This window comes from Alosa alosa, chromosome 13, assembly GCF_017589495.1.
Source record: "Alosa alosa isolate M-15738 ecotype Scorff River chromosome 13, AALO_Geno_1.1, whole genome shotgun sequence".
Classification (NCBI taxonomy): Eukaryota; Metazoa; Chordata; class Actinopteri; order Clupeiformes; family Clupeidae; genus Alosa; species Alosa alosa.
Genome location: NC_063201.1, coordinates 2,360,936 through 2,416,690, shown reverse-complemented (window position 1 = coordinate 2,416,690; position 55,755 = coordinate 2,360,936). Strand labels below are relative to the sequence as shown.

Genomic DNA, 55,755 nt, shown 5'->3' with positions numbered 1-55,755 from the left:
CAGAGCATTGTTATGTGACAGTAGTGTTCCATCTCTCGCTCTGTCACACTCTTTCACTCTCAAGAGGAAGAACAGGCAGTTTATATATGTCGTTCATGACACAGACTCTTGTTGTGAACTGCTGTCCATCTGTTCAACTTGTCCACCAAGTGTTTTACAATGGTTTCATGGGCCCAACTTTGGTACAAATTGGACAGGCAAATCCTTGAGCATCCTAATACGTAATTATGTGCATTATGCGCAGAACAAATCGGACAGGTGGCACGGATCGGGCACTGACAGGTGTCATGTCATAGCCAGCCAAAACACAAATTTAAAATACAATATTCGCGGACCGTAAAAAGTGAAAGTTTAAATTGTGATTATCCAGGCTGTACCATTGTTGTCAGTGAAGTTAGTATTTAGTATTAGTATTAATTTGTATTAGTAGTAAAAAGTATTATTAGTAGTAAGTTAGTATTAATCTCTGATTGCATATTATGGCTATTTTATGATTTATTACAAAAACGTACACCCAGTCAGTGGCGGATTCAAAAACCGCTATCTTACACCTTACCTCTAAAAGTCAGTCCTCAGAGATTTGCAGCATTCTTTGTGGCATGTTGTGTGTTGCATAACATTGCCATGCGCCATAGATGTCTCGTAGACATGAAACATTACAGGACTTTAAAAGATGTGATGCTGAATTGCATGAATTGCATAAACCTAATGCACCAGCACTATACGCTTTATCCAAAGCAATATGGACTTGAAAGTCGATAAAGAAAAAAAAAAAGTTCACATGAACAAGCAGACTTTACAACAATAGCCTACATTCTTGAGATACCTAGGCCTACATAACAAACACACACACACAACACACACACACACACACAATATAGGCAGGGGTCACCGTCATACATTATAAGGGTCATGCAGACAGGCTGTCATAATATTCAAAAAGCAATTTATTCCTAGTCATAATATTCTTAGCCATTCATTTATTTTTAATTTGCTTTAGTTTTAAATGTCATGGTTATCTGGTCTTACGGGCACTGATACAACATGATGACGCAATCACCACGCGTCGATTGTCGCTTTTTATGACGTCACTGCTGAGTAGCATTAGCAGGGCTCTGGTATTAGCATCTCCGTGGTTTATGTTTATTGCCGTGGGCAAGAACGGAATCGTGACACTGCAGACATTGGTAAGTGATGTAAGTGATCAACAATGATGTTGTCGTGCGTGTTGTTGACTACATCGCGCTGCAACTAGCGTATTGCAACTCCGGGGAGCTAAATACATTAATTAATAGTAATACGACTACAATACGATAAACATGCAGCTCCTTTGCTCTGCGAGATAACGTTAGCGTGCTAAGAACACATTTGCAAATGCTTAACTAACAGTATAACATGGACGAAAAGATTGTTAATGTGAATGCTTGTTGCCACGAACCTTACCCAGTGCAAACCTGAAAGCTTAATACCAGAGCAGTAACCGCATACAGTAACGTTAAGGCATACGTCCTCCCCAAAGAGTATCATTTAGCTGTCCGCATGCTAACTGGTCTTATGGTCATAACACAACACAACACATGGCTAGTGCGTTGTTGTTACCCAGCATTGGGAGTACAAAACAGTACACATGTACAAGTGCTAGTGACGTTGATTATTGCCACTGTCATCCCGGATGGTTTTGTAAGGGTAGAAGAAAAGACAGTCAAACGTTATAACAGTCCCAACTTTAGTGCGTGAGCACATGTGTATGGTCGTCCTATGGTCGTGCAACGTTAACTAGCAGCTACGGTTAATTCATCAGTGGAAGACTGCCACAGGCACATAAGTTCAAGTTATTGATCGCCAAGTCGTGGGCATTGGATAAGTCAGTTTATAAGTTGAATTACTGATAAGGGCATGATGTGGCAGGAGATTGGCGGGAAATTGGGGACATGGCATGAATCCAGGGGAATGGAAGGGCGACTGACGGTGACGGCACCACGTAGGTTTTTTATTTGCATCCACGTTTCGGAATGTGCGATAAAGCAGATGAGCTAGCCTACAGCAGTTCTGTCATATAACTTGTAAAGATGACTGCAAAGTAAACTGGGGGTGGAGATTTGCAGCTGGATACGAGGGCCGCATCATCGGTTTCGTATTGTGTTTCATGATACTATCCCGGCAGAAGGAAAGGGAATCTCGACCTGTGCCCCTTGTTCATTTATATTTCATGAATTTCCACTATGCCTGTACAGTAAGATGCAGTGGTGTCCCTGATATGCACAAGGCCAAGCTTCAGACTGCCTCGCGTCTACCTCCACCGATTAAAAAACGCCGCGAGACACTCGAGTTAAGTTCTCACTCAATGTGGATGTAGACTGATGCAAACAGAAACAGTATGGTGGTAATTTCTTCCCACTCTTTCCACTCTAATCAGTGGCATATTTATTACTTTCGTTGCTCTTACGCCATCTGTCGATGGTCGTGTTTCTAGCAACGTTTTATTGACCTTCCTGAGAGAATGGAAAACGAAACTTATATTCAATTGTTAAATTTGCGCCATATAATACGCCTCACATTGCCTCGGGGATCATTGCAAACTCAGAGATTTGGTTCTTCTTTTACGGTCAGACACAAATTGCAAGTTATTTGTCGGCTAGACGAATGTAGTTTGGTTATTTACCTTCCAGACATCATCAGAGCACATTGACGAGCACGGCACGAGGAATCTAACCGCGCATCAACTCCAGACAGTGTCTTTAGCTAGCGGGACTTTTAATAGCTTTAGTTTTTGTCTTGACTATCTACAACGTAATTTGTTGTGTTTAAACGATTATGCCGTCTTCCGGGTGGATTCAGTACCTGAACGTGTTATTTGGTAACTTGGAAATCACACGGTGGAGTCCTATTGCTGCTGTAGCCTGCTGTAGGCCTAGCATGCGCTAAGATTTCATGACATTTAAAGGTAACGTTACGTTTTGCTTGTTGTGTTTAAACAGGTGTAACTTTACACTTCGTGATGCATCATCCTCCTAGCTCATTCGGTATTCATAAACACAGTTAGCTTTTGCAGCCCTTAAATATAGAATTTGAAAGCAGAACTGGAAATGGCCCTCTACACCGGAGTTTCTAGTGGTTGTGGCAATTCAGTGGCCCTTGTCTTCTGGCATATCTTACTGCCATATAATGTTATTATCTTATACTGTTAGGCTTCACACGGTAGCCTTTTTAGCCACACGCGAATTCTAGAAGTCACTGTGTGGTCCAAATGTGATATGAGAGAAGGCAGACATAGACTGCCTCTGGTCTCATGTGAGGGATAAAATGTTAACTGATCATGATTTTTTCCCCCACAAGGTGTAATCCTACATTTATTATGCATGAAAGGTTGATTTTATTAAGTGACACTTTTAGGCTGAGTTTCACACTATGTGTAATCTTACTTCCAGGCGCTTCTCTGAGTTGTGCTAGTCTCTTGTGAACTATTGTCCCTTTTCAAGCCTGCCCGTTTGTCCTTGACATAAATGCTGGTCTCTTTCGCTGGACCTGTCTCACTTTCCCTTCTCCTCGAATTATCCACAAACTCTCAGTTAGGCCAGAAATAAAATGGGATTGTCACAGTTAACATTAATTTTTAATCTCTGTCTCTCACCAGGTTATAGAGTTACAGCTCATGTGCAGCACAGAGACCTTATAAAAATGCGGTGGTGACCGTAACTTGAGGTGGTGTGTGTTACTGGCGGATCGTTGTGAAAAAGCGCCTGCACGCACTGTGTCTGGACGTTAAAAGCAACGCCTCTTCTTTGCCTCCTCCTTTCTCTCTCCCCCCTCGACCTGTCTGGCTGGCTCATTTTCATTTCTTCTCTTTCTGGCTTTCTGTTTCCTCTTCTCAATCTCTCTTATCATGCACTGCCTCTTGCTCTCTCAGGTGAAGGCCACCCCAGTCTGACTGCCCAGCCCTTCGGCTCCCTCCCTCACGCCCCCTGCCCACTGAGCTATGAGCAGAGGCAGAGGAGGGCCCCCAACAGAGCACCAACGATTCTTCCAGCCGCGTCATCCAGGCAAACCCCGAGTCGACCCAGGTCGTCCGCCATTTGGCCCAAGGAACCAAAGCCCCAACTCCTTTCACGACAGGCGTCCGCCACTGCCTCCAGCTGCTCCCAGTCCGTGTCCTCCTTTCGGAGGTCCCTCTCGCATTCCACCTTACGCTGCCCCACTAGCCGGCCCCGGCCCTCCTAACTTCCGCGACCAACAGGAGCGCTTCCTGCGGGGTCTGACCTCCCAGGCTCCCCTGTTCCACGGCCCGGCCAGCTTCACCAATCACCCGTCAGAGGGCAGAGGCTTCGGCCAATCCCACAGTGCCTGGCCGCGAGCAAGTGGTCGCACCTCTGGTCGAGGCAGCTGGAGGAGCTCCAGGCCTGCGGACTGCCCGCCCCCCTTGCCTAAAAAACAGTCGGTCCGCTGGATTAACCAGCCCCCAACCCATCACCCACAACCACACCCTGACAACCAGCCCCCAACCCATCACCCACAACCACACCCTGACAACCAGCCCCCAACCCATCACCCACCACCACACCTTGACCGGCACTGGGACCGAGACCGCAGTCTCTCCTCCCTCTCCGACGGCTTCCGAGCCCTGAGATTGGACTACAGCAGCCCCAGGCGTTATTGGGGTGCTGACCAGACATCGTCTAGCACCTCCACAGCGCCACCTAGCACCAGTAGCGGCAGCAGCAGCAGGGGCAACGGCAGACCGTGGCAGGACCCAACCGCCCACTCCATCACACTCACCCCTGAGATCCAGCAGCGTGTCCAGCAGGCGCTTGCAGCCCTCGGCCCCGGGGAGGCTCTCCAGGCCCGGCCACTGGCCAAGAGGTTGCACCTGCCCAAGAAGGTGGTCAACAAGGCACTGTACGCGCTCGCCCACGAGGGCCAGGCCAGTAAGCAGGGCGACGCGCCCCCTCTGTGGACACTGAGTGGAAACGAACGGGGCACTGCAGGGGCATCAGTGGAGAGCATCGGCGCGCCGTCCGTTACGCTCGTGAAGCAAGAGCCCACCTCTCCCACCACAGCCCAGCGGCAGCAGGCCGAGAGGACCGAACACTCTGTGAGCGAACAGCTACAGTGGCCTTGTGCTATAAAGACCGAATTTGAGGAAGAGGAAGGATACGAGGAAGAGGAAGAGGTGGACGACAACGACGATTACCAGTCGGATCCTCGCAGGGAGAAAGAGTCTCCTACTTTTAATTTGTTGAATCCAGCTGGCGATCTCTGGCGAGGGGGTCGCACCGAATCAGTTTTCTCAGGCCCAGAGCTCCAGCCCAGTTTGGGTTCCGCCACCGTCGGAAGCATGGCCGACTTGCGAGAACAACGCGAGCGTGTGCTCCAGTACCTGCACGAGACGGGCGAGGCCAACGCGCTGCTCATCGCCAAGAACCTCGGCCTGCGCACGGCCAAGCAGGTCAACCCGCTGCTCTACGGCCTGGAGCAGCAGGGACAGGTGAGCCGGCAGGCCGAGGTCACTCCGCCGCTCTGGCGGCTCAGTGAGCGCATCCTGCGCCAGCGCAAGGCCAAGCAGCCGCGCCAGGAGGCAGCCCCCCCCGGCGACGCGCCCATGTTGGAGGAGTGCGGCGTCAGAGGCACCCTGGGAAACGGAACGACGGTGGCGTCGGCGGCCATCATGCCGAGCCTGGAGCCCAGCCCTCCGGGCGAGGAGTTCCCCTCGCTCCCGTTCCCAGCGATTGTCGGGTCGCAGGCGAGCGAGCATAACGGGGCGGGAGGCGGCGCTACCGCGGGCACTGCTGCCGTGGCAACAGACTCGGCCGAGTGGGCGTCGGACGACATCCCGGAGTTCCTGAACGTGATCAGCCAGGCGGAGCAGCAGCAGCTGCAGCAGTGCGGCGGGGTGGTGGGGGGCGCCCAGAGGCGGGCACGGTGGCCGTGTCGCTGGCCGCTCCCCCCCCCCACCCCAGCACGCTGGAGGCCAGTCGACGCCAGAAGCTGCAGGAGGTGCGTAGCAAGAACCCCGTCAGCGGCCTCATGGAGCTGGCACAGTACCTGGGGCAGACCTGCGAGTTCCTGCTGCTTGACCAGTCCGGGCCCTCCCATGAACCCAGGTGTGTGTGTGTGTGTGTGTGTGTGAGAGAAGAGGAGTGTTTGTCTCTCTCTCTATTTTGAGTGTAGCGTGTTACGTGTGTTGCAGCATGGACTACTAAAAGCTGATTCCTTAATCGCTGTGAAGTTGCATCTAGAAAGTTGAAAGACAAGGTGCACTTCAAAGTGGTGGCCAGCATGATCACAAAAAGGACATCATCAAGATGCCACGTCATATTATAAATAGAATAGATTATTAGATATAGTTCATTGTTTAAAAGAAATATATATATATGTTATATTTGTCTATGTGTCACACATGATTCTTGTTTTGTACTGTGTGTGTGTGTGTGTGTGTGTGTGTGTGTCAGGTTCCGCATGCAGGTGATGCTGGACGGGCGGCGTTTTCCCGTAGCTGAGGCGTCCAATAAGAAGGTGGCGAAGAACTACGCGGCGGCGGCCACGCTGAAGGTGCTGCAGAGGGAGATGGGGGGAGCGGAGGAGATGGAGGAGGAGGTCGAGGAGGTCAGCGCTATGGCCCCGGACACCGACACCATAGAGGAGTTCGCTGTGAGTGACAGGGCTGGAGGGCCGGGACTTCCTTTGCTGGGTGTATGGAACAGGAAGGACTTAAGGTCTTAACATGTCTGATTGGAGTACCTTATTGTATTTTGTTAATGGAGAAAGTGGTAGTCTATGTCTATAGCTGTTATTGTCAACGCCACGTTTCTGACCCCCCCCCCTCCTTCACTTGGTTCTTTGGCTTCTCTTTTCTTCTTCTTTGGTGTTCTGCCTTTCCTTATTTTTCTCCCCTCTACTTTCATGACCCCCAATCCCAACTTCGCCCTGTGTGTGTGTGCACGTGTGTGTGTGTGTGTGTGTGCTCTGTAGAGTGGGGATTCTGCTCCTCCTGCCTTGGCGCGCTCTCTCCCTGGTGGGAAGAACCCCGTGTCCATGCTGATGGAGCACAGCCAGCGGAGCGGCGACGCCATCGAGTTCATCAACACGCGCCAGGAGGGCCCGCCGCACGACCCACGGTAACACACACACACACACACACACGCCAGGAGGGCCCGCCGCATGACCCACGGTAACACACACACACACACACACACGCCAGGAGGGCCCGCCGCATGACCCACGGTAACACACACACACACACACACACACACACACACGCCAGGAGGGCCCGCCGCATGACCCACGGTAACACACACACACACACACACGCCAGGAGGGCCCGCCGCATGACCCACGGTAACACACGCACAACACACACTCACACTCACTCTCACTGAAACCACATCACATGATGTTGTGTGTACACACACACACATACACACACACACACATATACATATGCCAAAGGGATGTGCTACCTCCTGAAAACACATTCTCACAGAGACTACATCACATGATGTTGCATAGATAAATACGACACACACCCAGAAAGAGGGATAGCGGAGGGGTGTTCTGCCCCCAGGAAGGGACACGCTCAGAGGCTACATCCCATGGCTTTGCACGCACACATGCACACGCACGCACACGCACACACACGCACACACACGCACACACACGCACACACACGCACACACACGCACACACACGCACACACACGCACACACACGCACACACACGCACACACACACACACACATGCTGGAAGGTTGTTATTGCCCAAGTACCACATAGCCCAATAGCCCAGACCACACAACACCACATGTGGGAACAACACATGCTTGCACATCTCTGCCCACAGAAGACAAACACACACACACACACAGAGCTGTCTCCCTCCATGCTCCCGCAGAGTTAATTCTAAAACACTGCAAACATGTCTTCCCTGTTTAGTGTTCGCATTAGGCAGTGTGAACAGTGCCCTCTCTCCCTCTTTCTGTCCTCCTCTCAATATTCCCCTCTCTCTCTCTCCTCCCTCCTCCTTGTGGCCATCCTTCCTCAATTTGACCTCTCTCTCTCTCTCTCCCCTCCCTCCCCCCTCTCTCTCTCTCTCTCCCCCCTCACCTCCCTGTGGCCATCCTTCTGAATTTGACCTCCTCTGAGCTCTGGCTGTTTCTATTTGCGTCCTCTCTTGCATGCCTTGCACAATAGCCTTCTGTCTATCCCTCTCATTTGTTTCTCTGCTCTTTCTCTCTCTCTCTGTTTACATGCTTTCAGTCTTCCACTGGGGAGCCCAGAGAACTCATGTTTACTTTTATGCTTTGGTGGAACGGTACAAAAGAAGTCACGGTTCGGACATCACGGTTCGGACATCACGGTTCGGACATCACGGTTCGGACATCACGGTTCGGACATCACGGTTCGGACATCACGGTTCGGACATCACGGTTCGGACATCACGGTTCGGACATCACGGTTCGGACATCACGGTTCGATACGAGTTCGGTACAAGGGAGGGAAAAGCAAAACAAAGATGCAGAAGGCAATATGTTGTTATTGTTTATGTATCAGGCTGTACCACCTCCAGTAGTGTCCTACAGTATCTCCCCTGAGCTAGCTGCAACAGCCTGTAGTGTGTAAAGTAAGATGTAAACAGGTAACAAGTATCCTACATCATCTCCAGACTCCATCTGTAACTTGTAAACAAAAGAAGACAATCGGCTATAAAACTGCAAATGGGCCTACAGCATCTCTTATTAGTCACGTAACTTTACCCTTCGACGTTACTCACCGTAGCATGGTTTGTTTATTAGCCTGGTTAGCGTTGACACTTAATACTTAGGCTAGCCTACTGCCAGCTCTTCATGTGAGTAAGAGCACAACACAAGTTGCCCTAACATAAAGGTAATCACCACGCGGTTAACATCACTTTCTGTCATTACAAAATCATTTTGAGCTGTAGGTTTTGGCCCTATTTGTATCTGAAGGCTGGTGAAGCACTGTAGGGAGAAGTTTTTTTTGTCTCTTTTTCAGTGATTGGTAGCCTACATCTGGGTGATGGCTTCGATGTGTTTCCACTCACATAGCCTACCCAACAACTGCCTAACAACAATGCTGACACACAGTCCTGGTCTTATCCATCACTCTCCCGCCTGTATTACTGACTAACTGACCGGGAAACCCGATGTCGACTTCGCAAAACAACTGTGACCTACCTAGGATCCAATCAGAGCTAAGGCGGGGCTACAGATTAGGGGTGCATTTGTGAATTCAATCCGTCACGCTTTGGACACTTGCACGAGTGTGTGACACACTGAATTCGCACACAAGTTTGATTTATTTTTATACCGTGTATTCTCCTATAAAATTCATGCACCGCACCGTGACGCCCGTACCGTTTGGGTTCAATATGAATACATGTACCGCTCCACCCCGTGTGTGTGTGTGAGGGAGAGAAAAGGGATTATTTGACTTTCAGAGACTTTATTTTTGACTTTTGAGACTTTCATATATGGCCTTACTTGTTTATCTGACTGCCAAAGCACAATCGGCTCACTTGCAAACACCTCTGTGAAGATCGGTAGCCCTGCGCTCACAGCCAGCGGTGATCCAAACATGTGGAAGTCTGCTTTTCAATCCGCTCAGCCTCACGTGACTCCCCGTCTCGCCACAGGTTCATGTTCCGGGTGAAGGTGGGCGACAGTCTCTTCACAGAGGCCTCGGCGCCCAGTAAGAAGGCAGCACGCCAGCTCGCCGCCGAAGAGGCCGTCAAGGAAATGCTCTCCGACGGACGGCTGCAGCTCAACAAGGTGCTGACCAAGACTTAGCAGAGAGAAAGGGAAGAGGGAGAGGGGGATGAAGGAGAGGAGAGGGATGCAGGAGAGGAGAGGATGATTGAAGGGGGCCTTGAGGGAGAGGGGGACCTAGGAGAGGAGAGGGGCCTTGGAGAGGAGAGGGGGCGGAGGGAGAGAGGGGGCCTTGGGAGAGGAGGGGACAAAGGAGAGGAGAGGATGATTGAGAGGGGGACGCAGGAGATGAGAGGGGGATGCAGGAGAGGAGAGGGGGATGAAGGAGAGGAGAGGATGATTGAGAGGGGGACCTTGGGGAGAGGAGAGGGGGCCTTGGGAGAGGAGAGGGGGCAAGAGGAGAGGATGATTGAGAGGAGAGGGGGATGCAGGAGAGGAGAAGGGGATGAAGGAGAGGAGAGGATGATTGAGAGGGGGACGCAGGAGATGAGAGGGGGATGCAGGAGAGGAGAAGGGGATGAAGGAGAGGAGAGGATGATTGAGAGGGGGACGCAGGAGATGAGAGGGGGATGCAGGAGAGGAGAAGGGGATGAAGGAGAGGAGAGGATGATTGAGAGGGGGATGCAGGAGAGGAGAAGGGGATGGAGAGAAAAGGTGCCTGAAGGGGTAATAAAGGGTGCCTGAAGGGGTAATAAAGGGTGCCTGAAGGGGACGGTGAGCAGGTGCTGAACTACCAGAGGGGGCAGCAAGGAAGCTCCCTTAATGAGAAGCCCTGCACAATAGGCCTCTGAAGTTCGCCTATAAGGAGATGATCCGCTATCTTTTAGTTCTGTTAGACTCTTGCGGGGACAAGAAATATGAAATGCTGATGTTCTGCTCTTCACACGTTTGCCCTCTGCCTTCGAGTGGGTATTGGGATGTTCGGTACGTTTAGATGGCCAACTTTGATTTCTCCTACCCCAGAGCTAACTTGCAAGGACTTCAGAGGCTTACACACTTTCGCTGTGTTATGACTGAAAAAATATGAATTGGAAAAGGGTGTGATTTAGAGACATGTTGCACAACAGGAAAACATCATTTTAAACAAGAAAAAAAATCATACACGACTATGTATGGAGCACTTTTGCAATCTCTCTCTCTCTGTCTCTCCCTCTCTCTCTCTCTCTCTCTCTCTCTCTCTCTCTCTCTCTCTCTCTCTCTCTCTCCCCCTCTCTCTCCCTCTCTCTCTCTCTCTCTCTCTCTCTCCATCAGCCCCAGCCCAGTTTTCTGCCCGGTGTGGATGCAGGTGTGGGCAGTGCCATGCAGACCCCAGCTCTGCCGGCGTGCCCGTCGCTGCCCCCCCTGAGTGCGGCCGAGCTGCAGCGGGCACATGAGGCGGGCGTGGGCGACCTCATCAACCACCTGAACAACAACGCCGTGTCCGGCCTGCTGGAGTACGCCCGCGCGCGCGGCTTCGCTGCCGAGATCCGCCTGGTGGGACAGAGTGGCCCGCCGCATGAACCCAGGTACGCACGCACACACACACACACACACACACACACACACACACACACACACACACACACACACACACACACACACACACACACACACACACTATAATGGGTACCTGCCCATATGTATACACACACACACACACACTATAATGGGTACCTGCCCATATGTATACACACACACACACACACTATAATGGGTACCTGCCCATATGTATACACACACACACACACACTATAATGGGTACCTGCCCATATGTATACACACACACACACACACACACACACACACTATATAATGGGTACCTTGCCCATATGTATACACACACACACACACTATAATGGGTACCTGCCCATATGTATACACACACACACACACACTATAATGGGTACCTGCCCATATGTATACACACACACACACACACTATAATGGGTACCTGCCCATATGTACACACACACACACACACACACACACACAAATACAAATACAAATATTCTACACTGATATAGGAAAGCTGTCCTGAGGCTTGTAGACTGGCAAACACGCACGCAGAAACACACCTCAGCGCACTGCAAGAGAAGAGGAGCTGTGCCCTAACAGATAGAACGAACACACACACACACACACAAAGAGAAGAGGAGCTGTGCCCTAACAGATAGAACACACACACACACACACACAGAGAAGAGGAGCTGTGCCCTAACAGATAGAACGAACACACACACACACACAAAGAGAAGAGGAGCTGTGCCCTAACAGATAGAACACACACACACACACACACACAGAGAAGAGGAGCTGTGCCCTAACAGATAGAACACACACACACAGAGAAGAGGAGCTGTGCCCTAACAGATAGAACAACCCTCCTTTGTAGACACACCCTCTCCAGGTGTGCATGATGTGCTAATGAGTTAGTCCCATGGAGGTATTATATATAACTGGAGAGAGTGACTATGTCCCGCCCCTATTCATTTCAATGGCCAATGCTTCAAAGTCTGAAATTGACCACAGCCATCTTTTATGAACATGGCGTTTCATGGGCAGGGGCGTCGGCAGCCGATTTTGTCAGGGTTTCAGCCCTGAATGTTTTGAGTGTAGCCCCGAATGTATTTTGCAAAGTTGACTAACAAATATGAAACCATTATTCTGATGGTGCATTGAAACTGTGAGATGGGACGGACCTGTTTATCAAACAGAAAACAGGACATGCATGGATTTCCTCTCACTCTCCTCCATGCAGCAGGACTTGAATGTTACCTTACCATAAAACATCATTTGGAACGTAGGCTACTTAGTGCGCGCGCTCGCATGGGAGAGAGAGAGTTACAGTCAGTCAGTTCCAGGGTTGGGCATGTCATTGTTTGCATTTCCTATTTTGAATAAGAAAGTTATCAGAAAGGAAATCATAAAGGCAACAAGGACAAGGAGGTGGTGGAGTTATGCTGTTGTCGTGTAGGTCACAAGTTCAGGTTTGTTATCAGCCTGCCCTGCACTCACTTGCCTACAGTTTGGAGCTGGCCAAACAGTGATGGCCTATCTTGGCTAGTTAGGTACTTTGCCTTTGTAGATTTGAATTAGTGAGTATTCAATGATTCGTTCTCCCTGAAATCAAGGTGGTACAAATGAGGCTAGAGTTGGAAGCAGGAAGGGCAGACAAAAGGGCGATTATGAGAACCGTTTAGAGTTAGACTCAATGGCTAAGCCCCGAATGTTTTTAACTGCTGGCGACTCCCCTGTTCATGGGTGCTCGTTTCCGACACCAGCTAGAATTAGCCAATCAGGGTTCCACGTTACAGACGGAGACAACGTAAGTTACAACGGTATGTCGTTGATGAAGATTGGATATTCCCTCAGAGGAAAAGAAGTTGTTTGGGAACGTGCTTCACCTACGCTCGTTATAGGTGCAAATGTATTTCATTGGTTGGGATAACGTTTTGAGGATGGTGGTGTAGAAGTTTGCCCCTCGTCTCGAAATCCTATAATGTGATGTTCGTAATATAATAATCATGGTGAGTCAATGTTGACTAAGGATTCACTGTAGGCTACACAAATAATCATCCCTAAATGCTTTGGACTGGCTGTATTAAGCCATTAAGTGCGCAATATGTAGGCTATCCAACAAAAATGACTAATAGCTGGGATTTTTGTTGCACCCAGTGTGAATTTTCAGCTTGTTAAACCTATTTGCATCCCATCCCTTTTGCGCACATCCCTCAGGTGTATTGTGGTTCGAGCAGCCAGGCATTTCAAGAGTCTGCAACTGTTGTCATGATCAGAAACTTTCCTTTGACGCTATCTAGGCTATTAGTAAAGGGGACAGACAGGGTTGTTAGATATTTGGCTTTTTCCTTGACTGGCAGCCTGACCATTTAAATCAAATGCATAGAAAGCAAACTAAAGTCATAGACATTTATTTTGTTTTAAATCAAGGGGAGACATAGGTTACATGATCCCAACGCTGCGTTGTCATGTAGAACAGGTAGGAACTACAGCCTGTGCGTTTTTAAATAGTTTCCATAGCCTATACAACACAGTGAGTAGGCTAATAATTGGATTTAGGTCATTGCTACGCATCTTCTTAAATGTACTGTCATAGTCAGTGACCTTGCCAACCCACAATGATGCAATAATGCAAATAATAGTAACCTAATATGACATTTAGTCTTTTTTTTAGCTTAATCCAAGAAGGCAGTCGTTTTATTTGTCGTCTTCCAGAAATGCTTAACCAACATGAACGCTTGTGGCCAACACTAAACTCGTGCATGTGGACGCTCGTGGCCAACACTAAACTCGTGCATGTGGACGCTCGTGGCCAACTCTAAACTCGTGCATGAGCTGTCATCTACCAATCAGCATATACAAACTGGTGCCGGAAGTGGCAACCATGTAACGCCATGTTTTCAAAAATGTCAGCAGCCGAATGCCATCTAATTGGCTGAAGTTAACCCAACAAATCTTGACCCCCTGGTTAGTCCAGCCAGGTCTGTGCTGCCCGTGCACTTACAGCACAAGACCTGAGGGGGGCGCCAGCGCTCGCAGCAACTCACAAGAAGCTAAACGGGTCTGTGCCCACCCCCATGCTCCAGTCGTCAGAAGTGGTAATGTTGCATGGAGGACCTCAAACCCTCATCATAATCTCAGCGGGATGTTCATAACTCATTACACACGCACGCACACACACACACACACACACTCTCACACTCAAATCGTTTCATGCACACACGCGGAGCATATTATATATTTTCAAACCACAGACCATGCCATCAAGGATGTTTTTGCTCCTAACCTAATTTCTCTCTCTCTCTCTCTCTCTCCCTCTCTTCCTCTCCCTCCCTCCCTCTCTCTCCCTCTCTCCCTCTCCCTCTCTCTCTCCCTCCCTCTCTCTCTCAGGTTCACCTATCAGGCCAAGCTGGGAGGCCGCTGGTTCCCTCCGGTGTGTGCCAGCAACAAGAAGCAGGGCAAGCAGGAGGCGGCCGACGCCGCACTACGGGTGCTCATTGGAGAGGCTGAGAAAGCAGCACGCACTGGAGAGATTACTTCCGAGGTACACACACACACACACACACAGTCACTTCTGTACACAGTCACGCACACACATGCACCTCTACATGTGCATGTGCATGTGCATACACACATTTGCATTCCTACACACACACACACACACACACACACACACAGTCACTTCTGTACAGTCACGCACACACATGCACCTCTACATGTGCATACACACATTTGCATTCCTACACACACACACACAATAATAAACATTGATGGTTGAACAGAATGACCCATCAATCACCTGCAGATGTAATTGGTATATGGCAGTTGGTAATTAAGGCTTGTAAGCAACCACTGAGGGTGATCAATCAAACGCGGGGCTTTTTGGGCAGCTCAAAGCCGAGCCGCCAGGGACCAAAAACAAACGCTGATGCATTGAGATGGCCGGAAGTGGCTCGAATAGAGAAGAAAAGCCGCTGAAGTCCCCACGGTGGGCCTTCCATTTCCCATTTTAAAAGCGTTTGTCTCCAAAAAGAAAAAAAAAACGAGAAGATCAATCCAGGCTAATTGAGTTTGATTCCCATCTACCAAGTTGAGTAGACTGGAGTTGTTTTTTTTGTTTTTTTTTATCAGCGACAGTTCAAAACTTTGCGAGCTATTGTGTCGCCATACAATCACTTCTATCATGCTCATCGTCATTTCAAGTAATATGGTTTATGTAACGTGGCCTTTCGAGGCTATTAGATGCCTGGGACACTTGAGTTCTATCCACCCCCGTCAGGAAGTAAGCACAAACTGCGCAGAGGCCTTGGAGTGATCGTTCAGCTCTCCGTGAGCATTCCACCATGTCATTTAGTGTTCTATAATTGAGACGCATCAGAGGCGCTTTGTGGGTGATGGTTTGGCTGATGTATTTGCCTTGTGTAATCTGTGTTATATGTCCATCTCAGACACACACACACAGCTCTGCACACTGCAGTGCCTCTGATGAAGTCTTAATTTCCGCTCTGTGCCAGGTAAGGCGCCTGGTGGTCACTGAGGGCGGGGTTGTTTAAGAAGCCCACTAAAACCGAGTCTCACAGCAATGAGGACAACCTGTCTTTTTTTTTCTTGCTTGTTTGCCTCCTTTCATTTCCAACTTCTTTCTACCCCCTCTCAGCTGCCTGTAACAGGTAGCACCCTCCATGATCAGATCGCCATGCTGAGCCACCAGCGCTTCAACGCACTCACAGCCCGCATACAGCACAGCCTTCTGGGTAGGAAGATCCTGGCCACCATCGTCATGCGGAAGGGTGACACCCTGGGGACAGTTGTCAGTCTGGGGACAGGTAACACACACACACACACACACACACACACACACACACACACACACACACACTACAGAGGTCTGCATTCATGAGACTAGTGCAGTGCCCGTCCAAACAGCAGGTAGGCCTGCTGTGACAAATAGCATGATGGGGAATAACAGAATAATGAATACTAATTATTATATTATAATATAATAAATGTGCAGTGAGCAGCATTCAGCAATGAATACTGATTATTATATTATAATAAATGTGCAGTGAGCAGCATTCAGCAATGAATACTGATTATTATATTATAATAAATGTGCAGTGAGCAGAATTGAAGCCTGGCTATATTTGACCTTTTTTACAGATCAAAATGACAAGCCTAACAGCTGTTTTGAGTCAAGGCTATATATTTAGCAGTGTTTCCCATACATTGACTTATTTGTGGCGGCCCACCACAATATCAACACTGACCACCACACAATGATTTTCCATGTTGTACTATTTAAATGGGATGGAATTAGTTTATAGTAGAGCTATGTCCACCTTTGCACAGCCTCTCATTGTATCTCAACTACCTACATGCACGTTTAAAGAAAACATTAACAATTAGCAATTGTTGGCATAAAAGTCGACTGGCTAAATTGTGCTTAAATCTCCATCATAACCACGCTGCACTAATTTGTTAAAAACTGTTGAATTCAAGTTAATTCTGCAAACCTACCACCACAAATAGAATTCAGTTCTGTGGGAAACACTGATTCAGCCTGTTGAATAACTTGATGGAGAAGACAAACCATTCTGTGGAATGATGCATCATCAAATGAAATTTGCAACGATGTGAAAATAATCTCTGGTAGCCTATAAGTGACATCACGCTCTGTCTGCCACTCGTTGTCTGTAGCTGATCAAAATGACATAAGCCTAAAGCTTTGAGATAAGGCTATTTACCCTGTTGAGGCTATTTACCCTGTTGAGGCTATTTACCCTGTTGAGGCTATTTACCCTGTTGAGACTATTTACCCTGTTGAGTAAACTTGAGAGAGAAGACAAACCATTTTCTTTTGGCTTTTTCCACCCCCAAAACCCCAAACCACATGGGGAAGAAGACCTAACACTGCCTTTCTTCTGTGCAGGGAATCGCTGTGTTAAAGGCGAGGAGCTGAGTCTTAAAGGGGACACGGTTAATGACTGCCATGCAGAAATAATTTCCAGACGAGGGTTTATCAGGTATCTATGTGGCCCTCCTCCCCCACCCTTCTCTCCATCCTCTGCTCTTGCCCCTCTGCTCCTCCATCTTGCCACATAGTTGAATTAGCAGCATGGGTGTCATGTTGCAGTGTTGGCCTGATGGAGGAAAGAGAATCCACTTCCTGCAGTACAGTAGATCAGCATCTCTCTCTCTCTCCTCTCTCTCTCTCTCTTCTCTTCTCCCTCTCTCTCCTCTCTCTCTCTCTCTCTCTCTCTCTCTCTCCTATCTCTCTCCTATCTCTCCTCTCTCTCTCTCTCTTCTCTCTCTCTCTCTCCTCTCTCCTCTCTCATCTCTCATCTCTCTCCTCTCTCTCTCCTCTCTTCTCTCGCTCTCCTCTCTCTTGCACTCTCAGGTTTCTCTACAGTGAGTTGATGAAGCACCTGGAGGGATCAGAGGAGAGCATATTTGACACGGCAGAGGACAATAAGCTCCAAATCAAGCCTGACATCACCTTTCACCTGTACATCAGGTGAGTACCTGCCTGGACACGCAGACACACACAACTATATGAAACTACCGCCATGCTTTGAGCCCCAGTCACTTTGAGTGACCACATTGCATGCCCTCTCAAGCTGATGAGCACAAGACAACTTAATGAGCAATGTTGCAGAGCAGTGTTCCTTAGTATTGTGGTTATGCCATGTTCCCATTAATATTGGCCAACCTTTTTTTTTCTAAAGAACTTTAATCTATCAGTAGGGAAATTTTGATGATCATCCAATCAGATAACATGGAACAGGTTATGTGGTTACCCATGTATTTCAGCATAAATCATAAGATCTTTTCTTTCTTTCTCTCTCACTCTCTCTCTCTCTCTCTCTCTCCCCCTCTCTCTCTCTCTCCCTCGCTCTCTCTCTCTCTCTCTCCCTCGCTCTCTCTCTCTCTCTCTCTCTCTCTCTCTCTCAGCACGGCTCCATGTGGCGATGGGGCGTTGTTTGACAAGTCGTGCAGCGAGTCGGCCACAGAGGCAGGCTCCGGTCACATGCCCCTCTTCGAGAACGGCAAGCAGGGCAAGCTGCGCACCAAAGTGGAGAATGGTGAGCGAGCGCGACCTACATCCATGTCCTTCCATGCTACAGGGGCTGAGCACAACAGATGTGTGTGAGGAAACCTCTGGGGTGCAGTTTGTGTGTTTCATGAGGAATTACACAAACCACAGCAGCAGGAAAGCCCCCCCCCCCACACACACACACACACACACACACAGCTCTGGGTATTGATTTGTATGGAGGTGTGGAAATTGGCTGGATCTAATCTTGTGGTTTGAACATAGCCAGTCATCATGTGCATCATGTGCACTCGTTTCTCTCTCTCTGCTGCTCTTTCTTTTCCTCCACCATCACTCTGCTAGTGTGTCGCTTCCCTCCATTTTGTCAATGTGTGTGTATTTATCAATGTGATAAACAGTGATCAAATAAAGGAGTGTCTTTTTTTCTCTCTCTCTCTCTCTCTCTCTCTCTCTGTCTGTCTGTCTGTCTCTGTCAAATAAGCTTTATTGACATGACAAGAGTGCCTGTGTTGTCAAACCATGTATACAGATTCAGTACATAAATATATAAGATAAACAAAACAATGCTGATTAAATAATAGTAATAAGAAGGAAATGAAATGAAAATAAATAATAATAATAATCTGTCTCTCTCTCTCTCTCTCCCTCCCTCCCTCCCTCCCTCTCTTTCTTTCTCCCTCCCTCCCTCTCTTTCTTTCTTTCTTTCTTTCTTTCTTTCTTTCTTTCTTTCTTTCTTTCTCTCTCTCTCTCTCTCTCTCTCTCTCTCTCTCTCTCTCTCTCTCTCTCTCTCTCTCTCTCCGTGGCAGGTGAGGGCACCATCCCGGTGGAGTCGAGCACCATCGTGCCTACGTGGGACGGTATCCAGCATGGCGAGCGTCTGCGCACCATGAGCTGCAGCGACAAGATCCTGCGCTGGAACGTGCTGGGCCTGCAGGGGGCACTGCTCTCGCACTTCCTGCACCCCATCTACCTGAGCTCCATCACCCTGGGTGAGGCCACGGGCCAGCCGCCCCACACAGCCACCGCTCGGCAGCTCACCAGCTAGCTTTGAGTGGAAAAATACCCCCTAGCTCTAAATGGCAGCCAGTTATAACTAGCTTTGAGTGGAAAAATACCCCCTAGCTCTAAATGGCAGCCAGTTATAACTAGCTTTATGTGAAAGAATCCAACATAGTTAGCTCTAAATGGCAGCCAGTTATAACTAGCTTTATGTGAAAGAATCCAACATAGTTAGTTCTAAATGGCAGTAAGTTATAACTAGCTTTATGTGAAAGAATCCAACCTAGTTAGTTCTAAATGGCAGCAAGTTATAACTAGCTTTATGTGAAAGAATCCAACCTAGCTAGTTCTAAATGGCAGCAAGTTATAACTAGCTTTATGTGAAAGAATCCAACCTAGCTAGTTCTAAATGGGAGAAGGCTATCACCACAGTATGCTAGCGTAACAAGTAGCTTTGTGTGCCCTCACTGTAAACGGTAGTTCTAATTTGGTGATTGTGAGAGTGCTGTGTTTGTGCAATCTACCCTTGACATAGGGAGATCTGTTGAAATGCTGGTGTTATTACCGTTCCTACCTTGTCTCTGTGTGCATGGGTTCGCTTGAAGAGCAGGTCTGTGGTCTCGTGATTCAAACTTAAACATGATAACAGTAGGTGACCCGTATGATGCAGACTCCGTAGTTAAGAGAACAAAGCAGCGAGTCTAATGTAGAGATGCATTGGTTGAGCGAATAATGGCATGTCTTGCTACAAATGTGTTGCATGTGTTGCTGTTGCTGGAGGTATTGCTAACAAGTGAATGAGGCCGGACTTGTTGTATAGCTATTTCAAGGAGAATACGAGCACATGCATGAAGTTATAATTAAGCTTTACCCTCTCTATTTAGGATACTTGTACAGCCATGGTCACCTGACCAGAGCAGTCTGTTGCCGATTGGCCAGAGACAATGATGCGTTCCTGAAGAACCTCCCTCCCCAATACACTTTAAACCATCCAGAGGTACACACACACACACACGCCTTTTGGAGACAATTTGTCTGTTTAACGCAAACACATACACACGCACGCACACTAAAGATTATGGTATTTTTGTGAGGTCTTCTCTATTAACCATATGAGCCTACAATATATTATTGCAGTTTCACTGATAATGGTGTCCACTTTCATATTATGCTACCAGTGTCACCGCTGTGATCTTGTGCAGACAAAATGGTCGATAATCTGACTTGATGATATAGCTGATCAATGCAGCTGATCAATGCGTACCAATATTAAGCAATTAGGGATAATAAGTCATCAAACGACTCATTTAAAATGAAATCAACAATGCTAATGTGAATAAAATTGGACTGCCGTTTAATTTGATAATGCTAGTACCGGTGGGATCAAACACTAGATAAAAAGCATGGCCTGCTCTGTGGCATTCGGAAGTCCCCTAGTTACCCTTGGGCTGGGCTGGGCTGGGCTGGGCTGGGTTCTGGGTTCTGTCCCCGCATGGCTTAGGGTCGGTCCAGTTCAACGACGGAACAAACTGTCCGAGTGCCTTACATCTGAATCCTCTCCAGAGGGGAGAACACATGTCATCTGAAGCTGATTGTGTTTTTCAAGATGGAGTCTCTTATCTTGCCTCTCAGATACAAATACTACCCAGCGCTCTGACTGGGCTTGGGGCTATTAGATTATTTGAAGGATAATAATAATGATAATGTTCGGAAACCGAAAATAAACAGATATTGTTTTAAGCCAACAGAGCGCATTTGACACCTCACACTCACACATCTCTCAACGATTGATTTGTTTAATTTCTTTAATTGAAAATGTCAATCAACTAGGCCAACACAATCATAAACAGTGATCAAAAAAGGAGTTTTAACCCCCTCTTTCCTTGTGTGTCAGGTGGGAGGGTGAGCGTGTATGATTCCACACGTCACACAGGTAAAACCAAGGAGTCCAGTGTGAACTGGAGTCAGCCGGACCAGCTGACTGTGGAGGTGTTGGACGGGACCAAGGGCAAAGTGGACGGGTGAGGGATGGCTAGCTCTCCGCTGATGGCACTCTTGTGCTACAGTGCTTGCGCACATGTTGATTTGTCCCATGATTTGCTCTTGATTTGTCCCATGATATGCTTTCTCCAATATTCCATAATAGTTATAGATGAGTGTGTGGTTACATTGGGCCTTTGGAGCCAATTATGTGGAATGAAATGCATTTGTCTCACTTTGTCTCCTTTGTCTCTCCTTTTGGACTCCACCCCCCCCCCCAGACCAAAGCTGGAAGTGTCGCGTGTGTCCAAGTCCAGCCTCTTCCGTCTCTTCCAGGAGTTGTGCAGTCGCGCCGGCCGCGCTGACCTGATGGCGCTGCCCTCGTACGCCCAGGCCAAGATGGCTGCCGGGCCGTTCCAGCAGGCCAAGGGGATCTTCTTCCAGGCGCTCGGCCAGCACGGCTACGGAGCCTGGATCGGCAAACCCCTGGAGGAGAAGAGCTTCGAGGGGAACGACAGCAACGGCGCAACTGATGCTTCTGCCAATGCTTATGCTAATGCTAACTTAGCTATCCACCCCTACAGTGTAGCATACCCTCAGAGCCAGTAAAGCCAGCCGATGGGGAGGGAAGGGGGGGGGGGGGTGATGAGAGAGAGAGAGAGAGAGAGAGAGAGGGATAAGTGAGCTGTGGACAGAGAGGAGTAGCCAGGAGCGAGTGACGTCCCTAGCGGAGAGATTGCAGTGATTGAGTCAGACAGGAGGGGTGCGGGGTGGTCTAGAGGGAAAGCAAGAGGGGGGAAGCTGAAAGAGTGGAGGATGGACGAACTCCTTGGCACTACTGACATAACTCTAGGGGGGTTGTCACAGTAACCAAACTGCAAACAAATCAAGCTCCACAGCTTTTAGGCCTAGATGGTGTTAGTGGTCAAGCAAATCGTTTGGGTAGATGAGTGGGGGAATGTCAAGATGATGATTATTTTAGGAATCCTTTTTTAAATTAATTGTTCTCTCTCTCTCTGATATACAATTTATTAATTGTAGAGATTTATGATATCTCTCTTATATACAGTTATAGAACAGTTATAGAACAATCATACTGTTGACAACCTCATAGCTGGGAAAAACAACTTAATACACATAGTTGCATTTAGTTCTTAAAAAAGTGTCTAGAGTTCACAAGTAAATTCTTTCTGTCAGTCTATAAGGTTCCTGAGTTCCATCCCTAAGTTCCTGAGATACTTCAGCTGTCTGTCAAAGTGTCGTCTACTTCTTTTTGATCCACAGCCTTGTCATGTTTTGCCTGTTCTTATTGTATGTGCTTTACACACACTGAAGAGAAATGTTTTTTTTTTTTTCGTTTTTTTGTTTAATGTAGGTAAAAAATGTATACATAATATACATACAGATACATGTACACACAGATGTGTGTATATATACCCTCTGCACTATTGTGTGTGGATATATATATTTGGATTTGTGTGTTTATGTATATGTATATATTGTATGTATATATTTTATAGATAAATGACTTGTTTTATATTCAACTTTATAAAAATATTGGGGATTGTAAAGGAAGTGTGGCTTCATTTTTTTTTTTTTTTTTAAAGACATAACAAATTAGTGATTTGCCATTATAGGAGTATATGCGAGCGCACACACACAACACACCCTGACGTGTGTGTGCAAGGCCCATCACGGACGTCACTGATTTTGTTTTGGTTTTATTTTTTTTATGATACTCCCATGTTCATTTTACTGAATTATATTTGGTCACTTCTCTGATCTTTGCAGCTGTAACATTCTGAACTGTGAGGACAGGCTGAGGTTCTCTCCTGCAATAAACAGAATGAAAACCAGACTCCCTGAATATGTTTGATCATTTCCTTTAGATAGGCCTATGTGCAGTTATTAACAGAAGCTATGACTACATCTAGTGTCTAGAGTGAATAAATAATGTATCTGAAATAAGAATTAAAAAGGACAAATACAATAAACAATTGAAACAAAACAGAATGGCTGACGATCATCTTCCCCCTCAGTTTGCCCAATGTTCTCCTGATCTAGAGACACTGGCTATAGACCTTGAATAAATTCTTTCAACAACCCTTTTCAGGTTCTATACATCAAGGATTTCTTTGTAATACTTGTGAAAACATTAGTCAATTCTGGAAAAAAAAACTAAAGCTGATTTTGCACTTGTGAATTGATCTCAAACCCCTCAAATCTCAAACTTGGTCTAATTAAGTATAAAAACTGATGAAAAACAAATGGCTTGAACAAATCCTAATTTGAAAGAACTACTGTTTAGTGGGAGTGCCGTTGTAGTGACAGCCCTCAACCTCTAGGAGGAGTCGTGCATACATGGAGAAAGTCTACAGAGTGCTCTCCTTGGTAAATGAGCTTTACAACAAATGTATGCATGAACCTGGGGCAGCTCCTGACTAATGCATGAGTCAATAGACTAGTCTTCAGGCAACTGTCAGGTGTTTGGAATTTGTGTGTGTGTTTAAGTGTATACTATGATTTGCAGAGTCTTAAAAAAACGTACCTCGATAAAAACGGCTGGAGAAGGTCAACAACTGTTTCGGAGAGGGAGCTAATGTCGACCTTTGGCATGCTGGAACTCCACGCGGACACAGGTACAGCCTTCACCTTTTCACTTCTCACCTTTGACCCCTGCCACAGGAGATTTCACAGGCGCACCTGCCCCCGTGGTAAATCCACGCACTGTCACAACGCCCAGGGGGACTTCCTCAGGCAAGACAGGCAAGGACACTCAAGTATGCCACTCTGGGCCTCTTGAAGGGAGAAAGTGGCACTGAAGGAAAGATGTCAACTCCCTGTGCTGTAACTTAATTGAATGAGCACACTGCCAAACAGGCTTCTTTCTACAGGGAGTTGGAATGCACTTGGATAGACAGCAGGGGGAGGAGAGGAAGAGGGGGAAGTATGGAGTGGAAATAGAAAGTATGGCTCCTCGGGGACCCAGGCTCCAAAAGCAGTGATCAATACACCCAGATAAGGCTAAATGAGTGAATGACCGCAGGGAGGGAGGACTGTGGGCAGAGGAGCAATGCATTATGGGGTAGGAGAGGAACATGTGAGATGAGACAGTGAGCATAAAGCATCTGCTATGGTATACTGTATATACTAGTACAGTGTTTCTCAATCTTTTTCAGAACAAGGACCACATAACCAATAAAAAAAAGCTCCACCTTGCTAAAAAAAACCCTACTTCAACAGTATATTACACAATAGGTCTACTCACTGCTTGCTTATTGTCTTTGCACCTTGTTTATTGTGTCAGAGGATTCATATGATTTAAATCGGCGTAGCTTACATAGGCAGTGTTGCAGAACTGTTTGGATTTACATACTAAGTTGGTTCAATATTACAAACAACTCATCTATATTATATTTTACCACGTCTGCTCACGGAGCACTTGAGATAGCTTGCGGACCACACTGAGAAACACTGCACTACATACCTGATTAATTCTATGGTGTTGAATTAGGTCAGTCCACACATGGAAAGGTGTTGGTCCTGACAGGCTGGAAGGCCCCATCCTTAAGAGATGCATAGAACAACTCAGAGGGCTGTTTAAAAAATGACTAGACAAGACACACACAAAGTTCCAGTGATATGGAAAACAGCTGAAATCTTACCAGGCACTTCCTAAGAAACCCAAACCAGTTGGACTGAACGGTTTCAGACCAGTAGCACTGTTGCTATGAAGTGCTTTGAGCGGATCATGTCAATTCGTCTCAAAATGCAAACCCCGACACACACAGTATGGACTCAATTTGCGTACAGAGGCGTTTGCAGACATCTCTTCAGCTTTCAACACCACCCAGTCACACATGTTGCTAGAGAAGCTGACACAGGTGTAAGAGTGGAGGGTGTGAACCAGACTCTTGTATAGTGGAGCCGGACAACACTATATGGGGACGGGTCAGAGTCAGTCAGTCAGTCAACCATAATACCAAATAAGGGTGTGTCACCAGGATGGGTTTTATCACCATTAATTATTTACTTCTTAGCAATTGGACTGATTGTATGCCACCACCATTGTTTGTTTTTCTATATATACTACAGTTTTAAATCGTTTCAATGTTTTGTTTCTGTGTCCTCGATGTCTTAATGTTATTAGATGTTTGGTGTAGTTTTATTGTTATTTATTGTTGTCTGTGCTTAATAAAAACGTTCAATGTGGCTCCCTTGAGTGCAAGACAAATTCACTTTGGGGCAATAAAGGCTTCATTCATTCACTCACTCACTCACTAACTCACTCACTCACTCATTCAGATTGGCCAACTGAAACAGCTAAATCAGGTGTCTCAGAAAAAGGACAACTAACTATTAGACAGCAGAGAGGAAGAGTGGAGCACACTGATTGAATTGGCAGCCTTTTCTAGTGCAAAAGGACTAGACTAAACATCACTCCCCTGCTTTCTAAGAATTCATTTCAGAATTCAACATGCTCATTGTTGTACCTGTGTGCAGGTGTCTGCTATGAGTCTTTTCAGAGGGTTGTAGGAGTCTTACTGTGGCACATATGACTGCAACTTAAAATGGCCTACTGTACTCCTTTATTCCCGATACCAGCACACACCACACCCAGTGATGCCCTTCTACATCACAGGAGAACAGGAGGACACACATGGAAAAGAAAATGGTCACTTACTGAGGTGAGGCTCTGTCCCAATGGTCACTGCTTACTGAGGTGAGGCTCTGTCCCAATGGTCACTGCTTACTGAGGTAAGGCTCTGTCCCAATGGTCACTGCTTACTGAGGTGAGGCTCTGTCCCAATGGTCACTGCTTACTGAGGTGAGGCTCTGTCCCAATGGTCACTGCTTACTGAGGTAAGGCTCTTTCCTGGCAGAGACGCAAACTACATGCTGTTTATCTGATGCTGACTTAATGTGTGTTAAAGTGTGTGTGTGTGTGCGTGTGTGAGAGAGAGAGAGAGAGAAAGAGAGAGAGAGAGAGAGAGAGAGAGAGAGAGAAAGTGTGTGTGTGTGTGTGTGTGTGTCGGGGGTATAAGGATTGTTCTGGGTTTTCCCTCTCACAGCCACCTACACACCAAATGTCTCACAGGAAGTGTCATATTTTTTATGCACACATCACTGAGACACCTAGCATAAGCCTAAATAGTATAAATATAGTAATTATCACTGTCACTGCACCACCTGTTCCAATGAGATCATTCTCAGTCATTCTTTTAAGCTGTCACCCTATTCCACTCTTTAATCTCATGATAGGTTTGTGTGTGTGTGCCTGCTTGTAATGATTTCAATTCAATTTCTATCTGAGTCTAATTTAAGCTGCTTAATGAAGGAGATTGACATTTTGTGTGCGTGTGTGTGTGTGTGTGTGTGTGTGTGTGTGTGTGTGTGTGTGTGTGTGTGTGTTTGTGCACGAGTTTGATGGTGTGGGCCTGGAAATAGATCCGTGAAATGACCATTTGACAAAGGCTGGGGATGGGAATTTGAGCCTTGATGTAAAGCAACTCCCAGTGAATGGAACATCCATCAAGGTAACGGTATGGCCGGAGACAACAAGGTGGGAAATGAGGGTTGGCAGGGAAAAGAGAGCTGAATAAAGGCAAGCAGAGTCATTAACTTGGAATGTTCAGGGAAAAGAGAGCTGAATAAAGGCAAGCAGAGTCATTAACTTGGAATGTTCAGGGAAAAGAGAGCTGAATAAAGGCAAGCAGAGTCATTAACTTGGAATGTTCTGTCGGCAGTGGCCTTCACCTCCCACCTTCAACCCCTCATGTTGTCTGCATCTGTGGAAGCATCTGTCAATATACTACTGGTCTCATGCAGAGGAGACCAACACACACACACACACACACACACACACACACACACATATTTGCACACACACAGAAGGGAATGCTTACAGTGTGTTAAGTATAAGTATATATACATAAGTATAAGTATAATGTGTGTGTGTGCTTCACCTCACTGTGTGCTCTGTGTGTTCACTAATTCACGAATGGGATAAATGCAGAGACCAACTTCCTTCTATACGCACTTGGCCTATAAACCTGATGTACACGTACAGCCATACAGACTTGGACACACACAATTATGTACAGTATACACACATTACACAAACACTCTCCATCTAGCTGAGTCGATATTGCCGGTCTTTTCTCTGACTGACTGACCTTCACGAGTGATGCACATCCTTCAGGACGGACCTGCTACTAATTTCCTGATCCAGGCCAAATCTAACGGAAACTAATATCTCACTTCTAACGTTACATGTCTATCCATCCAGGACCCATGGGATATGGCTTGTGCTGTGTGTGTGTGTGTGTGTGTGTGTGTGTGTGTGTGTGTGTGTGTGTGTGTGGCGTGGCGGCGCCAAGTATGGAGCTACTTACGAGCCAAAAGCACAATTCATAGCCTGGAGATGACTTCACAATACATGATATCCCTCCTCACACACTCCGAACAAACTAGGCTTCAGTCCAACAGCTAAAAAAAAGAAAAAAAGTGGTGTGTGTGTGTGTGTGTGTGTGTGTGTGTGTGTGTGAAATAGACTGCCATGGGCTTTCCCTTTAAAACCTCCACCCACACTCCAACTGTCTCTGAGCAAGTGTCATGTTTGTCATTCACAATCATAGAACATGGTATTAACATATAATGAACATGATGCTTATGTTTGGACAGAAGAGACAAATATCCTGACTGTGTAGCTCTCATTTTTTAAGATGATGTCATTAATGTGAATTAAGGATTAATTAAGAAACCTTAAGTCAACTAGCAAAAGGTTTTATGAGGTGATGCAAATCCTTGTTAAAAAAGTAATGTTTATAATTTCACTTGGGTTTCCCCGTTTAGTTATGACCATAATGTTGTTTGTAGTTTTGTAATTATTAGTGTCTGTTATGTGCATGTTAGTGCCAAGAGACTTTTGATACCACCCTTTGTTATCAGGGTTAGCATCATGTTACATCCCAGTGCTTTTTTCCAGAACCTTTCTGCCCAGCTCTTGCTTCAAACTGTTTACAGAGCAACCTGCCAAAAATGTGCTCTAGCATGTGCTTTGTCAGTTAGGAACAAGCTTGCTTGCATCTATTTAATTACTCCTGGTTCAACTTTCCTAAGGACGATGGAAGGGAAATGCCACGCAGTGTATCAGTGAGGTAGCAACATCTCTGGAACACAGATGATCTCACTGGGTGACATTTAGCCCCCATGTCAATCTTCTATTGGGGACACATGAAGACACATTAGAAAACTAGTACAACACAAATCAGATCAGTCAGGACAACAACCATTGATTAGATCTATGATGAACCCATAAGGGAAGCCTCCTTTGCAGTGAGCGGGGACACTGTAACATTAGAGCATAGCTGAACGCCACACTGAATCTTATTTTGCCATAATGTCTGTGTCAGATGAAACATCTGTTGGAAATATAATTGAAATAATAGATTCCAAATAATTAATCATGAAGTACGTGACCCCTTTTTCGGTAGGCTTTTCAGTTTGTCTCCTAAGAAATAAACATGTTAAATCAACGGTATTGTGTTATTCCAGTGAGTGCTGTTTGTATTGGGGGGCTATTTCTGTAAGAGGTCCTTATAAACATTCAGCAGGTTGTCATACTTTCCTTCTCTGTTTAAAGCCAGCCCAGCGTTCATACACTGAACAGCAATCCTCAATAACTAGATGGGTTAACCTTTCCTGTGGACAAAGTATAAATCTATGAAGGATGAATTGTTTTGGTGATGAATTGTTTTCCTTCTAAATCTTTCTTCATCTGAGTCACAATTGTTTTCATCTGACTGGTGATGAATTGGCAGTGAGTTCAAAGTAAACAATAGAAAGACAGGTTTCTTCATAGGATGTTAAAAGTAAACAATAGAAAGACAGGTTTCTTCATGGGATGTGGTAATGTGGTAGGCCACCGTGTGGACAGTGCAGCCCTGCTAGAACGGCAAGAAGCGGTCAGACAGATGAGACAGAGAGTCTAAGTGTGGGCTATTTGCGGGGCAGAAGAAGGCCCATTATCCTTTGAGTGTGGTGCTCTTAAACTACTGCATGTCTGTGAGTGAAAAAGAATAAGGCGGTGTGTGTGTGTGTGTGTGTGTGTGTGTGTGTGTGTGTGTGTGTTCTGTGATTAGTGTTTTTTCATTAAAAGGTTGAAGTTGTTTGCAGGCAAGATGTTCCGTTCTGCACCACTGCTCTTTCTGTTTAATGGGATCTGTGGCAAAGCTTTACCTTCTTCCTCTCTCTACATCCCTCTGTCCCTCTCTCTCTCTCCCCCTCTCTTTCTCTCTCTCCATCCATCCGTCCCTCTCTCTCTCTCCCCCTCTCTTTCTCTCTCTCCATCCATCCGTCCCTCTCTCTCTCTCCCCCTCTCTTTCTCTCTCTCCATCCATCCGTCCCTCTCTCTCTCTCCCCCTCTCTTTCTCTCTCTCCATTCCTCCGTCCCTCTCTCTCTCTCCCCCTCTCTTTCTCTCTCTCCATCCATCCGTCCCCTTCTCTCTTTCTCTCTCTTTCTCTCTCTCCATTCCTCCGTCCCTCTCTCTCTCTCTTCTTCCACTCCATCTGCACGTTGCATGCAATGCATTGTTCTGGAGAGTAAGGGGGGGGGGGACACAACAGAGCAATCTGAACAACTCTGAGTTAAAGTACAGGTACACATTTCAGCTGAACAAAACAAATCACACAATCCAACTGGCTCAAGGAAAAGTAGTGAGTGTGTGTGTGTGTGTGTGTGTGTGTGTGTATCACGATCACACTCAGAGAATTAAAGTAATAATAGTGCATTACAAATGTAGTAGCGATAACGGCCGCCGAGGTGTCCTGTTATACGGAACTGATGCCCCCCCCCCCCACACACACACACACTAGGCAACAGTCATGCCTACAGCACGCAAAGGAAACAAGCGTTTCCGTTTAAAAAGAAGCCGACTTGTTCAGTTTGTTGTGTGTGTGTGTGTGTGTGTGTGTGTGTGTGTGTGTGTGTGTGTGTGTGTGTGTGTGTGTGTGCATGCAGGTGTAAGTAAGGGATAATGTGTTGGCCACTGGTCATTACCAGGAAATAAGTTGCCCCATGAGACCCCAATGCAAAGCGGATTTTCAAGTTCAATGAAGTTCTACTGTGACAAGTGAACAGACCACCTGCAGAATGATATGAAACCCGTTGCCATGGCCATTATCCTTGGCCTGGTCATTCATTTTTTGCAGCGGTCATTATGGAATTATTGGACCTCTGAACCTTGGGAATGCCCGTTCTTCCTAATAAAACTTTCTGCAGCATTCTGAAGAGCCGAATAGCAAGCATCATTTTTGTCAAGCAGCCTCCTCCTCTGTTTAGTTTGATTTTAGCTTACTTTCCTGACATCAGTGCCAGGAAATAAATTGGAGAGCACTTGTGGGCCAACCACAGGACGTAAGCGTTTCAATGTCACTCTCTCACACCCACTCACCAATAATCTCTTCCATTCATTGCCGTCTGTCGTCTCTGTCTGTCTGTCCCATCTGTCTGTGGGGTGAACTCTGTCATCCCAGATACTCCACCGGAGGCAAGCCGACCTCAGTGTGAATGCGCCTCTGTTCCGGGCCCCCTCGAGCAGGGACATTTCCCAGGATGCCGTCGCCCATGAACTTGGCCTGGGGAGACCTCATTATTTGGCTGGCTGTCTCACTCGGGAAATGTTGTGTCGTCATTATGAAAGATTTCAATCTAAACCAAAGAAAAACGTGGCAGACAGCAAAGTAGAACCATTTAAGTTAATTTAAACCATTTAAGTTCATTTAGAAAGGGACTGTCTCTATGATACTGGACTAGAGGGGAAGATGGGGGTGGTGGTCAAGACCAGAGACTGAGTAGCTGAGAAGTCTATAGGGATTATTAAACAGAGCACAGCATAGGCGTAGTCTACTCCTGAACCTTGCTTAGAGAGTCATGAGTGCTGTGTGAGTGTGTGTGTGTGTGTGTGTGTGTGTGTGTGTGTGTGTGTGTGTGTGTGTGTGTGTGTGTGTGTGTGTGTGTGTGTGTGTGTGTATGCATTATTGCTGGGCGTTCACCACCCTCGGACTGAACGATGCTCTCTCGCTGTATTGATTAATTAATATGTGGGAGCAAAGGCATTTGCGTGTTTTACGGTCCGTCACAAATGCATACAGACGTTCTAGGGAGCAGTGATGAATCAAGAAAGGGAGAGGAGAGAGAGAGAGAGAGAGAGACTTTTGACTTTTAAAACCCCTTTTATTGAACCATTACATGGATCAAAAACCACCTCTTTTAGAGAGAGAGAGAGAGAGAGAGAGATGGGAGAGAAAAAGAGGTCTAGTTGGGAGACATATAGGAGAGTGAAGGGGCAAATGGAAAAGAGATGAGGGAATAAGACAAGTCTCTTTGCACCTGTAAATGTGGCTCTGGTGGCCATGACAGTAAGAGTTGGAGTTCATATCTCTTAGAGGAAAAAAAGAGGAAATCATCACTCTGTATACGCTGTGGTTGGCATGGCAACAGCTCTTCCTGTGGTGATAGCAATGAGTGTGTGTGTGCTTTTGTGTGTGCGTGTGTGTGTGTGTGTGAGAGAGAGAGAGAGAGTGTTTCCAATGGTCTGCTGGTAAGGAGTATCTGGGTTGTTCTCGGGATATAGCTAACCTTTCCTCTGAACAAAAGGAACAAAAACACTCTCAATCTCTCCATCTCTGTCTCCTGTCTCTCTAACCTTTACTGTCACCACCAGAAGCAGATATTCCCCTACACCCCCTCTCTCTGTCTCTCTCCCTCTCTCTCTCTTTCAATCTGTCTCTCTCTCTCTGTCTCTCTCTCTGTCTCTCTCTCTCACACACACACACACACACACAGGAGTCCCTCAGACACACTTCCCCACTGCATATCCTCCACCCCAACACCTTTCACACACTCAAGGTCTCCCCCTCCCTCCCTTGTGCTCGTCCTCTCTGTCTGTATTTCTATTTATGTCCGTCACTGTATGTCCTCCCCACTGCCCCCCCACACACACACACACACTCCATTCATGAATTGTAGGTGGACAGCTGTGCCCACTTATGTCAGCTTCTCTCCATAGGAGACCCCTTGGTCTCTCTGCACAGGGGAGGAGGGCAGTGTGTGATGTGACCTCCGAGTCCTGCCACACACACACAACAACCTCTCCGAGTTGCTATTTAACCCCCTCCACCCCACCCCACCCCCCGACCTCCCTTGAATTTTTCGGAAAAACTTTTCCTCCCCTGTCTCAGAGCAGCAAATCAAACCCCTGCCCTCTCAATGGGCTGTGCACTAATCACACTGACACCCTCCTCCTAAGGGCCTGATGCCCATGACGTGTGACTCCTGTGTTTAACAACTGCCATGACTGCCATCCATGGCTGTGGCCAAGGTCAATTGTGGCGCATGGCATATGGGGCATGTGCTAACCGCTCTGCTAAACCCCACAGAATTATCCCTCGACAGGAGCGTTGATTTTATTATTCATATCTTCCATGACACTGGTTAATCTCCTCTTTTTTTATCCGGCTTATCGTATTTTGAAATATGCACAGGACACACAGCTGTAAATAAGATAAATATTAAGTGAAAAGATGAAAATCTGCAGGAAAAACATTATGCGAGATTTGCTTAGAGTTTATTTTGTCGAATTGTGACCTCTCCTGTTTACAGATTATCACCTGGTTGACCACTTGTGTTAGGCCATCTCACAAGAGGACACTTTAGAATGGGGGTGGAGCTATGTGGTGGCAAGGGGGGAGGGGGGGGTACGAGTCAAAAACAATAATAATAATAATAGCCAAATATTAATAATAGCCAATTCGGGTCATTTACGGCCGATTTAGTAAACATGAAATGTAAGCTAATATCACCTAAAGGCTTCAATCAAAGAAACTTCCTAAAACATCACTGGCTAACAATCACGAGAGCTGTAGCCTACAGCATGTGATTCTTGCCACACAGGTCAGTCTGTGTTGCGTGAGTGGAGAATGGAGATAAAGACGTTGAAAAGTTGAGAACTGAAGAATTCAAAACGTGTTTGTTTGTTGTGCTTTCTGATACAATTCTTCTTCAATAGCACAATGGCTTAAAGCTGCGGTTGGCAAGATTTTTTTTATCATATTCACTGAAACCGACACTATGCTTCGACAGAACAACATAAATCAGCCAGTTTTACCTCCACCTAGAGCCTGTTATTTGTTTTGCAAAAATCCACAGCTCCCGGTTCTTCTGGTCCACTCAGAGCAGGGCTGTGTGAGATCTGACTGTCAATTACAGTCTGGTGCAGTCTGTGTTAATTAGTAAAGTAATTCAACTTTTGAAAGAAGTAACTGGTACTGTAACTATACTAATTTTCAGTAACACCCAACACTGGTTATTTTTCAATTCAAGTTCAGTAATCCACGCTTATATAGACTAGATCAGATTCAACTTTATTGTCATTTCACAGAGTACAGGTACAGAGCCAATGAAATGCAGTGCTTCACTTTAACTGTGAAAGTTCAAAATAATACTAGACCACTTTTGTGATTTTAGTACTCTATTTAAAGTGATACTGGTTTGGTGTAAATAACAACTATATTAATACAATTTATGATGTTACGTAGTGTGACATTTGTATCAATAATATAATAGTCATAGGTAACTCTGCGGTGGTGGGAGAGGGCCCCAAATTAAATTCTGCTTAGGACCCCGTAAAGGCTTGGGCCGGCACTGACAGGAAATGCAATATTTTGGACAGGAAAAAACTGCATTACACTACATAGCACGCTTCACGCTTTACTGCAGAAATTCCATATTTTGGAAATGCAAATATAATTGTATTGCATTGTACTTGCTAGTACTAAGTAGTTTCACAATCATGGTAAGCACTTTGTTTCATGCAGGCCTAAAAAGGAAACTTTTTTCAAATATCATTATTTGTTTTTGTTTAATCTATCTGTTGAAGGATAAAAAAAATCGTGGCATCTGGTCATCAAATCTTCGAAATACTTCCAGTGTTAAAAGTGTGTTGGAGTGGACAGTAGTAGTAGTAGTAGTACTGTAGCAGAAAGTAGTTTTATTATTGTTGTTGTCTTGTTTCAACATATTTTGAACCCCCCACCCCCATACAACTCACCTGTAGGCTAAACTGCCATATACAGCCTAAGTTCATCGGACTAAAGAGAATTGAGTTTGCTGCATTAAACTAAAGGATGCCATGAATGCTTCAGATAGGCTAAGCTGTCAGACAGGGCCATTCTATTCATGCTTCCATGCAGGCTACAGTGTTCACATTAATATGCAAAAAAGCGGGTTGGGCATCATTTTCTTTTAAATAAAACTTTGAGTGGTTTGAGTCACGGTCAGGTTAAAATATAGCAGCGGACGAGTTCAGGTCATCTGTGAACTGCCATGTGCATCAGTGTTGACCTTACACAATCTATTATTGGCATTATTAAAATAGGCTATCATAATCTTCGAAAGATTTTAAGTAAATTTAATATAGTAGTAGTTTTGGTTCCTAAGTGCCACCCAAATAAAAAGTCTGCACCCAGCTGGCCCCCCGAATAAAATAATCCTGGCTACGCCCCTGGTTTGACCCTTTCACTGGGGATAGCCTAGGACTATACTCAGTGTATTTTTATCAACTAAGAATTGTTGTATGTAGAAACAACTAAAAACAAACTAATGTGATATCTTATCTTAGATACTTCAAAGTAACCAGTTTTTGCTTTGTTGAATGCTTTACACTTTTGGACCAATTCAAGATGTTCCCTTTTGTATTTGATAGTGTCAGATTCTCTATCATTGTCTATCATTGTCATTATTTGCTCGATGGTGTCATAAGGCTAGTTATGGTAACATTAGTATTGTGAAAAGGGGTCAACAAGGTACAGTAGATAGTGGATATAACAATAACATAGGTTAGGCAACACCATTATTTAAAGCCTAGCTTGCTTAATAGAAAATACACATGTAAGTACACATGTATTTGGACAGTCTTTTTTCCAAAAGGAACTTCAGCTGTACTTCAGCTGTCACAAAATGTAGTGGAGTAAAAAGTAAGATATTTGGCCTAGAAATGTACTGGAGTAAAAGTAAAAAGTTTAACAAAATTGACATACTCAAGTAAAGTGCAGATACATGAAAAGGCGACTTAAGTACAGTAATTGAGTAAATGTACTTAAGTAATGTCTGCCACTGATTTTGGTTGAACGCCAAGCTTGGCAAGAGCTGCCTCAGTAGACCACAGGCCTACCCGTCAGAGTGGTGAGCTACCACAATAAGCTTTTAAAGCAAAGCCAGTGGTCGTTTTATCCTGAGTAAGATTTCAGTAACTGGCATCACTGACCACATGAGCCACAGAGTAGATAGATAGATAGATACTTTATTGATCCCCAGGGGAAATTCAAGAAGGAATGTACACTTGCCAGCAGGTAAAAGCTAATGCACCAAGGCTCTTTGGGCATTCTGGTCTCTTTGCTGTCTTGAGGTTTCCATTCATTCCTTCAGTAATCACTATGTGGAGATGAGACTTTTATGACTAGGCTCATAGGCATGCAACCTCCCCATCATCTTCATGAATAAAACTATTATAGCCTAGAGAGCATGATGAAGTTGGCCCAAGCCCTTTACTATTCAGCTCAAAGTTTCACCTCTGATTAGGCTACTACTAAACTATAAATCATTGCATAATAACAATGTCTGACATAATTTCTGAGAAACAATTATTCCAACCATAATTTCTGTGAGATAGGCTAAGCGTTTTATGTAACCACTGCCTACGCAGTCAAGAATAAACGCCTTGAAAGCTAAACTATACCTGGAGTGGATCTTATAGGTGACTTCAACGAAACCCAGAATTGCATTACACTTGTAATAATAATTATTTATTCCGCGTCCTCCAATGAGAAAACAGACGAGGACGATAGAGGGCGGGGAGAGAACCGAGAGTGAAGTTGGGAGAGGGAGAGGGAGATGCGCTGTGAGCGACAAAGCGCAAGATTGAAGGGCAGAAAATCTGCCACGACTGGAACGGCAAAGCAACTCTTGTTATTAAAACAGCAGAGTCAGTTTATATTCTGCTTTCTGACATATAGGCGGACATTTCAAGACATCGGTTCCAGTGCATCCGTTTTGGAGGCGAATATGTAATACTTATTTCGCAGCAACAGCTGTCACATTCATTTCATAGTATACCATTTTCTTTTTATATTACTTGTCTATTTATGTCGATCATATAGCCAAATCACTATTTGTTTTTTTAGGGAGGGGAAAACGTAACGGAGCGATTTTTGTCAATATAAAGGCGTTTTTCATACGGAGAAAAGCAAAATAAGGCACCGTTTTTTCCAAGAAGAAATACGATTTGAAAGGAGAGGCTGTCGGCAAGGGTACCATCGGATGAGGAAAGATGGAATGATCGTGACAACATGAAAAAGAAAAAGTGCGAAAGAATATTTTCATCCTGCCTTTGAATCAACAACTGCACGGGGAGACAGACTGAAGGAGAGGTAGGAGCGACAGACCAAAAGAGAGAAAAGGGTGAGAAAGAGCTGTGCGAGTGAGTCAGTGCGCGAGAAAGAAACGGAGGGGAGGTTTGCTGAAGGACTGACAGAGTGAACCTGACAGAAAACGATTACTCAAAACATCGAGCAGGCAAAGCGTCAACACATATAGAGAAACATATTAAGCAACATCTGATCTAGCTGAGCAGTGTGTGTGGTGTGCTGATCACCACAGCTGTTGTGTTTGTTTAAAAGTGAGCCAGGGTGCTCGGGGTTGCCCATTGCATAAGTTCCTTAATAATAAGCTGCGCTCAGTGTTGAGTCTGATATCTGTGTGACAGATATTGCTGGAAGGATAGAGGGAGGGAGAGAGAGAGAGAGAGAGAGAGAGCGAGATAGGGTAGTGTCAGGAGAGTGATTGCTGAATCCTTTAGGGAAGGAAATATGAGCTCAAAATGTGCTCGTTTTTCTTTCTCTGGACCAACATAGATCCCTCCATCATTCCCTCCCTCTACAACACCCTTACTTACCCCTCATCCCCCTCTCCTCTCCTCCCATCCTAATCCCTCATCCATCAGACAAACTCTCTCTCTCTCTCTTCACTGCTCTTCATCCCTCCTTATCTGTGTTAACCATCCTTCTTCGTTGTAGGGCTCATCGCTAACTTTCTCTCTTGTTCGCTCTTTCTCTCTTGTTCGCTCTTTCTCTCTTGTTCGCTCTTTCTCTCTGTCTCTCACCTACTTTGTTTTTTCGTCATCCCTCTCTTCTCCACCTTCATGCTATCCTCATCTCACTCCTCACTCCACCAAACTCCAGAGATCGAGGAGAGTGTGCCATAAGTCTCCCGTGGAGCTTGCAGGTTGCCATGGATCCCCCTCCCTCCCTGAGTCAAGCCCTGCTGGGTGGGAGTGAGGATGAGGACCAGCAGCAGCAGCGCCCCCCCCTGCCTTGCGCTGGTACAGCCCACCCCGCCATCACGGGCAGCTACCCAGGAACGAACCACTCCAATCACATGGGGGGAAACAGCAGCCTGGAGAGGCTCAACACCACGCCTTCGCCCACAACGCCCGGCGGCGCCCTGCCCCCAGCATCCCTGCCACGCTTGCCCCTGGTGACCTCGTCCTCGTCAGGGCTCGCCGCTGCCACAACGACGACCCCACCCCAACTGCCGGCGCCCATCCCGAACGCGCTGCACCCGACCAGCACTCCGCTGTCGTCGTGTCTGGGCAGCCAGCACAGCCTGAGCGCCGACGCCTCGCCCGTGTACAACGCCCTCTTCTACTCGTCGCACTCGCCCACGACCGAGCGCGAACGTGAGCGCGGCTGCAAGCACAGGCAGGCCAGCCCGCTTGTCCACCGGCGCGACAGCAACCCCTTCACCGAGATCGCCATGAGCTCCTGCAAGTACACGGGCGGCGTCATGAAGCCGCTGAGCCGCCTGAGCGCCTCGCGGCGCAACCTCATCGAGTCGGACAGCAGCAGCGACACCAAAGAGGGCGGCGGCTCTGGGGCTAGTCCCGCCCCTTCCTCCATCCCCACCGGGGCCGTCCCACCCTCCTCTTCCTCCCACCCCTCCCAGCTCGGCCAATCGCAGAACCCGCCCGAGATAGTCATCTCCTCCAAAGAGGACACGCCCTACAGGGCGCACGCCTATGAGATGTCAATCTACCACCAGAACCACGCCCTCTCAGAGAGCAGGGCCGCTATTGGTGCAGGGGTCGGGACTAATGGGCGGAGAGGAGGGACTGTGACCGGCAGAACCATCTCCAAGGCGCAGAAGCGCAAGAACCAGAACATCGGCTACAAGCTGGGCCACCGGAGGGCGCTGTTCGAGAAGCGCAAGCGACTCAGTGACTATGCGCTCATCTTCGGGATGTTCGGGATAGTCGTCATGGTGATCGAGACGGAGCTCTCCTGGGGAGTCTACAATAAGGTGAGCACTGATTGGTTAGAGGCTGGCAAGAGTTACTATCTGTAGTGGCAAGGTCACTCTTTGAGGGTGCATGTCTGGGTGTTCTGCACGCGGTCTGTTATTGGCCTCAGAAGGGTATTAACCAATTCTGCAATAGCATCTCTTACATATGGGTAGGGAGTTTCCACCTGTCTTTCTATATGTAGAGGTAGAGGTATGTATTTTTGACCTTATCTATTTCAAAATCGCATATTTTAGGTATAGCTGAACAAACAACTACATGTACTCCAGTATCCATAGGGATTCCTGAAACAGAACTATTCAGTTAGCGCAGTGTTATCCAGGTCAGGCCAGAGCATGATGCAAACCACAGACGGAGGCCTGTCAGAACACCTATCAATCATCCCAGGCAAATTTGACGAGACAGCAAATGACAAAGTTTTGACAAATGACATAACTGTCAGTGCTTCACAAGCCAGTCATATAGAAGCTGCTAAAATATTAACACATGCTTGACAGATCCACTAACAAAAGTAATACTCTACTTTTCCCCTCTACACCAGCGTTAAAGGAGTAGTCTGCAATTCTACTCTCATCCACAACTTGTTGAATTGTTCCTCACACACGGTCCTTTAGCTATCTGTTCAGTGTCTGCTTGAAAAAGTGTTTGTACACAGCCCAGGCCCTGTAAAAGGGAATCACAGTGGCTCGGACCAAGTCACAACAAATATGGAAGACAGGGGTGTATTGTGATTAGCTGTTGACCTCAAATATCAGCAACCTTTCACAGACTGCATCTTTAAAGGCTTATTTATGCTCAAAAGTTAAAAACAGATACGGATATGGATGGAGTCCGTACCTTGTGTTAATTTTGTCCGTATTTATGCATGTTGTCGGAGAGCTTAAGAATACAGACGGAACAGAGAGATAAGTCGTGTGGGCAGTGTGTAGTCAATAGTCCAAACAGACATAGTAAAAATGACGAAGAATTGTCTTTCAAAAGACTTTTAAAAACAGCAGAAAATGCCCTTTAAAGGATGTATTGCTTAATGTCAATACCAACGCCAAGGGCCTTACGCGGTATGTGAGATAGTTATGGCAATAACATTTGGAATGGACGGATGCATTTACGTACTGAAATGGAAGATACATTTGCCTTAATACTCACTCTCTACTCTCCAGGGACATTAGTAGTACTAGTAGTAGTGGTGAGGCGGCGGTAGCGTAGTGGCTAAGGAACTGGGCTAGCATGTAGTAGCATAGTGGCTAAGGAGCTGGGCTAGCATGCAGTAGCATAGTGGCTAAGGAGCTGGGCTAGCATGCAGTAGCATAGTGGTTAAGGAGCTGGCATGCAGTGGTAGCGTAGTGGCTAAGGAGCTGGGCTAGCGTGCAGTAGCATAGTGGCTAAAGAGCTGGGCTAGCATGCAGTAGCCGGAAAAGTTGTGGGTTCAATTCCTGGCTTCCACCGTTATGCCCTTCAGCAAGGCACTTAACCCGTTCTGGGCTTAAAGTCGCTCTGGTGAGAATGGCCCATGTAATGAGAATGGCCTTTTAATATATTTGATGACATATGTATGACGCTTTGAATAAAAGTGTCTGCTAAACGAATAAACTAAACATAGTATTAGTATTAGTGGACAGTTATTATGGATGAAAGCGTTTCAAGAACACATGTATCTTTTTGTTATTGTTCCTTATAGCAAAAGCAGGTGTTTTGGGCAGGTGTACACAGCTGCAGGTGTTTTGGGCAGGTGTACTGTACGCAGATGCATGGGCTCTGGCAATAAAGGTGAGCAGTGGATCAGTACGTGAGACACAGCTGGTTAAGAGTCTGGCTCACAGCTTGAGAACTTACACAGACACTCCAACATGGACCCAGCACTGATGAACTTACACAGACACTCCAACATGGACCCAGCACTGATGAACTTACACAGACACTCCAACATGGAGCCAGCACTGATGAACTTACACAGACACTCCAACATGTGAACTTACACAGACACTCCAACATGGACCCAGCACTGATGAACTTACAAAGACACTCCAACATGGAGCCAGCACTGGTGGGAGGGGCAGGACATTCTGCCTGTCATCGATCTTAATACTTTGCTGTCATGCTGTGTGTATGTCTTTGTTTCGTGTGTGTGTTTGGTTGTGCTTGTGTCTGTGTTTTGTGTGTGTATCTGTGTGTGTCTGCGTTTTGTATGTGTGTGAGCATGTGCGTGTGTGTGTGTGGGTGTGTGTGCGTGGGTGTGTGCATGTGAGTGTGCGTGTGCGTGCCTGTGTGTGTGGGGGTGCATGGGTGTCTGTCCATGACTTTGTATAGTAGGAATCTGTGGAGGGATCTACAAAGATTCTTTTCTAAAGAAGGCCTATTGATGTGGGGGATTGGGTGTCTGCAGACACTAGGAGAATTTCAGTCAGCTGTTTGTTTGTGTGTGTGTGTGTGTGTGTGCATGGGCGTGTGTGTGTGTGTGTGTGTGTGTGTGTGTGTGTGTGTCGCGTGTACATTGTGTGCATGTGTGTGTGTGTGTGTATGTGTGTGTGTGTGTGTGTGCATGTGTGTGTGTGTGTGTGCATGTGTGTGTGTGTGTGTGTGTGTGTGCGTGTGTACGTGTGCGTGCATGTGTGTGTGTGTGTGTGTGTCTGCATGAATGCATGCTTGTGTTCATTTGAGAGTCATTTCAGTCTATGATTTTTTTCTTTCCCTCTAGACTTTATGTTGGGCAAATATGTTGTGGTGTGTATACGTGCATGTTAATTTGTGTGCATGTATGTATGTTGTCATATTTTCTCTGCAAAATATGCTCCTGTGTGTGTGTGTGCATGTGTGTGTGTGTGTGTGTGTGTGTGTTTGTGTGTGTGTGCATCTGTGTATGGATATCTGGACAGCCAGTAGAATCAGTTTTCTTTTCCTTGCGCATGGAGTCTCACTTTCATCTCTATCTTTTTCTATCCCTCTTTTTCCTATGATGATCTCTCTCTTCTCTGTCTCTCCCACTCATGCCCCTGTCCTCTCTCTCTCTCTCTTTTTCTCTCTTTCTCTCTGTTATTTCTGTGGGCGGCTGATCGGGGGAGTATTATTGGTGAGAGGGAGAGGGAGAGAGAGTGAGAGAGAGAAAGAGAGAAAGAGAAAGAAAGAGCAGAGTGGAAGTGAAAGGCAGTTCTAAAGACCTTTATTTAAGATCTCTCTGGCAGTGACTCAATGCTGAGTGTGAATTGGAGCCGTGCTGATTGCGTGCCATTAGAAAGCAACACAAAGCCAGGGCCTGCCCTCCATCAGCAGAGTGCAATTAAGCCCCAGTGTCGTCATCATCGGCGCAGAGAGCCGCACTCAGATGCCAGGCTCTACCACTCAGATGCCAGGCTCGCGCCGCAGCAGCGGGAGGCCCTCAAAGCTGGGGAGGCTGCAGCTGTTTGGGCCTCTGCGCGTCGCGTTGTGTCGCGCTGCTCTGGGTTCTGCAGCGTGTTTGGTTTCCCATGCCGAGTGGTGTGTGCCTCTTGTAAGCGATGTCCTCGCTCAGTGCTGGCAGTTTCACTAAGCTTTCACCGTTGAGTTGGTAGCTGTTTTTGCGAAAGTGGTGTGTGCTTCTGTGCTTTGAGTTGGTTCTGCCATGGTGCGCTGTTTTGTGAGTGGTGTGATTGGTTCTGCCACGGTACACTGTTTTGTGAGTGGTGTGGTTGCCATGGTACGATGTTTTGCGAGTGGTGTGGTTGCCATGGTGCGCTGTTTTGCGAGTGGTGTGATTGCAATGTTTTGAACAATGTTTTGTCTGGCTGTTGGGAGTCATGTGCGCTGTCCTAAACTCAACGCTGTCGGGAGTGATGTGCGCTGTCCTAAACTCAATGCAGCCTGGTTCGGTAGACTCTCCTCTTCAAACAACGACTTGTTTGCCACTAAAAGCCTATACTGATACCAACTATAAAGCACAATCCCAGATCCCACCTACTATCAGTCCACCATAAAAAACACAGACAGAAAGGTCATGGTATTTATTATAATAGTAATTTTAATTAGTTTGTGTTTAAGAAAGGTCAGTCTGTCTGCATATTTCATGACCAAATGTCCCCTTTCTTCATGCTAATTGCACTGAATGGGCAGAGGCGGAGGATATTTACTTACTGTTTAGAATGCTTCACAAGTTTATGTCCTTTACATTCAGTATTCATAATAGCTCATCATTGTGTGTCATCATTGCATAGATTTCTTAATGCAGATGGAGTAGATGATGACGTTTCTATTTAAGTGATATGGCATAAGGTAGACCTAATAAGACTGTTTTGTCTTGTTTGTTTGGCTGTCTTGTTTGGTTCAGTGGTCTTCCTTATTGATTATTGATTCACTGGTGTTATAATATATTGCAAAAAAGTTGTTTTTATGGAGAAGGTTCATCAGCCAGGTTTGGCTTGGTGTTTGGTTCGGTTTTTAGTTTGGTTTGGTATTGGTTGGTTTGGTGTTTAGTGTGGTGTTGGTTTGGTGTTTAGTGAGATGTTGGTTTGGTGTTTAGTGTGGTGTTTAGTGTGGTGTTGGTTTGGTGTTTAGTGTGGTGTTGGTTTGGTTTTAGTGTGGTGTTGGTTTGGTGTTTAGTGTGGTGTTTAGTGTGGTGTTGGTTTGGTGTTTAGTGTGGTGTTGGTTTGGTGTTTAGTGAGGTGTTGGTTTGGTGTTTAGTGTGGTGTTGGTTTGGTGTTTAGTGAGGTGTTGGTTTGGTGTTTAGTGTGGTGTTTAGTGTGGTGTTGGTTTGATGTTTAGTGTGGTGTTTGTTTGGTGTTTAGTGTGGTGTTGGTTTGGTGTTTAGTGTGGTGTTTAGTGTGGTGTTGGTTTGATGTTTAGTGTGGTGTTTGTTTGGTGTTTAGTGTGGTGTTGGTTTGGTGTTTAGTGTGGTGTTTAGTGTGGTGTTGGTTTGGTGTTTAGTGAGATGTTGGTTTGGTGTTTAGTGTGGTGTTGGTTTGGTGTTTAGTGTGGTGTTTAGTGTGGTGTTGGTTTGGTGTTTAGTGAGATGTTGGTTTGGTGTTTAGTGTGGTGTTGGTTTGGTGTTTAGTTTGGTGTTTAATGTGGTGTTGGTTTGGTGTTTAGTGTGGTGTTGGTTTGGTGTTTAGTGAGATGTTGGTTTGGTGTTTAGTGTGGTGTTGGTTTGGTGTTTAGTTTGGTGTTTAGTGTGGTGTTGGTTTGGTTTTAGTGTGGTGTTGGTTTGGTGTTTAGTGTGGTGTTTAGTGTGGTGTTGGTTTGGTGTTTAGTGTGGTGTTGGTTTGGTGTTTAGTGTGGTGTTGGTTTGGTTTTTAGTGTGGTGTTGGTTTGGTGTTTAGTGTGGTGTTTAGTGTGGTGTTGGTTTGGTGTTTAGTGTGGTGTTGGTTTGGTGTTTAGTGAGGTGTTGGTTTGGTGTTGGTTTGGTGTTTAGTTTGGTGTTTGAGTTGGTTCAGTGGTCCCTTGGTGTAATACCTATGATTTTAATGGGCAAGTTGCTGTTTGTTTTCGGTTTACTCTTGTATAATGTTGCACTGTGGAGGTTTGATCATTTTGATATGGCTGACTACATAGAGTATCACCGTATTGTGCATTACTAAATTACTGTGGATTGTTATGATCCTTAAAGTACTTTTGATGTTTCTCCATTTATTTTAATTTGTGTGATATAAAGTACTGTGCAAAAGTCTCTGGGAACATTACATGTTTTGTATCAGCATTGCTATAAGGACCATATTGTTTATTTCTCACTTTCTTAATTAGAATATGACCAGAGAACACAGGAAATATGTGCCCAGTAGGCCATTTAAATACACATAAAATGTAGATTTTGTTCTGATACCAGTCAAATTTCAGTCTTAAGCTACCATTAGGTTTGTTGTTTTAGCAGTTTTATAATGTTGTTATGCCACTGATGGGCATACTTGGCCTGCCAGAAGCTGCTGGTAGATCCAGCTACGATGGGGGTCTCGAGATCAGCTGCTGACGGGACCGTGGCTCATGCTAAAACTGATGCTGCTGTGTCAAGAGCATTTTGGCACAAGTGGAGGAGCCACCTGAACAGGACTGCACATCTCTGGTTTATTGTATTCCCAGGTGGTAATACAGTGTTAGCTTCCCTCATCAAGGTTCTTTGAATAGAAGACTTTGGCCACGCATTTTCCACTTTAGGTGAGCAATGAACTCATGAGCAATGTAGCTTTTCAATAAGATCTTCGATCTGTCAAAGCGTCGTCATCTCCCTACTTCTGATACCAATGTGTCAGAGCCAGAACCAGTTCCAGCCGGCTTCAGCTTCCCCCTTGCGTGATTGGTCATTAAAATACAGCAGAAACAACCAATCAAATGGCTGCAAAAGACTAGAACCTGAACCAGAAATGGACATTTTTTGTTTTGTTTTTTTACATTCCCTCTATCTTGTAGAGAATTGTAATAAAAACAATGAGAAATAAACATATATGGTCATCATAATATTGCTAAAACTACACATCTAATGAGTGCCTAACAGTTTTGCACAGTAGTTTGGTATGTTGTGGGCCTCTGTAAAGTTTGATAATGTGTAATACGATATGCCTAGTGTATATATTATTGTGACATACAGAACAGGGGAGTAACTAAGTTTACAGTTACACGATTACAAGGTTATTTTAATGTACAATTGTGATATGTTATCTAGGATTTCATATTTGAGATTGCATAGTGGTTGAGTTGTGGTATGGATTGTTGTTAACATTGCGGATCACTGTGTTTTGTTCATTATTGCACACGTTGGCATGCGTTACTGTGTAATACGGTGCAGTATTAGGTTTCAGTGTGTATGGCATGCTTTACTGGTGTGCATTGTTGTGTAATCTGCAGGGATTGTCTTGAGGTAGGATTAGCTTCTCTTAATCCAGTAATTACACCCACATACCAGCGTAGGCATAAAGCACTGGCCGATTCATGATCCTAATACATACGTGTGTGTGTTTGTGTGCCTGATTGTGTGCTAGTCAGAGTGTGCCTGAGCTTTTGAGTTTTGCATGTGGGCATGCATGTATTTTCATGTCCTGCATGTGTGTGTGCGATGTGTGTGTGTGTGTGTGTGTGTGTGTGTGTGTGTGTGTGTGTGTGTGCATATATCTGTGTTTGTAGGTGTGTGCGTGTTTGTCTGTGTGCGTGGGTGTCTGTGTGTGCATGTGTGCTCGTGCGTTTGTGTGTGTATCTCTGTGTTTGTACTGTACGTGTGTGTGAGTGTGTGTGTGGTTCCTGCCCTGGTGCTAGTCTCTGTGTTGCTCTTGCTCCCGTTGTGAATGATCTTCCCTATTGATTATTGATAATCATCTGCCCACGCGCGCTCCACCCACACACACACTCCAGCCTGATGCCCTCGCTCCTCCTTCAGTGAGTCAGAGTGTGCTAGTGGGAGTGTGGATGTCAGGTTACATTCAGAGAGGGAGAGGGGAAATCCCTTTATGGACAACGTGGTCACTCTCTCTCGTTCTCTCTCTGTATGTGTGTGTGTGTATATATGTATGAAATCACACAATCGCAATTCTCACATTGACAAACCACACAAGATCTGTAGTAAGTAGTTCTGACACACGTATCCATGAGATGAAGAGTGTTTAGTTCTCCGTCTGACTTTGTGTGTTAGTGTGTAAGTTCCAAAGCCACTGAATGATTCAATGTGTTATACTGGCAATATTTTACAATTTAAATTAATGTTATTATCATATATTTTAATGATGTGTACATTTTCCCTCAGCTGCCAGCTGAGCTGATGTTAAAATAGACTGTGAAAAGGAAATACCCTACCCATGGACACACACACACACTCACGTTCACACACACACACACACACACACACACACACACACACACACCACACACACCACACACACACCACCCACTCCTCCTACCATACCCGAAATGCCTCTCTCAATTTGAAAAAAAAGCACCTGTCTCCAAACAGCTTTAAAACCATCATGTCAGCAGTCACTGTCAAATCAATTGACTATTTTTGCACTCCGAGACAGAGAGGCGGCCATCTTGGTTTGGGCTGATTTTGATATTGAGTGTAGGAGAATCCACAGCTGTCACTCATGCCACCTGTGGCATAACTCCTTCTGTGACTTCTAGCCACACACACACATACACACACACACACACACGCACACACACACGCACACACACGCACACACACACACACACACAATAACACACACACACACACGCATCACGACACACACACGCAATTTGCACGCACGCACACACACACACACACACACACAATAACACACACACACACACACACGCATCGCACGCAATAATAATACAACGCTTAATTTGCACGCACGCATCAATACAATAATACACACACACACACTTGCACGCACTATCAATAATAACACACAATAATACACACACACACACACTTGCACGACGCTATCACAATAATAATACACACGCATCAATAATAATAATAATAATAATACCTTGCACGCACGCACGCATTAATTTACACGCAGACACGCTATCAATATTACCCACACATATACACACACACACACACGCACACTTGCACGCAACGCATTAATTTTGCACGCACGCGCACACACACGCACACTTGCACACACACACACACACACATGCACACACTTGCACGCACGCACACACACACACACACACACACACACACTTGCACGCATGCACACACACACACACACAATAATACTTTGCTGACACACACACACTTGCACGCATGCACACACACACACACGCACACACACACACACACACACACACACACACACACTTGCACGCACGCATCACACGCACACACAACACAATACCTTGCACGCACGCATCACAATAATAATAACACACACCTGCACACACACACACTTGCAACACGCGACACACACACACGCATTATCAATACCATCACACACACACACACACACACTTGCACGCGACGCATCAATACACACCCTGCACGCATCGCTATCATCATCATCAATAATACTTCCTTGCACGCATCGCACACACACGCCATCATCACACACACGACACCTGCACACACACACACACACACACGCACACACACACACACACACACACACACACACACGCAGGCCCCTCAGGGTGAGTGGGACAAAACTGTGGTAGCATGAGTTTAAGGCACTGAGGGAGAATTGAGCTGACCGTAGAAGGCTGGTTCATGGCTCTGAGATGACCAGTGTGCTCAGCTCAACCCAGAAACGCACTCACACAAACGCACCCACACACAAACACACACACACACTTGCACGCACACACAAAACAAATAGTGGTACACACACACACACACAAATAAATAAGCACTCACACAAAAACACACTTGCACTCATACACATACACTCTGAAACAAACACACTTAGATACGCACATTCAAATACCCAAATAAACACACAGACACACCCAAATACACATTCAAGCTAGCCATGGGCCTGCTCTTAAAGCCCAAGCTAACCATGGACCTGCTCTTAAAGCCCAAGCTAGCCATGGGCCTGCTCATAAAGCCCAAGCTAACCATGGGCTGGAGCCTCAAAGCCCCAAGCTGGCCATGGGCCTGCTCTTAAAGCCCAAGCTAGCCATGGGTCTGCTCTGAAAGCCTCAGTCTCCAGGCTCCAAACTCAGTGGTTGGAAGCTGCCTAAGGTTAGGCTGTGAGGATTTACACGGGCAACTAGCACGCTAGCTCAGTTCAACTCTGTTACACTCACCTCCCCAAATCCTCACTCCCATCCGGTCACGGCACCACTGTAACCAGGGGTCGAATTCACCCCACACACGGCCCTCAACTCCGCAGACCTCCACACACACCAGATGAGAGTCGAACGCTCTAACCACTGAGCTAAAAGCCCAGGCTCCCAACTCAGCGTTAGAAGCCGCTCTAAGGTTAGGGCTGTGAGGATTTACACGGCAACTAGCATGCTAGCTCAGATCACCCGCTACAGGAGCAATAACCATCATGTGTTCTGGAGACAGGAAGTTAGGGAGACTAAGGAGTGCTGGACTGAAAGCTAGTTTTAGCCACACTCCCCTGTGTGTGTGGATATTTAGCCAATGCTGTATGTAGCCATGGAGTTACCATTCTTTTAAACAATAATGTCTAATAATACTGTTTTTTTTTTTTTTTTTTTTTTTTTTGTGTACTATTCTATATCTTATGCCATTGAGGGCTGAACAAATTACAACCATAACTATAATCATATGAACTTTGCATACTGTGGCCAAAGTAGCAAATATTCAAAAACCTTGTGGGGCTATATTATCATGGTTCCATGTGATCATGTAAACTAATGCATTCAGAGTATCCTAAAGAGAGGGGTGGCGAGAGGCATGGTGATGTCATTTGGGCAGGGATAGAAGGTGGCATGGGGTGAGTAGGAGGCAAAAACTGACTTATGTTGTTAAAAAGTGTCATAGCTTAGTCTAGGGTGCAGTTGTTTTGGTTTGAATATCGTTTACATGATCACATAAGATCATGTACAGTATGACCTCCCCCATGACAAGACAATCGTTAACAATACTATGTAGCAGCTAGTAGTTAACTCATTGAGTGCCAAAAATGTAATATTACGTTTTTAGCTTTTTTTTTTAATTACGAAACTAGACACTCTAAGACACCTTATGTCAGGAACGGCCCGGGGATTGAACCCGGGTCTCCCACGTAGCAGGCAGACGCTTTACCACAAGACCAGAGGTGACTCAAATGCAGAGTGAGGCAGACAACAGAAGTCAGGTTCAGAAGTTTTACTGTGTCAAAAACGGGTGTTTTAACAAAAGCGAAAAGGTAGACCAGAATGGAACAATTAAGACTCAGTGTCAGTTCTCAAAGCTCAGTAATTAAACGTCCAGAAACAAAAAACCAACGCACAGAAGATCTGGTAAGTTCAAAATGTCCAATGTCCATAAAAAGTTCAAGGCAAAAGGCTAGGTCAAAGTCCAAGCAAAGTTTAAAAAAAAAAAAAACAATCAGAGTCCAAAAAGTCAAAAAAATATCCAGAGAGCAAAAACATACAAAAGAGCAATCAGAGACTTACAAGCAGTGTGATCTTCATGTGACAATACCAAGACTGAGCACAGGCCAACAAACAGAGGGGGCTTATAAAGGCAAACAAATGAGATACAGGTGACATGCAATTAACTTAACAAGGTCAACTCAACAAAAAACATGACTTAGCAAAAGATGACACAGCACAAACAGAGGGGCACAATGAGGCCATCTGGTGGTGAAAGTTCAGAAGAAGCCCCAAAACCTCACAGGACCCCTACTAGGAACGTCTCCTGACGTTCACATTGGGGCAATCAGGGTGAGCCCGATGGAAATCAGCAATGAGGTCAGCATCCAGAATGTCCCGGGCAGGCCGCCAGGATCGCTCCTCTGGCCCATAGCCTTCCCAGTCAACCAGATACTGCAAGCCTCTTCCGACACGACGCGAATCCAGAAGGCGATGGACCGTGTAAACCGGCCCACCATCGATCATCCAGGTTTCACAGGGGGAGCCAGCGGGCTGGTGACGACCGGGCGCAGGCGGGACACATGGACTCGTGTGGAGAGCCAGACTCGTTGTCCAGGGCGTAGAGAGGGTGCAGGGCGGCGCTGGTGGTTGGCTTGGAGGCGGTATTGGTGTGCAGACCTCTGCAGGGCTGACCGCACCTTTCGCCAAACTCGTCTGCACCTCCTGACGAACCTCTGGGCAGAGGGGATGGCAACCTCTGGCTCCTGGGAAGAGTGGGGGCTGGAACCCAAGCTGGCATTCAAACAGGCTCAGACCTGTAGCAGAAGAGCAGAGAGTATTATGAGCGTATTCGGCCCAGATGACATACCTGCTCCAGGTAGAGGGATTTTCGGAAGCCAGGCAACGGAGAGTGGTCTCAAGGTCCTGGTTAATCCTCTCCGTCTGTCCATTAGACCAGCTTGCAGAAGGCCCTCCAGAACTGAGACGTGAATTGAGGGCCACGATTTGAGACCACATCCAAGGGCAGGCCAAATGTCCTGAAAACATACTGGCAGACGATTTCAGCAGTTTCAGGTGCAGAGGGTAGCTTGGGCAGAGGGATAAAACGACAAGCCTTTGAAAATCTGTCAACAATAACTAGGATGACCGTGTTACCGTCCGATGGTGGAAGGCCCGAGATGAAGTCCATGGAGATGTGCGACCACGGATGGCTGGGGATGGGCAAGGGATGGAGGAGGCCCTGGGGAGCAGTGTGCACACTCTTATTCCGTGAACAGATAATGCAAGCAGCCACAAAAGACTTAACATCAGCACTCATTTGGGGCCACCAAAACCGCCTACTGAGGAATTCTAGGGTCCTACGGGAGCCAGGGTGGTTGGTTAGTCGGGAAGAGTGTGCCCACTGAAGGACTTGGCCTCGCACAGCGGATGGCACATAGAGACGATTGGGGGGTCAGGCTCCCTCTGCTGGGCTTCTTGTACCACTGTCTCAATTCCCCATCGTACTGGAGCAACGATCTTAGCAGGCGGGAGGATGGTGACAGGAGTCAGATCATCAGAAGTCTTTTGATGGAGCCTGGACAGAGCATCTGGTTTTTGGTTTTTAGAGCCCGGTCGATAGGAAAGGATAAAATCAAAACGATTAAAGAAAAGGGCCCACCTTGCCTGCCTGGGATTGAGGCGCTTTGCTCCTTGTATGTACTGGAGGTTTTTGTGGTCTGTCCATACCACAAATGGATTCTGGGCCCCCTCTAGCCAATGGCGCCACTCCTCCAGTGCCTTCTTGATCGCCAGAAGTTCCCGATCCCCCACATCGTAGTTCTTCTCGGCATCGGTGAGTCGCGAGGAGAAGAACGCGCATGGGTGGAGTTTGCCATCATCTCGTCGTTGGGACAGGACTGCACCCACTGCCACATCTGAGGCGTCTACTTCCACAATGAAAGGGAGAGAAGGGTCAGGTAAGGCAAGTATAGGAGCGGATGTGAATCTCACCTTCAGGTCCAGGTAGGCCATAGCACTAAAATTCCTGATGAATTTACGATAGAAGTTAGAGAATCCGATGAAGCGTTGTACCTCCTTGACTGAAGTGGGTTGGGGCCACTCACGGACTGCGTCTGACTTCTTGGGGTCCATATGGAGGCTCCTACCCTCCAGGATGAAGCCCAGGAAGGAAACCTTGGAGACATGGAACTCACACTTCTCTGGCTTGACAAAAAGGTTGTTGTTAAGGAGGCACTGGAGAGCTGAACTTACATGATGCACATGTTCATGGAGGGATTTTGAAAAGATCAAAATGTCATCCAGATACACAAAAACATAGCGATTAAGCATATCCCTAAGGACATCGTTGATTAGTGCCTGGAAGACTGCTGGGGCATTAGTTAAACCAAAAGGCATAACAAGGTATTCATAATGCCCCGTAGGGGTGTTGAAGGCAGTCTTCCATTCATCGCCTTCTCGAATGCGAACCAGGTGATAGGCATTACGGAGATCCAGTTTTGTGTAGATGGTCGCCCCCTGAAGCAACTCAAAAGCAGTGGACATCAAAGGCAACGGATAGTGATTCCGAACGGTTACCTTGTTCAGACCCCGATAGTCGATGCACGGTCTGAGCGCACCGTCTTTTTTCCCGACAAAAAAGAAGCCAGCACCGGCAGGCGAAGTTGAAGGTCTGATGAGTCCAGCTTCCAGGGACTCCTTGATGTAAGCCTCCATAGCATGTGTCTCTGCTAGTGACAAGGAGAAGATGCGTCCTCGTGGAGGGGAAGTTCCTGGCAAGAGATCAATGGAACAATCATAAGGTCTATGGGGAGGCAGTGAAGTGGCCCTGGTCTTGTTAAATACCTCACTGAGATCGTGATACTCTGAAGGGACTTGGGATAGCTCAAGAGGGCTTGGTGGCTCGGAAGTGGCCCTGCACCCCACAGTAGAGGCAACATCGCTCCCTCATCCGGCGATCTCTCTCGGCTCGAGAAAGACGAGATCCCCGAGCTGCATGGGTTCCTCAGGAGCAGGGGGTGGCTGCGAGATACCTTGGATAGGTGCATCAAGGAAGGTTGTCGAATCCCTGGAAGGTTGTCGCTCACGGCGTCTCTCTCGCAGGCGGTTGTCCAGTCAGATGGTCTGGTCGATCAGGGCCTCCAGATCCTCAGCTGGGTCTTTTGCTGCCAATTCATCCTTGATGCCGCCGGAGAGACCATGACGGAATGCAGCCATCAGTGCCTCCAGGACTGCATACTCAGCGACACTGGAGTTGCCTTGGCGTAACTGGAACAGTCGATTGGCGGCATCTCTGCCCCCCACGGGGTGGTCGAACACTCTGCGCATCTCCTCTGTGAATCTTGCATAGCTGGAGCACGCTCTACCCTGCTGTTCCCAGATGGATGTGGCCCAGGCACGGGCCTTGCCAGTCAGGAGGGTAATTATGTAAGCAATGCGGGAGCGATCAGATGGGAAGGAGGTGGGTTGAAGCTCGAAGGTCAGGGAACACTGGTTCAGGAACCCTCTGCAGTCTCTTTGATTCCCATCATACCTCTCAGGAGCAGGGAGTCTGGGCTCGGTCTGTTGGGCTCTGGCAGCGGGAGGGCTTGTTGAAGGTGGAGGACGGGCCAGAAGAGCAGAGACGTTCTGTTGCAGTTCTTGTAGGATCTGCTCATGTCGACTGTAGGCTGCCTCCTGTCTGCGTAGAAGGTTCTCATGGCGAGAGACTGTTGCATCATGGCTGACCAGTGCAGCATACATTTCTTCCATACTGGTAGGTGACTGAGCAGGAGCATTGCTCTCAGTATGTCTAGCAATCATCTCTGCTGAGTCGTCTTGCATGGCTCAGTCTTGCTGTCAGGAACGGCCCGGGGATTGAACCCGGGTCTCCCACGTAGCAGGCAGACGCTTTACCACAAGACCAGAGGTGACTCAAATGCAGAGTGAGGCAGACAACAGAAGTCAGGTTCAGAAGTTTTACTGTGTCAAAAACGGGTGTTTTAACAAAAGCGAAAAGGTAGACCAGAATGGAACAATTAAGACTCAGTGTCAGTTCTCAAAGCTCAGTAATTAAACGTCCAGAAACAAAAAACCAACGCACAGAAGATCCGGTAAGTTCAAAATGTCCAATGTCCATAAAAAGTTCAAGGCAAAAGGCTAGGTCAAAGTCCAAGCAAAGTTTAAAAAAAAAACAATCAGAGTCCAAAAAGTAAAAAAAAATCCAGAGAGCAAAAACATACAAAAGAGCAATCAATCAAAAGGGCAATATCTCCATTTCTAGAAAAAAAACAGGGATTTTGATGAAAACTAGCCACTGTTTAGCGTGGGATTTCTCAGGAACAGAGGCGTGTAGAAATACACAGTTTGCACCCACTTAAAGAGAGCTTAAAGTCTCACCTTTTAAACAAGCCATTGTATGTTTTCATAGCTATAACACAGAATATGCTGTGGCTGTACAAAAATCATCAACAATGGTCTAGATTGCTGGCACTCTAGGACAAAGCTTCCGAAAACAGCTTGGCATTCAATGAGTTAAGCAAAGCTCTAGTTCAACTTAAAAAGAGCGCTGATCAAATGCTACAGGAGACTAAGGGCAGTGAGAGTAGACATTGCGTAATTTCTCAGAACTCATGACCAGTCCATACATCTGCTGTTCATCAATCTATATTTCATAATTCCATGGTATTCCACACCTTTCACATACAGTAACCGATGGCTCAAGAGAGGATTATTGTGCAAGGCAAATCAATGTTTTCACATACAGTAAGCAATGGCTCAAGAGGGGATTATTGTGCAAGGCAAATCAATGTTTTCACATACAGTAACCGATGGCTCAAGAGGGGATTATTGTGGCAGGCAAATCAATGTTTTCACATACAGTAAGCAATGGCTCAAGAGGGGATTATTGTGCAAGGCAAGCGATGTCTCAAGAGAGGATTATTGTGCAAGGCAAACCGATTGGTCAAGAGAGGATTATTGTGCAAGGCAAATCAATGTTTTCACATACAGTAAGCGATGTAGAGAGGATTATTGTGCAAGGCAAAGTAAGCGATGGCTCAAGAGAGGATTATTGTGCAAGGCAAGCGATGGCTCAAGAGAGGATTATTGTGTATTGTTTGTATTAGCATTTAGCATTCTCCAGTTTGTATTAGCATAGCATTCTCCAGTTTGTATTAGCATTTAGCATAGCATTCTCCAGTTTGTATTAGCATTTAGCATTCTCCAGTTTGTATTAGCATAGCATTCTCCAGTTTGTATTAGCATAGGAGATTAGCATAGCATTCTCCAGTTTGTATTAGCATAGTACTCTCCAGTTTGTAAAAACTAATTATTTTAGACAGTGAGTGATACTACTGCAGCATACCATTTTATATTGTGGTATTGGAGGGCATTTTGAGCATTTTTGAATATAAGGGGGTTAATTATGATTACAGCCTTGGCTTTAGCCATATAGCTGTTGTGTGTGTGTGTGTGTGTGTGTGTGTGTGTGTGTGTCTGTGTGTGTGTGTATCTGAACAGAAGCTCTATTATAATTTTAAATATAAGATCACATTAGTAATATAGCTCTCTATCTCTCCCTCTCTGTATCTGAACAGCAGATCTATTCTCATTTTAATATTTGAAGGGACAATATTTGTGCCAGCAGTTGTGTTATGGTCCTTTGATTGTGTATATTGTGCATTGTGCCATATTTCTCTTTGTGCCATAGTATTAAGCATGTAAACATCTAGTGCAGGTTTGGGTGCATATGGTGCATGGGTTCCTTGAGTAGAAGGGAATTTCTGTGGAGGTTTCCATTGAGAAAAGGCTTTCAGCCCAAAGGACTAGGACTATCCATGTATGGGAACCTGGCTCCTAGTGTGGGCTCTGGTTTGCACTTGCGTTCTGGTGTGTGTGAAGGGGTGTGTTAGTAATGTGTTCTTTTTTGCACTACATTACATATTGGGTATAATTGAGTTCTCACTACTGTAATGGTGTGTGTCTGTGTGTGATGGAGTGTGTGTGTGCATAACTGCGTGTGTCAGTCAGAATGTAATTGAGCCTAACATTGTGTGCTGAAGTGTGTTTGTGTGTGTCTGTGTTTGTGTGCCCATTTATGGTTGTGTGTGTGTATGTGTGCATGTGCCTATGTGTATTAAATCACTGTAATCTGGTGTTTCTGTGATGTAGTGAGTTCATAC

At 46.2% G+C, this 55,755-nt stretch overlaps 2 protein-coding genes across 3 annotated transcripts in view; both read left to right on the top strand.

Moving 5' to 3' along the window:
- The first annotated feature begins 1,102 nt into the window (after window positions 1–1,102).
- adar (adenosine deaminase RNA specific) lies at window positions 1,103–23,106 on the top strand. The gene is given in 16 exon segments (XM_048260397.1): window positions 1,103–1,187; window positions 3,908–5,905; window positions 5,908–6,098; window positions 6,447–6,645; window positions 6,967–7,112; window positions 9,646–9,781; window positions 10,970–11,223; window positions 14,606–14,759; window positions 15,873–16,041; window positions 17,145–17,238; window positions 17,613–17,729; window positions 18,167–18,297; window positions 19,076–19,258; window positions 20,153–20,267; window positions 21,164–21,289; window positions 21,530–23,106. Coding segments are annotated over 15 exon segments (4,272 nt in total). The 5' UTR covers window positions 1,103–1,187; window positions 3,908–3,976; the 3' UTR covers window positions 21,858–23,106.
- A 13,103-nt stretch (window positions 23,107–36,209) lies between these two features.
- Window positions 36,210–55,755, top strand: part of kcnn3 (potassium intermediate/small conductance calcium-activated channel, subfamily N, member 3) — a 70,948-nt gene continuing 51,402 nt past the window's right edge. Inside the window, exons 1-2 of one of the 2 annotated variants that reach the window (XM_048261355.1) lie at window positions 36,210–36,737; window positions 37,548–38,664. In XM_048261355.1, coding sequence (XP_048117312.1) covers window positions 37,597–38,664 — 1,068 coding nt within the window. In that variant the 5' untranslated portion in view covers window positions 36,210–36,737; window positions 37,548–37,596. Of the gene's footprint in view, window positions 38,665–55,755 lie in introns of both variants that reach the window. The other variant, XM_048261354.1, reaches the window with a different exon arrangement.